General features: G+C 41.7%; 2 protein-coding genes across 4 annotated transcripts in view; both read right to left on the bottom strand.

Annotated features, from left to right (window-relative positions):
- Window positions 1–4,134, bottom strand: part of REELD1 (reeler domain containing 1) — a gene marked incomplete at its 5' end in the record, with an annotated part of 11,027 nt that extends 6,893 nt beyond the window's left edge. The window contains 3 exons of the mRNA XM_081216906.1: window positions 192–355; window positions 1,638–1,794; window positions 3,927–4,134. Of these exons, the coding sequence (XP_081073032.1) occupies window positions 192–355; window positions 1,638–1,794; window positions 3,927–4,134 (529 nt within the window). The remainder of the gene's footprint in view (window positions 1–191; window positions 356–1,637; window positions 1,795–3,926) is intronic.
- Window positions 4,135–22,579: 18,445 nt separating this feature from the next.
- LSM6 (LSM6 homolog, U6 small nuclear RNA and mRNA degradation associated) lies at window positions 22,580–43,058 on the bottom strand. Of its 3 annotated transcripts, none has more exons than XM_081224741.1 (4): window positions 42,870–43,058; window positions 34,960–35,075; window positions 25,517–25,630; window positions 22,580–22,980 (listed from the first exon to the last, which is right to left on the bottom strand). In XM_081224741.1, exons 2-4 carry the CDS (start codon window positions 35,051–35,053, stop codon window positions 22,946–22,948), a joined length of 243 nt encoding a protein of 80 aa, XP_081080867.1. In that variant the 5' UTR covers window positions 35,054–35,075; window positions 42,870–43,058; the 3' UTR covers window positions 22,580–22,945. The 3 variants fall into 3 exon arrangements, with proteins under 3 accessions (XP_081080867.1, XP_081080866.1, XP_081080868.1); XM_081224740.1 differs by having other exon boundaries at window positions 42,929–43,036; XM_081224742.1 differs by lacking the exon at window positions 42,870–43,058 and adding an exon at window positions 42,602–42,862.
- Between the last annotated feature and the right edge of the window lie 29,031 nt (window positions 43,059–72,089).

Raw genomic sequence — 72,089 nt, 5'->3', positions numbered from 1 at the left:
GCAAGAGTCCTCCCGACCCACACCCATGGCTGTGGGATCACAGCCCCAGGGACTGTTGACACTCCCAAGGCAGGTGTCTATTGGTTGGGTCCCAGGAACCGGACACTGGCTGGAGTCACTCTTAAGTGAAAATTAGTAACTGTGAAAATAAGGCTGCCAACCAGGCTGGTGAATGCAGCGGCTAGCTGCACCTGGGGCGGTTCCTTCCCTGCCCTCTGGCCTCTGCCCAGGGCCTGGCATAAGTGAGCCAGACTCCACGTGGCTGTCGGAACTAGCTCTACTGTGTGTCTGTTGAGACATGACAGATGATTCAATCCTCGCCCAGTAAACAAAATATGACTGGACCACTGATAAACTGTGGAGAAAGAAAGCAGAGTGATTCGAGGATTTCGTTTCCCTTAAATCGTACCTCGGGCCACCCTGATAGAAAGGAGAGAACAAACAAGAAGATAAAGAAGAACCCAAGTCTACATGGATAGAACTTAGAGAGAGATGATTGTGTTACTCCCTCGGGTGACTTCATTCTTTTTAAAAACAAAAGCTCAATAGCAGCAAATAATTAAAATAGGAGACAATAGGTACAAATCAATTACCCTCCTGAATAAATGCAATCATTAAGAAGCTCCTTTTGACTAAAAGGTGTCTTCTAGAACCGTCGACTCAAAAGGTTTCATCTTCAACTGTGATCATTCGCCATTACTGGTATGTCATGAATTGAATTACACCCTTCATTGAAAATTTTATAAATCTGTTGTAAAATTGTGTAATCCTATTGGAATTGTAAATGCTATTGAAAATGAGAGGTAAATCATTCCTATTCTAAATTATATTTTGAATACATAATGCCTTTCTTCAGTAAAAATCATTTGCACCAACATGATCTCATTCATCCTCACCCAAATTTCACCGAATTAGGGATTATCGGCAAGCACCATTTTTCTCACTGTAAGTATTCAGAAGGCAGTTATAAAAATGTGATGAATTTAGCTGAGATCACCCAGAGAGTTAAGGGGCAAGTAAAAGTCATGGTTCGTTGTCATGTCAAGGTTATGGTGGGAAAGGATCCTGGGAGGTGAGAAAATGTAGGAGGACTTGAGAGATGCTTCTGACCAGTGACTCAGCTCCTTTTTCTGCCAAAGGGAGATAACAGTTTCTGAACTACTTCTTCTGTAGCACAGAGCAGCTATGACAGTAAATCTAAAAATACAAACGGAGGGGCTTTGAGAAATAAAAGTCACTGTACAGATTGAAGGCCTTCAGGCACCACACCTCCATTGCATTGGAACCAAAGTCCTGGCAGGAGCCAGTTACACCAACAGTCGAGTGTCCTGGCCTTTCCAGATGAGCAGAGTCATCAGGGCACAGTGTTGTCTTCCTTGTGTGTCCTTCCTGCTGCGTTAGGCCACCAGGAATGGATGGAAGGGAAGAGGACCCTGAGGGACGGGGGACACACACCTCATCTCTCACGTTCCCCAGTGCAGAGGGGACAACCATGGGGTCTGGATGTCTCCACACTTGGGCACAACCTCCCTCTTCTGTATATGAGGGTGTAAGGGAAAGAAGCTGAGGAATACATACCCTTTCTTAAAAACCAAAAAAAAAAAAATAATAATAAAAGAAGTTCGCTTTCTTGGTACATGTGAGGGAAAAGGACAAAGCCACGGTCTTTCTGAGGAACGATGATGCTTGTGTGATGCTTACGGTTGCTGGGAACTGGTCCACGCAGTTGGCAGATACTGGCTCCTTCGTCCTTATGCAACACTACGAGGTGGGTGATGTCATGATCACACCCGTCTGGTGGACAATAAGCCGAAGCACGAGCCCTCAGTGGCTCTGCTCAGGCCCAGGAAGTGTCCACGGTGAGCCTGCCTCTGTCTCTCTCTTTTTTTTTTTTAATTTTTAAAAACATTTTATTGAATTATAGTTGATTTACAATGCGGTGTTAATTTCTGCTGTACAGCAAAGTGACTCAGTCTCTCTCCCGACTCTCCCACCAGCAGCTCTTTTTTTTTTTTTTTTTTTTGCGGTACGTGGGCCTCTCACTGTTGTGGCCTCTCCCGTTGGGGAGCACAGGCTCCGGAAGCGCAGGCTCAGCGGCCATGGCTCACGGGCCCAGCCGCTCCGCGGCATGTGGGATCTTCCCAGACCGGGGCACGAACCCATGTCCCCTGCATCGGCAGGCGGACTCTCAAGCACTGCGCCACCAGGGAAGCCCCCAGCAGCTCTTTTGTTCCCTAGTGAGAACTTCCTGGAGAGATTGGCCAAGGTTCATCTGTGCGCAGGGAGGAGGGACATCACACATTCCTGGACCATGGATAACAGCACAGAGGGGAGTTGGGACAATTTTTTTTAGTCCCCCCTGTAGAGACACTCTAGTTGGGGCAGCCCCAGTGACCCTGCCATTTCACCCCTCTAGGTCATCATAGAGCACTGAGCTGCACTCCCTGCACTATATACCACCGGTTCCCACTAGCTCTCTGTTTTACACATGGTGGTGTATCTATTTCAATCCCAATCTCCCAATTCATCCCACCCTCCACCCTCCACTTCCCCCACGGAGTCCACCCGCCCATCCTCTACATTCATCTCTCTATTCCTGCCCTGCAAATTGGTTCATCTGCACCATTTTTCTAGATTCCACATACATGCGTTAATATATGATACTTGTTTTTCTCTTTCTGACTTCTTTCACTCGGCATGAGTAGCTGTCTTTCTTGCTTTTTCCAGCTGGCATCTTGGGAGTTTGGTCCAAGGTGGGCAGGTGTGACTCTGAAGTGTGTGTATGTGTGTTGGGAGGTGGGATGGATGGTGGAAATACCCCTGGGGGGCTACCCTCAACCAATAAATAACCCTCCTCCATCCTCCCAAGGGAAGATTCACAGGTGTGTTTCCCGTGGTTTCTCAGAGGGTCCCCACTGGAATTGGGCCCCTGTGCATTGCCCACAGCTGTAACCCACTCTATTTGACACCTCTTATTAGTGTTTCGTTATTCCCTGTCACCCTTTCCCTCTCTCTCATCTATGCTTCCTGAATCACTCCCCAAATAAACCACCTGCACTCAAGTTCTCGCTCTGAATTTGTAGGCACCTGAACTAAAATAGCAGGAAATGCTCTTTTCACTCCTCAAATAATTTTAGTTTTAAATAAGGAGGAAACAAGTCTATTTCTTACACATCCTTGATATGTGATGTTTGTTCAGGGTAACTATATTTATACCTTATAATAAAGACAAAATAATTTTTTTATTATAAGGCCATTTGTGCCCTCTTCTCTTATAAAGATTAATATCAATATCGAGATTAGTTATATGAGTTTCATGATACAAATATTTCATGCTTCATAGCTGCAACTAGGGATTATCATACTAAGTGAAATAAGTCAGAAAGAGAAAGACAAATACCATATGATATCACTTTCATGTAGAATCTAAAATAGGGCACAAATGAACCTATCTACGAAAGAGAAACAGACTCACAGACATAGAGAACAGACTTGTGGTGGCCACGGAGGAGGCGGGTGTGGGGAGGGATGGATTGGGAGTTTGGGGTTAGCAGATGCACATTCTGTATTACATATAGAATGGATAAACAACAAGGTCCTACTGTAGAGCACAGGGAACTATATTCAATATCCTGTGATAAACCATAGTGGAAAAGAGTATAAAAAATAATGTATATATGTGAATAACTGAGTCACTTTACTACACAGCAGATATTAATACAGCATTGTAAATCAACTATGCTTCAATAAAAAAAATTTTTTTAAACCCACAAATATTTCATACTTATTTTTGGCTACATAATTTCTTCTTAGGATTAAGCCAAACTTTAGCCCAGGAAACTCCTACCTGGGACAAACACAACTTGGAATTTGTCACTAGGGCCCAGGGGCTCCTGGGGGTCTCTCAAAGCCTCTCCCATACATACCCGAAGCCGTGTCACCCGGTGAGTTGGAAGAACTGCCAGTGAGAATGGTGATGTGGGGGGTCCTGGGGTACCGAGGCTGGGCTGGAATGTGCTTGGGCTGCATGTCCACACAGGCCACCGAGACAGCCCCATGGGAAAAGGCAGAGGAGCTGGATGCCAGGCAGAGAGCGGCACAAGCCCAGCCTGAGAGGGCAGCGGGGACCCTCATCCTCCCCTTTCCTGTGTCCCGAGAAACAGCAGCTTAAATTCAGATGCTATTTGGGAAAACGATATGATGTCCTTCTGAATGTGCCTGACCTGAATCCCACACTGCCTTTAAACCTGAAATACCTTTGGTATCACCTCCCCAGATTGTAAGCACTCAAGGTCAAGATCAAAAAGATGTGCCAGGGGCTTCCCTGGTGGCGCAGTGGTTGAGAGTCCGCCTGCCGATGCAGGGGACACGGGTTCGTGCCCCGGTCTGGGAGGATCCCACATGCCGCGGAGCGGCTGGGCCCGTGAGCCATGGCTGTTGAGCCTGCGCGTCCGGAGCCTGTGCTCCGCAACGGGAGAGGCCACAACAGTGAGAGGCCCGCATACCGCAAAAAAAAAAAAAAAATTAAAAAAAAAAAAAAAAAAAAAAAAAAGATGTGCCGCATTACTATACATAAAATAGATAACCAACAAGGACCTACTGTAATAGCATAGGGAATTGTACTCAATGTTTTGTAATAACCTATAAAGGAAATAATCTGAATAAAAATAGATGTATATGTATAACTGAATCACTGTGCTGTATACCTGAAACTAACACAACATTGTAAATCAACTATACTTCTGTTAAAAACGAAAGTATATCTCTTTAAAATGGCATTTAAAAAAAACCAAAAAAATCAATGTGGAAATGATCAATAAATATAGCTAGAACAACTTTTAACTAAAAGGAATTTCAATTGAATTAAAGTTTAAATGTGAAAAATGAAACCACAAGAAAAAAAAAATGTGCCAGACTGTAGGAAGTATTTCATTTCTAAACCCTTTTTTTTAAAACCTCACTTCTTGTAATTTTTTTGTAAGAATGTTTCTTTTTAAAGAGAGGCTATACTAATTACATCAAAGAAAAAAGATCAGAAAATGTTTGAATCCTAATGTGGACTTCTTACAAACTGTCTGATATCCAAGGACAATCTGAGCTATAATATATTATTGCTGAAATGAGACACCCAATATTCCAATATGGGCAGGCAGCCTGGCATATGGTGACTTGGTTTATCTCTCTAATTGCAGATTACAGAGTTAACGGCTACATACCTTCTGCCAACGATCAGTTATTTAGAGGAGACTGCTAAATTTGCAATGCTTCGATAACTCCTGTCCTTTCTCCTGTTGATGATTTTTAATTATTTCACTCCTTTCTCACAGAGAAGATGAACAGAGAAAGTTATACCCAAGCCCATCCACTCTATACTTTGTTAAATATACTGGGGAAAAAAAAGAAACCCACAAAAAACCTGGCTCAGAAATAGAATAAAATGTTTGGGCAAAGTAACATTTATAGAGTAAATATTTTTGTTTATACCTCGGATGTCCATCCAAAAGAATTAAAAGTTGATTGTCAAAGAAATTCACAGATGAAAGTAAAGTGAGAAATAGCAAATAAGACAGATGAAAAGCTCTCTGAGTAAAAATTCAGGACTAGTTGGCATTTTTAAAAAAATAGCTATTTGTTTTTATAGTCCTAGGTACATGTATTTTAAAAGTTCTGCTAATATTGTGATCTAAGGAGCCATGCAAAGCAACAACAGCTCTCCTCTCTAATAAGCTCATTTTAAAAGGTAAAAATAAAATGTAAAAATTTGGTGAAATTAGCTATAAAAGCAGTTAGACTAAGGAGGTAAACCATACAACCAAATCATCACGTCACCTACTGCCATCCTATCTGCACACACCATCGCCACCTTTACGCTGACCAAACACAGGGGACCAGAGTATGACCTATTGTATAATGGGAATCTCTTGGACTTGTCCTAAGAGTCCTCAGACAATACCTTTCTCTGCTAGGTTTGTTCTCCATAAGGCAGTAAAAGTCAAAACCCCTACCGCACAAGGGGCCATTCCTACCGATTTCCAGACACATTAGAAGATGATAAACAAGGAGCTGTAAAAGCATATTCTCAGCTGAGGAGACCCAGGGCCCTTCTCATCTCCTTTCAGAGGGGCCACATAGACAGCCCCGGGGAGCCCTTGTTGATGGCGGAAGCTGGGCTCCTCCTCACAGAGGCAGATTGAACACAGATGCCTATGGAGGGGGCTTCCCTGGTGGCGCAGTGGTTGAGAGTCCGCCTGCCGATGCAGGGGACACGGGTTCGTGCCCCAGTCTGGGAGGATCCCACATGCCACGGAGCGGCTGGGCCCGTAAGCCATGGCCGCTGAGCCTGCGCATACGGAGCCTGTGCTCCGCAGCGGGACAGGCCACAACAGTGAGCGGCCCGTGTACCCCACCACCAAAAAAAAAAAAAGCAGTGTAAGAAAAGAGAAAAATTTTCACAACTTTCTTTGAACTCGACTTTAATTTACTTAAAAATGGGAAATTGATGGACATTTATGTAAATGTCTCAGGCTTGTCGACTTGCTTCCTTCTCCATGCTGCCATGCACTTTTTCCATTGGAAAAAAAGAATCTTTCAGTGCTTTTTTTCTACCCAATTATCCCCTCCTGTATTCTCCCTGTTAAAGAACAATACAGACGAACAGGACTTTAAAACAAATCAATAGTTGCTTACTATTTGCAAAAAAGTACTTACAGAGAGTTGGCTAATGTAAGAAAGTGTCAGCAGTATCTCTTCTCTCCAGGAGTTAACGTTTACTTGAGGTGGGGTGGCAGGATATAGAAGAAAGAATCAGACAGCAAGTTAGTTGTGTGGCCTTGGCAAGTTAATTAATGGTGATGAACCTCAGTTTTCCCATCTGTGAGGTGGGGAGATGATTAGATTTCTCACAAGGATACTCTAAGGACTAGGTGTCCTTGTATATGATGCATAGCAATAAATCACAGCTGTTATTAGAAGGGAGATTAAAGCCAGGCTACCAGAATTTAGAGCAGAGAGAGGTATTTCAACTAGAAACAAGAAAAGATGGTGGATCTTAGAGGTTAGGTGGGGTTTGGGTAGATAGAGAAGGGTAGTAGGACATTCAAAGCCGAAGAAAAGAGGTTGAACAATGGTGTGAAAGTGGGAAAAAACGGATCGCATTAGTTGTAATTATCCGGAAATAAAATGAGGCATGCCTGATGTAGGGTGTTGGAGCCAGTGATGTTGTTGGGAGGAAATGGAAGTAAAGGGAAGAGTCAGTAAGATCTGGAGACTGTTTGTATGGAGACAAAGGAGGGGTTTTTAAAAATTGGTATTTAGAAAGCCTGAACACAAAATATAATCTATATCTGAAATAAGGAAGATAGCATTTGATCTTAGACAGGCTGAAAATGCCCTCTTAGCATCATCCACTCCTCAGCCAACCTTTCCTAAATGCCTGCTAAGTGCAGGCCATGTACACAGGGCTGGGCTATCAAGATGAATAACACAACGTCTGCCTTTGTAATGCTGGAGATGGAGACTAAAGCATCCGCAGATAATCACAAAACTATGGGATAAACAGAGATAGAATCACATATGACTATGGAACTACAGAGAAGGAGTATCTGGGGGTTGGTTAAGAATTTCCTTTTCCCTTTTCAAAAAACCCAAACACTCACATCTTGTGATTGGATGCCAAAAATTAGTCTCAAAGATCAGTCTTCAAATAATTCGTTTATGACTGTTCTGTAGCCTTTTTAAAGTATCCTACACCATGTATACTCTTTATCCTCATGTGGCCACTTGGTCCCCCTCACGGCCCTGCATTGCAACTGATTGGCTTTGTGTGTCTTATCTTCTCTACCAACCAAGCGCTAAACCCCTGGAGGGTAGGATTCATCTTAAAGTTGCTAAGCACCAATACATAGCACAGTACCATGCTTACTGTGAGGCTATCTGTTAAATAATTTAGCACAGACAGAAGCTAAGGAAGGTCAAGGTGCATGCACCTCTGTGTTCAGAACTCTACGTGTTTCATTTATGTTAATCATCCTCTTCCAACCTTCCCAGGGAAGGAGGAATAATAGCTCCCAGTTGTTGAGTTCTTACTATGTGCTAGGCACACATCTAACTCTACTTGTATGTACTCAACTAATCTTCAAAACGACCCTATAAACTATGTATTAATAATCTCCCATTTTACAGATGAGGAGCCTGAGGCATAGAAAGATTAGGACAACTTGTCTGAGGTCACATTGCTCCTAAGCGGAGGAGCTCTGGAACCTGTGGCCCAACCCCTGTGCTGTTACAGCTGCCATCAATGTTCCAGAAAACTGAAGTATACAGAGAGTGTGGGTTGTGAGGGTTCTAAAGAGTAAATTAAGGATGGCAGCGAGACTTCAATTTTCTGCTTCTTGGGCCAGGGTTTGGAAGGCCCCCTGGTTAAGTAGGACACCCCGTGAGAACTTACCCTCACGGAGGAACTCGCCTCCTGAGCTTGCAAACCTAACGTAAATGGGCAAATCCACTCCTTCAAAGGATGCAGGTAAAAAGCCCGCAGCATAACTGGAGGTAAGGGCGCCTCAGTACTGCACATTGTCAAATGTTTTCCATCCTTCCATCCATGGCAGATGTTCTCAAATTAAAGAAATTTTAAAATTCTAAGGATATATTTTCTTTTTTCCCTTTTTTCTCTCCCTATTTTTTTAAAAAAAGAACATGCTTGGGGCTTCCCTGGTGGAGCAGTGGTTGAGAGTCCGCCTGCCGATGCAGGGGACACGGGTTCGTGCCCCGGTCTGGGAAGATCCCACATGCCACGGAGCGTCTGGGCCCGTGAGCCATGGCTGCTGAGCGCCTGCGTGTCCGGAGCCTGTGCTCCGCAACAGGAGAGGCCACAACAGTGAGAGACCCACATACCGGAAAAAAAAAAAAAAAAAAAGAACATGCTTATTCTAGTACGTAAATATCATCCTTCACCTTCTCACTCTTCACACTGCCTTTTTCCGTCCCATCACAGAAGCAGTCCCAAGGAGGGTTCTCTAAGTTTCCCCCTTACGGAAGTGATGCAAACCTCTTATCCAGCCTGCATCAAAACGAAGCAGATTGTTTGAGTAGCACCCTCCACACCCCCCCCTTGCCAATGGAGAATACCAGAATCTTTGAACGTGAAGGCCCTTCATCAAAATTGAGAAATTTTAAAAAACATTTTTCAAGGCACCTCCAAAGACCACACTCCAAAGACGATTCTCTGGTTCACTTTTTAGAGACAATTTCTGAAGGACGAATTCCTTCTTTGGCTTTATGACCCTCAACTCCAGAGCCGGGTCCACATTCCCCCCAGACCCACTGGAGTTCTGTCACATTCTGTTAACACAGCCCTTTCTTCTACTAAATGGGCACCTGAAACGGACAGGCCTCCTTCACTGGCCTCCTGTTAAATCGCAGAAGACGTCGGCCTCCAGGGCGATGCCGCACAGCCACTAATACTACACCTGCCCTTGCTACCGGGAGACTGGCCAGTGTCTTGACTGAATGAATCATTAAGTCCTCTGCACACACCTCTAATACATGAGGGGGGCCCGCGTCTGCATGAGTCTGAGGCATCTTAGAGAAATGTACTCATTTGCTTCCGACCAGGAAAGCTGGAAGGAGAAACACCAGCCTTCCCAATGCCTAGGCCAGTAGTTAATTCTCCCTTTACATGGAAACATTGCTGTGAAGGGGACAAAATCCATGTAGCAACAGCACCCTTCAAAGTTTAATGAAAGGTCTACCTTGAGCTGAGCCAATAATACCCCTTTAACGCCATCATTTCACTAAATCTCCTGCTGACTTGTTTGCTTATCTCACATGATAAGAGGGCACATCAGTACTAATTCCTCCACCAAAGCACCTCTATCTCCCTCCCAAAGTCAAATTCACACATGTGTTACTGAAGGATCTACAGATAGGCAGAAACTATTAATTATTCGAACATAGTTTTTGTCTAAACAAAATTCAAATATGGCAGCTCCTTTAGTGTTTTGCTTTTCTGTGCCATGCGTATAAAAATAACTTTATTTGAAATATACAAGATAGGAACAGTCCCAAGTGGAATTTATATAGCCAGATCCTTTTAAATTACATATATTATAGAAGTACATCATTTAAAAACAAAAGCTTTTTACCACATATGTTATTAGTTTATTTCTATCGATTTTGAATGGCTTAGACCCATTGAAAATGGATAATTGACCCAGGCTCTAAGCTGCCTAGAAGCTAAGTAAGAAAGGTATATATAACCAGTTGCCTACTTATTATCTTTATGGACCATAAGGAGAAAAATGGGCTAAAATAACACAAGGATAACTAGAGAGATGATAAACTGGCTGCAGGATCTCTCCGAAAGGATGCTGATTGTCATCTCCTTCATGTCATCTGGCGAAGGGCTCCCTGTGGCCCCTTCCCCCAGGGCTGAGGGAGGGAGGTGTGGCGGGCATGTGACTCTGGCCTGTAGGTGACCAGCCCTGGGATGAGTAAGCAGACAACTCCACAACAGAATAATAATGAAAAACGATCTTGACAGGCCGGAGCAATGAGATGAATCTAACAAGGTGAAATTAAACAAGGACAAATGTTAAGTGCTTTTCTTGGGTCAGAAAAAAACCAATGGCACAAACCCAAGATGGTAGAGATATGGCTCACCAGCAGGCATAAAAAACAAAACAAAACAAACAAAAAACTTTAGAGTTTTAAACTACAAGCATGTCACTAAAAACAACCCAAAACTTCTTAGTGCAATTTTGTCTTTTGAACAAGAATATGTTCTTCATATTCTGAGATCACAAGTCTACATTTGGAATTAGATTCTGGGCACCCTGCTTTATTTCTGTGGAAGATGGGTCTAAACTAACATTAAAAACAATTTTGATATTGTAAAGCAATTATACTCCAATAAAGATGTTTAAAAAAAAACAATTTTGAAGCAGCAAAGTCATTGTCAATAAGTTCCTTCACCCAACACGGCTATTTTCATTGCTTGCATGTCACTTTTCACGTTGCATACTTACTTTAAAATGAGTATACAGAAGAAAATAAATAAAACAGAATAAACATATGCAAACTGGAGTGCATTTAGAAGAGAGTGGCCGGAGTGGCTTGTGGACTCTGAACCTGCATTTCCAAAGAGCAGTTGGGCGGACAGGGGAGAAGATTTATGAGAGGTGTTTTCAAATAGCTGAAGGGTTGACAAGAAGAGATTAGGTTTGTCCAAGGTAAACTTAAAGATTATGAAGAAGAAGAGAATTTGTGAAATCTTGAGTTTTTTTAAAGTGTCTTCTCTTTAAAAAAAGATTTTACTGTCACATTAAGTTTGGAAAGCATTATTGCTTTATTAGTAGTAATATTTGTATTTTTAAACATTTGGATATCTTGGATTAAAGACGTAAAATGGTTTGAGCAAAGACCTTCTGGCCAGTATGTGGCAAGGCTGAGAGACAACGAATGTGCTCAAGCTCAGAACAAATTTAAATTCAATATTAATAGAAAATGAGTCAAATCTGTACAAAGACAAAGTAGAAGTCTGCAGCTTTTCATGTAGATAGTGTCTTACCTATGAAGCAATGAAAGAAAGGTATTTAAGAATGGGCCATAGCAGTGGCTTTCAAATTTTCCACCACAATCTTCAGAAAATTATATATATATATATATATATATTATATATAGTATAAGTATAATGTATATGTTATACATAGCATATATAATACACTATTTATTAAATATTATACATAGTATATATTACATATAGTATATACATATAGTAGATAATATATTTTATATCACCACCATATACATGCATACTTGATTTGAGAATAAAATGGAAACAAAAGTCTAACTACTACTACTACTAATTGTTATGGTGCACTTTGGGTTTTTCTTTCTATTTTACTTTTTTTAAAATATATTTATTTACTTATTTTGGCTGTGCCAGGTCTTAGTTGAGGCAGGCATGCGTGATCTAGTTCCTCGACCAGGGATCGAACCCAGGCCCCCTGCATTGGGAGTGGGGAATCTTAGCCACTGGACCACCAGGGAAATCCCTCTATTTTACTTTTTTAAAATGCTGAACTTCATCCACTAAATTGATTTCATCTCCAGTGCCATATCATGCGGACTGAAAAACATTGGCCTGGAGAACTATTGAGTGGGACTGCTTAGGTAAGCTAGAGAGCCAACAATTCCTTCCTACAATGAGATTCTATCATTCAATAATACAAACTGTGTTATGTAGCTTAAAAATAAATCCAAACCCTAACTGAAGTGCTTTTTGTTTCCAGTTTAGTGCTTTCCTTCTCTTATTCTAGATTATTAAGCTTTTCAATTCTTGATTCTATTTCTAATATTATCTGTTCCTACTTATACTACATCATCTGAAAAATCTTTGATTTTTTTTTTTTTTTTTTTTTTTGGCGGTACGCGGGCCTCTCACTGTTGTTGCCTCTCCCTGTTGTCGCCTCTCCCATTGTGGAGCACACGCTCCGGACACACAGGCTCGGCGGCCATGGCTCACGGGTCCAGCCACTCCGCGGCGTGTGGGATCTTCCCGGACCGGGGCACGAACCCGTGTCCCCTGCATCGGCAGGCGGACTCTCAACCACTGCGCCACCAGGGAAGCCCTGATTCTTTTACCTGAGTAACTGATGAAAATATGAAACTGTATAGAACCAAGAACAGAAGGTTGCAACCCATTTTAAGTGCAGTTGCTCACCCAGGTGTGTTTATTTATGTAGTTTCTTTTCCAAGAATCAGTTACAAATCCTTCAAGCAAACCAACAACTTCTCTATTTTATTTTTGTCCACAAGGTTGAGAAAGTTTGTTCAGTGTGGTAAGATTAAGAGACCATGGAAAGACAAATACCATATAATATCACTTATATGTGGAATCTAAAATATGACACAAATGAACATATCTACGAAACAGAAACAGACTCACAGACATAGAGAACAGATTTGTGGTTACCAGGGGGAGGGCATGTGGGGGAAGGAAGGATTGGGAGTTAGGGGTTAGCAGATGCAAACTATTATATAAAGAATGGATAAACAACCAGGTCCTACTGTAGAGCACAGGGAACTCTATTCAATATCCTGTAATAAACCATAATGGAAAAGAATATGAAAAAGAATATATATATGTATAACCGAAATCACTTTGCTGTAGAGCAGAAATTAACACAACATTGGAAATCAACTCTACTTTAATAAAATATATTTTAAAAAAAGAGAGAGAGAGAGATACCATGGCTATGCCATAGGGTGGTTGGTTCTGAGGATGAAATGAGCTGATGTAAGCCAAGTGCTCTAGAGAGTGCCTGACTGGATGGCTGTTAGCTGGGATGACATTGATGGTGATGATGGTGGTGTCACAGTGATCTTCCTCTAGTGTAGCTGCTCAGAACCATACTAATGTGGTCTTGGCATGCCTTCTTCAAGTGAACCCAAAGTGCCTCCTAAAAATCACCCCTTTTTTCCCTCTTTTTCTATTTGGAGTAACCTCAGAAGAATTTGAAAGGTTGTAACCTCAAGTCACGGATCCGTTGTTTTCCCAACCTTTTCTTCCTTTTTTAAAACCAGGGCACTTGCTCGCCTCTTGTTTTCTTGGATCTCACAGACTCCTAACAGTGTTTCCTCAAGGTCACCAGCAAGTTGTTTGGTGCAGGGGGACATAATTCAATGAGTTAACTTGGACGAGCTACAGTCTCCTGTATTTTGGTGGATTCTCTTTCTCTCCTAGGAATGTTTTCAGCTTGGAGTTGTTTTTTGTTTGTTTTTTTTTGTTTTTGAAGAATAAAGAGTAGCCTGGTCTTCTTACCACCTGGTAGCACCCCGTTAACAAGTGGCCCATCCCTTCGTGGCTCACTTTATTCTGAAAAGCCTCAGCTCATTTGTGGTTTGGGCTTCTTGACATATTCAGGTGGTGGGTTAGGGTCTTTGAAGTCAGACTGCTGGGTGGAAATTCCACCCCTGCCACTTACTAGCTGGGTGATGCCAAGCAAGTCCCTCTTTGTGATTCAACTTACTCATTTGCAAAAGGAAGAATAATGTCTATCTCGTGGGGTTGCTGTGAGCTTAGAACAGTGGCCAGCATGAAGTAAGCTGCTATTGGTATCGGTATCATGGGGAACTCTCTGAAGGCCAATCCTTCACTTTCTCTTTGGAGTTTCTGTACAGGAAAAAACTTTACGAAGGTTTCTAACCTTCTGGAGTCTCCTCTCACAAGGTGATGTTTTCTCTAAACTTTTGGATATCTGCCTTCCTAAAGGCTGGGATACATGTCTGACTACATTCATGTTTATTTTATGTGACAAAGTCACTTTCCCCAATTCCCATCACTTCTCTGTCGGTGAACATTTCCTCCTCTGAGCCCAGTATCAACCCTCCTTGGTGTTTCTTCTGATTTCTAAGTGATGAAACTGTCAGCCAGGCAAGCCAAAAATGTGTCAGACGGCCTCCTTGTAGCGGGATGAACTGCCAGCAAATGTTAGAAAATCAAGGAGTAGCACTGTAACCTGCTTTTGCCAGTGTTTTCAAACTTCCCAATAATATATAATAGTGGGCCTGATGCTGAGGATGAGAGCATGTCTATCTGGAAGCAAAAATGTTGCCAACGACGCAGGTAAATTATTTAAGGGCGTCAGGACTGTGTTTCTGTGTGGGTACTTGTCATCAGGAAGACAGCAAACAAACACCAAAGAGCCAGACGCTTTCAGGCACTGGAAATGCAAAGCCAAACACAGCCCTACCTGCAAGGAGCCTCCAGTCTACAATGGCTCTAAATCCATCTGGTCTCCTCGCTGTTTTCTATCTAAACTGGAGTGGTGTGCCTCTCATGGCTCCACACGCGCCAGAGAGGAACTTCTTTCTTCATGTTTTATTAAATTCCTAAAGCGCCCACGTCAGGGACACTCACCCACCAGCCCCCCAAGGGGTCACTACCTGTGGGATGGGTCCTTCCTCCACTGAAGGTCAGCTGTGGCTTCGGCACATCTCCTCCCCCCCGGCACGGAAAGCTCGAGGTAGGGTCAGCTTGTTCGAAAAATACAGAAATCGGCATGACGTACAGAAGAAGGGTAACGTGGAGAGAAATGATGCCTGTACAAGCTGGGAGGGGTGGTGTCAGGAACAGGAACTGGCCGGTCTCAAGGCTGGTCTCCCCCACAACACAGGGGAGATGGTGCAAGAAGAGAAGAGAACGCCTTAGTTTGGCGTTAAGTTTCACTCCGTTAAAGGGGAATGAATGACAATAATAAAAGGAATCATATTAAGAGTCTGTTCTGGGTTTTATTCCATAACAAAAAGAATGGTTTTTAAATTCTCTGTCTGATGGCTAGTTTTCCTTTTCAGTTAAAACAATACTTTCATTTCTCTGAACGGGCAAAACAGGTTCATTTGGGAAAACACTGTTCTAATCAGGGGAAAAGCAACTATTCTCACTCAGCCTCTCACCCATTCTTAAGAAGTATTTTAAATAGTTCTTAAAATAGATGTTTCTCTTTTTCTCCAAAATGCAAACACAATAGGACATTATGATGGAGGCCCGCTACATGTCTCGACATCCTGGACTTTTCCATCGCAATTCTCAAAGTGATCAGCTTCAGTGAAAAGTGTTTTAATTTTTGTTTTTTTTTTTTAAGTTATATAATAAAGTGAAAGATGGTAAGGAGAACAGCAAAAGAGTTCATCAGTAAACTTGTCAAGTAAAATGGATCTAACAGGAAACACAACACGACCCGGTTGGATTCTGAGTCCCATGTGTTGGGTGTGGCGGTTTCATGGGGTGGGTCTTTCTTCAAGGGGTGGGGGGCGAGGGACCCCTGAGCTCACACTGTGGGGGTGATGGGGTGCAGAGGAGGGCGGTCAAGTGGCACAGCAAATCTCACTCTAGAAAGGGCACCAACTGTTTCAGTCTTTATTTGACATCTGAGCGCATGTACCTGTGACCAGGGACAATGGATGCAGCCAGAGTTGGGTCGGGAAGGAAAAGGAGATCCCATTGCACACAGTCTGTCTCCATCTCTCTCATGTACTTACTGGGTCCGACGATGCAGCTTCTAACATGAAGATGCGGCAAAGGGCTGCTGGGAAACAGCCTGGCGTGTAGAAATTAGGATTCAGGAGACTCCGGGGGTGGGCGGGGGGAACAAATTCTAAAATACAGTCATGTCAAAAAACTCAAGACGCAGCACCTGCAGACACAGCCCCAGGGCAGCTTGTACCTTGGCCGGGGTGTAAAGGTCTGTTGGCTGCCTATTGATCTTTCCTGTCACACCCAAGCGGAGAGCCAACAAATCATTGTCAGCAACATCATCTTTGAACGCAGAGGACCGCACACACCTCGGGGCCTTCTTATTGCGACTACTGGGAGGGTGAGTAAAGAGAACATTGATTTATTGATTAAACGCACAATCAACAGAGGAGTTGACGGAACTCAGCACTTAAGAGCCTGATCATATCTTCTTTATCCATTTATCCGATGATGGACACTTACAATGGAATATTACTCAGCCATAAAAAGAAACGAAATTGAGATATTTGTAGTGAGGTGGATGGACCTAGAGTCTGTCCTACAGAGTGAAGTAAGTCAGAAAGAGAAAAACACATACCGTATGCTAACACATATATATGGAATCTAAGGAAAAAAAAAAAGGTCATGAAGAACCTAGGGGTAAGACGGGAATAAAGACACAGACCTACTAGAGCATGGATTTGAGGATATGGGGAAGGGGAAGGGGAAGCTGGGACAAAGTGAGAGAGTGGCACGGACATATATACACTACCAAACGTAAGGTAGAATGCTAGTGGGAAGCAGCCGCATAGCACAGGGAGATCAGCTCGGTGCTTTGTGACCACCTAGAGGGGTGGGATAGGGAGGGTGGGAGGGAGGGAGACACAAGAGGGAGGGGATATGGGAACATATGTATATGTATAGCTGATTCACTTTGTTATATAGCAGTAAGTAACACACCATTGTAAAGCAATTATACTCCAATAAAGATGTAAAAAAAAAAAAAAGAGCCTGATCAAATAGCAGTGGGAACTGTTATTCTAGTCACAGCCACTCCCCAAGTGACCCAGGCAAGTCTTGGAACTTCTTTGCTTCAGGCTTCAGCGTCTGGGAAAGGGGACTGTCTTGTTCAGTGACCACAGAGGGAGACTGCGAGGACTAGCCCAGTGGGCTCCTGAGGTCAGGGCGGAGGTGTGATCCCGTGGGGATCCTCTACCACACTCCCAAGGTGGGGAAATCATTCCAGAAATCTTTGCATCTGTGCTCATGCCAGAGAGACTGGGAAGAAGTTGTGAGGCAGGCTTGCCCAGCTCAAAGGTCAGGTCCTACCAACGGGACAAATAGGAAGCACATTCGCTTTCTCAGGATAAAGATACTTAAAACGGGTTTCAAATATACTGAAAGTGAGAGCCATACCAACCTAATGTTTGAAAAGTGATGAGGTTCGGTTTTAGATGTAATATACCCTGTGCCTCTGAGACACAGCTGACACAGGGTATGGCTGTGATGTACATGAAAGGCTCTTTACCTGCTCCATGGAAAGGATTTCCTTACCTTTTGCATTTTCTTTTAAATCCAGAAATATAGGGAATTTTTAAGTTATCCTGCAACAAAACCAAACCAACCTATCCACACCCAGCTTCAGAAACTATGGAAGGAGCAATCACTATCTTCCTTTGGAATCTAGTGAAGATGTAGTTAAGGAACTAGGAACACAGGTCCCTCAACCCTGTCAGCGAAAAAAGGATTTTTTTCAAGGCAATAAAAATCTGAGACTTTGCAGTCTGTAAGAAAAATTTATAATGCAAAGGATGTAGTTAACATTCTGGGATGGTTAATTTTATGAGTCAACTTGGCTAGGCCATGGTACTGAAGTTTTTGGTCAAATATTCTAGATGTTTTTGTGAGGGTATTTTTTAGATGAGGTTAACATTTAAATCAGCAGACTCTGAGTAATGCAAAATTACCCTCCATAATGTGGCCAGACTTCATCTAATCAGTTGAAGACCTTAACAGAAAAAAACCTGACCTCCCCAGAAGAAGAAATTCTGGCAGATTGCCTTTGGACTCGAACTGCAATTCCTCCCCAGGTCTCCAGTCTACCCTGTAAAATTTGAAATACCAAGCCTCCACAACTGTGTGAGCCAGTCCTTTAAAATAAATGTCCCCTCCCTGCCCCCCATGGATGGATGGATAGACAGACATACACACATACCCACACCCCTATTGGTTCCGGTTCTCTGGAGAACCCTAATACACACACTGTCATAAATATAAACATTGTTCACCAGTATTTCTGGTTTCTTGTCCGTGTAGGTCCATGAAAAGGTTATACTTTACTGAAAACTTAAGGTAAACCATGGCCATGTAACTTCCTTTGGCTAATAAGATGGCAGTGGGAGTGACTGGTGTCACTTCTAAACAGAAGCATTTAAGGGCTTCCCTGGTGGCGCAGTGGTTGAGAGTCTGCCTGCCGACGCAGGGGACACAGGTTCGTGCCCTGGTCTGGGAAGATCCCACATGCTGCGGAGCGGCTGGGCCCGTGAGCCACAACTACTGAGCCTGCGCTCTGGAGCCTGTGCTCCGCAACGGGAGAGGCCACAACAGTGAGAGGCCCACGTACCAAAAAAAAAAAAAAGTAAACAGAAGCATTTAAGAGCCAGGGCATGATGCTTTACGCTCTTCTGCCAGGGCACCAAGCCTTGAGCCACGCTGAGATGCTAGAAACATAAGGTGCTGCCTCCCTCTGCCTGGGCCCCCAGGTGACCACATGAGCAGAGTCCCGCCTACAAGCCCCTGTGGATGTACAGCATGAGTGAAAATCATTTGTTTCAAACCACTGAGATTTGGGTGTTGTTTATGACTGACACACCACCTGGAAAAAAAAAAAAGTTGTCCGGTATCCTAGCAACATCCACTCAACATGCCGATTACAAATTTTTTATTTTTTCTTTATTACAAGTTCAGTAGGACTTCTATTTGATGTAAACACTGGATAGTGATTTGGAATGCTGCACATGATGGTAGTAAAACAGTTTCTCTAAAATTATTTTATGTAAACTTTTCACAAACTGGTCTCGCCTTTAATCCAAATTATTGGTAGAATATTTTGCCAAACGCATCAGCATCCATTCCATTATGAAACTTGGAATAAATGGAGTCCATATGGATTTGAACATTTTGTAAACAAGACCTACCTTGTTTACAAAATGTTCTATCTCAACTGCTCCAGTGTTTTATGATTTTATGAAGGTCCTAAAATATGTCCACCTTCTACTTGCTATAACTCCCAAATTACTACTAAGAAGAGAGAATCTTTCAATAAGACAGATGAATCGAAACCAAAAATCTGGCTTTTGCTAGATGGAAAAAAAAAAAGAGTATAAAGATGGGAGTTTGAACCATATGGGTCTGTGAGGAAATGGGATAAACAGATGGAGACAATCAGATTTCAAAATTATCTAGTCCTGAGGTTATCTGGAATTTCAAGATATGAACATACAGTTGAGATTATCAAATCCATCTAAAGTGCTCAGATTTTTAAAAGAATTCTCAAATTTTGGCTCAATTTAAAAAGAAAAAAAAGGATGGCACCATTTTCTCCCATAAACACCTAAACCTACACACTTGGTATGGAGAGCATGAACAGGGTCACATTTACTTTACTCTCCCCACAGGACCTAGCACAGTGCCTGTCTACTGTTATCATTCCCTGAATGTGAAACTGACTTCTGCTTCCACTTCCTCAAATCCTACTGCCTGGCCCCCTCCCCCATCCCCTAAATCAGGGAAGCAGGCTAAGAGGAGCAGATCAAGTATCAGAGTCACATCCACTGCCCCGCCACTTGGCACGTGCCACTCTTGCCCACCCACTTCTGTGGTCTCATCCCCACTTTGGCTAACTGGACTCCAACTGGTGAGTCAAAGCTGGTCAGTCAGCAACGGAGACATGCGTGAGTGCCGCATGTCTGCTGTGTACTGGTGTGTACTGGTACAAACTGGAATAAAAGTAGCTGCTGGATATTCAGATCCCAGAAGTCAAGCCTAACTCTTAGGTGGAGTTTAGCTCAACAACGATGGGGGCAATCTTAGTAAAGGTAGTCAGAGCCATGCTGTTGAGTGCAGGTCCTCCAGAAACAAGGTCACGGGAGATAAAAACTGTAGTTTGTTTTCCTTTCACCAACAATTTCTTTTCGTGGAGAGAAAAAGGATGGTTAATGCAGTTTGGCTATGGAGACTAGTCCTGGCCACAGAATGGGCCAGGATTTGCCTCTGAATAGAAGAGCCAGCCAATACTTTGAGGATCATTTTCTATGAGGACAAAGGTCAGTGTCAGGCCTCGGTAAGAGGACAGACTGGCCCTGCGGCCTGGAATGCTGTACTAAGGTCACTTATGAGTCAGTGTGATTATCGAAGACAATGTTTCCCCCCAGAGGTCACTTTTATTCTTATAAAGTAGATTATTATAGCCTCCCAGGTGACAAACCATACACGCAAGTCATTGCCGCTGAGTTCTCAGACCTTACGGAAATCCCTTAAACACTGACTATTTGTCACGTAATGAAGCACTCCCAGCATGCACTCCACATCGCCCTGAATAAAAAAGCTGAAGATGTAAACCATCTCTCAATAGCATTCCCTTCCTGAATGCTGAGATGTGAATGTGGAAATCACAGCACATGTCTGCCATCTGTATTTGTACTTGTCAACAGCTCTGTTTTGGGATAAACAGTTTTGAAGTAAGAATCAATTCGACTTGTTGGAAGATTAACCAAGGAACAGCTCAGAAGACCAAAACAGAACATGAAGTCAGATAGTCTAAAAAAAAAAAAAAAATCAAGCACAATTTTCTGTTTCTCGCTAAACACTGTTTTGTCACAGCCCAAGAGACAGAGTCTGGTGGCCAGAGTTTGGGGGCAGAGAGACAGGGAAAAATGTATTTACTCAAGTGAAAAATTCTTCAACCCAGAACAAATGTCTTTGCTACGATGCAACTGGAAATCATTCACTGACCTCTAGGAGACTCCAGTTAAGAAAAAAAGTAATTTTAGCTTTTATACTTTGTTTCACGGTTCTACTATGTGAAGGTATACATAGGGGACAACTTGCATCGGTACAAGTGAATAATACAGTCCTTTATTACCATAAAAATGGTAGCATTTCCCAAAGTTGATCATGATTAAAAGTAGTTCCATGGTTGAAAACACTACTCCACCGTACAGATATTAGAACAGAGAGACAGCAAGGGGAAAATAAAGACACATACCGAAAGGGAGGTCAGGGAAAAAGTTAGTAAAAACAGGATGCTACAGATTGGTGGGAGATAACAATGGAATTGCTTTTAGAAGCGGCTGATGTGAGTAAATGAAGGGATGCAGTAACCTGGCAGCCCCATAGTCTACAAAACAAATGAGAGCATGTATGTTCCACTTGGAGGGACATCCATTTTCCCCTTAGAAGAAGTCATTTATAAAAGAGCAAATGTGATCTGTACTTACAGACTGGACCCTTTTCAAGCCCCCGTCAAGGAGTGATAAATTATTGAAGCATAGTTTTATTTTTGGTGTGCAGTAATACCTTGTGAAATGTTTCTGTTCACCTTTCCTAAGTTATTCATTAAAAAATAATTGTTTCCAATTACTCTGTGCTCTTTAAGCTAAAACCAGACAAAATACCACACGTGCCCCTCCTGACCCGGCACCGCCCCTTCCCGCCCCTCCTTCCCCAGCCTGCCCGCACCTCCTTCAACCAGGAAACTGCTGAAACTCACACGGCGCTCCTGGAACAGGACTCCTGCTTAGAAGGGGGAGGGGCGGGGGAGGGGCGGGGGAGGAAGGCCACCACGACGGTCACACAATTGTCTGGTGTTCGTTCAACCGCAGTGCCCACATATAGTTGTTGTTCCGAGAGAAAGCGTGAACCGTTCAGGGAATACAGCAGGGCTGTGGAAACGTCATGAAGAGAGTGGGAAACCCTCTCGGCAGGAGCCACGTGACGCAGAGAGGCTGCCTCGGGCCAGGCAACGTGGATGCTTGCGCACTGCTCCTGAATGAGGTCACATCAAACCCAGCTGGGACTGGAGAGAAAGGCTTCCCGGGAGCCCCTTCCTAAGCCAGAGCGCAGAGAAATTCTTCCAGTCACAGCGGAGCAACTGGAACCTGAATGAGTTTACAAACGCCAGGCCTCGCCTTCCACCGTGGTCACAAAGTGAGAGGACGGCGTCGATGCCTGGGCTCCAGAAAGGGAGCAAGAAAACCCACCGCGTGAACCGCCCGGGGGAGATGCAAGATGAGTGCGCACAGACTTGGCTTCAAAGGAACGTTTACACCTACACCTAGCAATGTTGGAACCTTTAGAATCTCTCCCCCAGCTCAATTCGGATTCCCACTCCTTTTGTGGAAGTGCCACGGTTAGATGCCCAATTCTATTTCCTATCGAGATAATGGAAACAGAGGCTAAGCATCTGGTCTCTGGGACCCTTTTCAGCCTGAGACTGAAACTGGATGCCTCGTGGAACATTTTCCCTCAAGCATTTTGTACGGCGAACAGAGCAGGAGAGAGGAAGCCGTCTCTACAAATGTTTTAATTGTCCTCACATCCATCATTTCAGTCAGTCCCACAAGCAAAGCAGGCAAATCAAATGGTGTTGTTTGAGACTTCAGTTACAAATCATGTAGGGAGAAAAAGATTTTCTCTTTTTTGAAAATTCTTTTTGCTTTCTGCTCACTGACAGAGGTAAAAGAAAATGACTACAACTTAAATATGAAAGAACTCTTTACAATTAAATCCACAATTTGTACATTTATCTCACTCACGTGTCAGTGAAACATCACCAACTATGACAAAATAGGACAAATTATATGACAGAAGAACCAAAAAACTTAATAAAAAACATATCCGAGTGTGAAAAGTATGGTACTCTCGGTGTCTTCACATCCTCCTCTTCTGTGTACTTATGTACAACACTGAAAAGAAAAAATGAACAAATTGAAAAAAACTTTTCTAAGTATCATAACAGCAAGTTTTAAAAGCAAGCAGATTTTAGTCTGACACTTCTGCATATTTCAAAGGAATTTTCAAACCACACAATAAATTCTAGAACTATTATAAGACTAATTTTATGACTCTAGACCTGGGTTTGATGTCTTAGAGGACTGTGTTCTGATCTTAGCTATACATCTGACTGGATTTGCAAATCGCAACCAAGGGGATAAAATAAAATGTATGTGAAAGTCTCTGGAATCTTCAAATGTTTTATAATTCTAGGGATAACAATTATGATTGTGGTTAAAATAAATTAGTAAATCTACCAGGCCAGACTTCAGATTCAAAATAAAGAATAAAAAATAAATATTTTCATCCATCTCCTCGATATAATCACTAAACTTCCTGTTTACTTTTTTAATTGCATCAGGATAAACAAGAGCTGAGGAGTTTGTTATTTTGTCTTATTCTGAGTTCCCTGTAAAGTATCACCCTTTGGTTTATCCGAAGTTTTGCTCAGCTAGTCCTCTCGTGACCACCCACGTGAACTCTTCAGGGTATACTGAATATGTAGTACATGAGAATCAGACCACATCTAATGTCTTGGTCACTAGAGGCAAGCTTTCACCAGAGGTGTACCTCCCCTCCTACCCCACACGCCTACTCAGACTCTGACAGGTTTGTGCAAAGTGAACATTAAGAGATATCCTGATCAAAGGACATAGCAAAGATCAATCAAATAAGCCAGGATCCTCTTTAAGAGCCGAGGATGTGAATTATGGAGCCTAAAGATAACTAACTACCACCGACTACCCCATGGAAAAGGTTATATAAAGGAAAGCATCAGAATGACAGTAAAAACATCCCTAGGAAACTGGCCAAGTCCAAGATGTAGTCTGTACAGGACAGGATGCATCCTATCACCTCTCACAGAACCTGCAGCTAGCTGACTGTTGTTATCAGCTGTATTGAGATGGGGAAAGATCATTAACATTTCTTAGTAAATGGAAAGAGTCAAATAAAAACAATATTAAAAATAGGAAAAGAAATTCTACACATTGGAAGGACTAAAAAGGTATATATATAAAGATATGATATGACCCCAATGTTCACAGCAGCACTATTTACAGTAGCCAAGACATAGAAGCAACCTTGGTGTCCACTGACAGAGGAATGGATAAAGAAGATGTGGTACATATATACAATGGAGTATTACTCAGCCATAAAAAAAGAATAAAATAATGCCATTTGCAGCAACACAGATGGACCTAGAGATTATCATACTAAGTGAAATAAGTCAGACAGAGAAAGACTAATATCATATGATACCGCTTATAGGTGGAATCTAAAAAAATGATACAAATGAACTTATTTACAAAGCAGAAATAGACTCACAGACAAAGAAAACCAACTTATGGTTACCAAAGAGGAAGTGGGGGGAGGAATAAATTAGGAGTTTGGGATTAGCAGATATAAACTACTATATATAAAATGGATAAACAACAAGGTCCTACTGTATAGTACAAGGAACTATATTCAGTATATTACAATAAACTATAATGGAAAAGAATCTGAAAAGAATATATATATTCAGTTATATATGCACACATATATGACTGAATCACTGCTGTACACTGGAAACTAATACAACACTGTAAATCAACTATACTTTAATAAAACAATTTTTAATAAAATAAAATGAAGATATAATGTGAAGCAATATGGTATTGTAAGGACAGGAGATAGAATAACTACAATAAAAGTCAGGATGTTTAGTTTACAGCAAAGAGATCCAAGTGTTATGGGGGTTGAAGAAGTTATCCAGAACTAAAGAATACACATCAATAAAAAACCCAGAATCAGGAGTCACAGAGCTCCATTTGGGGGATGGGACCAAAAAGTGGGGATGAATCAAGGGATAATTCCCACAGTTTTGATGTCTTTCCCCCCCACCCCAAAATTCAAATATGACTTTACTGATAATGTGTTTTTAAACCATGTACTTGAAAGTAACCATAATAATCATAGCAATAGTAAGTTGTTAAAAAAGCTGGGTAACTTCAGAACCGTATTTCCTCTTTTGTCATTTTTGCCAAACTAAAGGATACAAATCTCCCACAGAAAAAAGCATTTGAATGCTTAATAGAGAAACAAGACAAGCTAACTGCCAAATGATGTAAACCAAAGGCAGCAGGGAAATCATGGCCATGCTCAGAGCACCAACCGCCAGTGTGAGAGGCCGTGTTGGGGGAATATAACACACTGTATTCAAGAACAGAGCTCTGGGTCAGTGTACCAAGGCCCCTCAATTCATCATCAGCAAAGGGAGGGAAGAAGAGAATTTCTAGGTCCAAAATGCCATGAAGCATCCGAAAAAGAACTAGCCATACTGAAGACCTGAGATGTAGTAAGAATTTAAAAACAAAGCAAAACTAAAACTGAACTTTTAAGTTATCTAGAAAACATGTGGTGATCCTATTTTGGATGCTGTGTAACTGTAAAGTGAAGGGCTATTACCGTTGTTTCCTCGGATAAATGCATCCCCGTACTTATTCTTCAGCTGTCCATTTACATACTCCTCTGTCTGCTCCAAGGCTATATTCATATAGCCATCCAGGCAAGCCAGGACCCCTGGAGATGGATTCAGACAAAGAGAAGACATACAAAGCAAAGAGTTGAAAATGACTAAGGGTATACCTTAGAGCTGACAATCTCTTTACTCATTAGCTCTTACATGTTTAATATAAAAACTCACACCGTAAATGAAATTCAGTAGAGCGAAGCACAAAAAAGTCTTTGCTCTCTGCCCGTCTGAATGAAAGGCTAAGACGCGTACAGCATGAAGGCCGTCCTGCACCCACGGCTGGCAGGGAAAACAATGGGCTGCCGCCTCCCTCGTGGCATGTGTGGCAACAGGGGCAACTTTTAAAGCCTTCGCAGAAGTAACACGGTAGGAATATTCCAAGGGCGACACCATGCTTTGAGAGCTAAAGACAGGAGTGGGCGATTGTGCAGGAACAAATGATCACTAGCCGTGACTCCTCACGCCCAGTGGCATTTCTGACTTTGGCCACTAAGTGAAATACGGGTCTGGCAGATTGATCTCGTTCTTCCACAGCATCTCCTGCAGCAGATGAATGTACTCCAAGGTTAAGAGGAAGGCTCCACAATCCGTCAGAATAATGGAAAAGAGGTGAGAGCAGGTGCTCCTGAAAGAGCATCTTAAAGCTGTGACTCCCAGTGAGGAACAGCTTGAGAACACGGGCACCATAGTGCTTTATAGCACATCCCTCTCTGCGCTGTTCCAGTTAGAATATTTGCAGATCCACACTAATAAGAAAAACAGTAAACATCCCAGGCAGCTTTCGAGGAAACTGTTCAAGTGAACCTTTTTAATTGTGTTAAGATGGTATCAATTTTGCAAAATTGGACCTGATGATCCTTTTTTTTAAAAAGACGAAGATAGGTAAACCATTAACTCTGAGCCTCTAACTTCAAGTGGTATTTTCTAGATAGACAACTTAAGTAAAAACAAATACTACAAACGTGATTCAATTAACCAAGTCCATAGCCCCATGTAGTCTCAACTTCATTAATATGCTTCTCACTCCCTGCCTCTGCCCCCATTATCGTCTCAACAAAAGTTTCTTTTCAAAATTGTGTGTGTAATGAGAGCGCAAGACAGTAATCTAACAAAATTCTGCTAGAAGCTGCAAACTTTCGAAGCATCAGAATGCACTGTGAATAATTAATCATAATTAGTTCCTATCAAAAGAAAGCTGAAGCTACAACTTTAGTTTCATTCCTGCTGTATTACTTTATACCTAAACCACAATCATAAATGAGCAAGAAACGTCTGAGACATGATAGGCAAATGTTTGAAAATTAATTAAAAGCATTTACAAATGAAATGTTCCCTTCTAATAAAAATATTCTCATAGCAAAGGTTTTTTAAAGAAAAAGGTTCTTGGAGGTTGGGATTATAACCCCCTCCCTTCTCTAAGGGATTAACTTACAAGGAATAACAGAAAACAAGTTTCTTCAAACTTGAAGGGAAATTGCTACAGAGAACTGGGTTGTTTCCTTGTTTGTTTGTTTTTATTTAACCACATTCTTTATAGTATGCTCTACATAGTGTACAACGTTTTGCTTTAATAGTATAGAAGCCATGGCCAGACAATCATTAACGGAGAAAAATTAGGGTTACTACTACCCATGTGAAAGGTTGTTCAAACTTACTAGTAAACAAAGAAATATAAATTAAATGAGGTATTACTTGTTGCCAGTTAGAATGGAAAAGTTGACATTAAAGGCTAACACGAGGGTTGATGAGAACGTAGAGATGAATGAGCCACCTGCCCTGATGGAGGGCCACCTGCACCCTCTTTGACTCTGAAACTGTACCCCAGGGAATTTATTATAAAGAGATACGTCGACAAGTGCTTAAAATACGTGTTAAAGGAGCAGTCATTTACAATAGAAAAAAGATTGGTAAACACCTAAATGTCCATTAATAGGACACTGGTTAAAAACAAAAACAAAAACAAAACTGTGGTCCATCCACTCATGGTATTCCTATGTAGCCATTAAACACTCCATGTTGTCAGAGAACTGAATGAATTTCTTTAATGTTAAAAAAAAAATCAGAATGCATGTACAATTGATCCCACTTATGTAAAATTATGCTTATATAGAGACAGATCTAAATGGGTAAGGGTGATTATCTCTGGACGGTAGAATTTGGGGAAGATTTACCTTTCTTCTATATACTTTTCTCCATTATTTGCTTTGAAATTTCTTACAAATATATATATATATATATATGTATATATATTTCCTTTAAAAATAGAAAATTTTCCCCTAAAGAGTAGGCTGGTGGATCTCCTCAATGAAGGGGGTACTGAGAAGATACTGAACACATGTCACCACCCTAATCAGCTGCTGGATATTCTCTACGAATCTATTACCTCCTCTGGGCCCATCAAAAGTCCAGGGGTGAGAAGCAGCACACAGAGATGTTATAATATCTCAGTATTCAGTATAAAACCATTGATTCCACTGTAAAAATCAAATTAAACTGGAGCTACATTATTAATGTCAAGAAACTAAAGCAGTACATAAAAAGCGGAGTATTTTTTTAGCAACGCTTTTGAATCAAGCTTGAGTTTGAGTCCTAGCTCCTCCCTTACTAGGTGGAGATAATCAACAGAGATCTCAAAGGATTTATGTGAAGAGAAAATGAAAATTAAAGTGATTCACGCACACTGGACCCACAGTAAGCTCTCAATAAAATTAAGTTTGCACATGTGGAACGTGGAAAAATCTCAAGAGATTTCGATCATTACTCAGGAAAGAGACCAAGAATTATTCAGGAAAGAGGCCAAAAAAGGCTTTAAAACTTTGCTAATCAATTAGTTATCCATACCTGTGAAATATTCCCAATAATTTAACATATCTTAATTTTGGAAGATTAGGAATTTAGTTACTTCAAAAAAATGGAATTGGATACCATTCCTTACACAAAGTTAGTTTCAGTAGTGTCAAGCCTCTTAAAAAGAGCATTTCATTTACTACAAGACGAGAAAGGTGTCTTTGGATACCCCACATATTATATGAGTGAGAAGTTTACACTGAAAAATGATACTATCTAAATAGTTACTTGTCAATCTATTTTTTAAACACCTTTGTTAAAGTATAACTGCTTTACAATGGTGTGTTAGTTTCTGCTGTATAACAAAGTGAATCAGCTATACATATGCATATATCCCCATTTCTCCTCCCTCTTGGGTATCCCTCTCACCCTCCCTATCCCACCCATCTAGGTGGTCACAAAGCACCAAGCTGATCTCCCTGTGCTTCCCACTAGCTATCTATTTTACATTTGGTAGTGTATATATGTCCATGCCACTCTCTCACTTCGTCCCAGCTTACCTTTCACCCTCCCCGTGGCCTCAAACATTCTCTACGTCTGAATCTTAATTCCTGTCTTATCCTTAGGTTCTTCAGAACCATTTTTTTTTTTTTTTAGATTCCATATGTATGTGTTAGCATACAGTATTTGTTTTTCTCTTTCTGACTTACTTCACTCTGTATGACAGTCTCTAGGTCCATCCACCTCAATACAAATAACTCAATTTCATTTCTTTTTATTGCTGAGTAATATTCCATTGTATATATGTGCCATTCATCTGTTGATGGACACTTAGATTGCTTCCATGTCCTGGCTATTGTAAATAGAGCTGCAGTGAACACTGTGGTACATGACTCTTTTAGAATTATGGTTGTCTCAGGGTATATGCCCAGTAGTGGCATTGCTGGGTCGTATGGTAGTTCTATTTTTAGTTTTTTAAGGACCCTCCATACCGTTCTCCATAGTGGCTGTATCAATTTACATTCCCACCAGCAGTGCAACAGGCTTCCCTTTTCTCCACACCCTCTACAGCATTTATTCTTTGTAGATTTTTTGATGATGGCCATTCTGACCGGTGTGAGGTAATTCCGCATTGTAGTTTTGATTTACATTTCTCTAGTGATTACTGACATTGAGCATCCTTTCATGTGTTTGTTGGCAATCTGTATATCTTCTTTGCAGAAATGCCTGTTTAGGTCTTCTGCCCACTTTTGGATTGGGTTGTTTGTTTTTTTGATATTGAGCTGCATGAGCTTCTTCTATATTTTGGAGATTAGTTCTTTGTCAGTTGCTTCGTTTGTAAATATTTTCTCCCACTCTGAGGGTTGTCTTTTTCTCTTGTTTATGGCTTCCTTGGCTGTGCAAAAGCTTTTAAGTTTCATTAGGTCCCCTTTCTTTTTGTATTTATTTTAATTTCTCTAGGACGTGGGTCAAAAGGGATCTTGCTGTGATTTATGTCACAGAGTGTTCTGCCTATGTTTTCCTCTAAGAGTTTGATAGTGTCTGGCCTTACATTTAGGACTTTAATCCATTTTGAGTTTATTTTTGTGTATGGTGTTAGGGAGTGTTCTAATTTCATTCTTTTACATGTAGCTGTCCAGTTTTCCCAGCACCACTTATTGAAGAGGCTGTCTTTTCTGCATTGTATATTCTCGCCTCCTTTATCAAAAATAAGGTGACCATATGTGTGTGGGTTTACCTCTGGGCTTTCTATCCTGTTCCACTGATCTATATTTCTGTTTTTGTGCCAGTACCATACTGTCTTGATTACTGTAGCTTTGTAGTATAGTCTGAAGTCAGGGAGCCTGATTCCACCAGCTCCATTTATCTTTCTCAAGATTGCTTTGGCTATTTGGGATATTTTGTGTTTCCACACAAATTGTGAAATTTTTTGTTCTAGTTCTGTGAAAAATGCCATTGGTAGGTTGATAGGGAATGTACTGAATCTGTAGATTGCTTTGGGTAGTATAGTCATTTTCACAATGTTATTTCTTCCAATTAAACTATATGGTACATCTCTCCAACTGTCTAATTTCTTCCATCAGTGTCTTACAGTTTTCTGCATACAGGTCTTTTGTCTCCTTAGGTAGGTTAATTCCTAGGTATTTTATTCTTTTTGTTGCAGTGGTAAATGGGAGTGTTTCCTTAATTTCTCTTTCAGACTTTTCATTATTTATGTATAGGAATGCAAGAGATTTCTGTGCATTAATTTAGTATCCTGCAACTTTACTAAATTCATTGATTAGCTCTAGTAGTTTTCTGGTAGTCTTTAGGATTCTCTATGTACAGTATCATGTCATCTGCAAAGAGTGACAGCTTTACTTCTTCTTTGCCAATTTGGATTCCTTTTCTTTTTCTTCTCTGATTGCTGTGGCTAAAACTTCCAACACTAAGTTGAATAATAGTGTTGAGAGTGGGCAACCTTGTCTTGTTCCTGATCTTAGTGGAATTAGTTTCAGTTTTTCACCATTGAGAATGATGTTGGCTGTGGGTTTGTCACATATGGCCTTTATTATGTTGAGGTAAGTTCCCTCTATACCTACTTTCTGGTGGGTTTTTATCATAAATGTGTTGAATTTTGTCGAAAGATTTTTCTGCATCTATTGAGATAACCATATGATTTTTCTCCTTCAATTTGTTAATATGGTGTATCACATTGATTGATTTACATATACTGAAGAATCCTTGCATCCCTAGGATAAACCCCACTTGATCATGGTGTATGATCCTTTTAATGTGCTGTTAGATTCTGTTTGCTTGCATTTGTTGAGGATATTTACATCTATGTTCATCAGTGATATTGGCCTGTATTTTCTTTCTTTGTGACATCTTTGTCTGGTTTTGGTATCAGGGGGATGGTGGCCTCACAGAATGAGTTTGGAAGTGCTCCTCACTCTGCTATATTTTGGAAGAGTTTGAGAAGGTTAGGTGTTAGCTCTTCTCTAAATGCTTGATAGAATTCGCCTGTGAGGCCATCTGGTCCTGGGTTTTTGTTTGTTGGAAGATTTTTAATCACAGTCTAAATCTGAGTGCTTGTGATGGGTCTGTTTATATTTTCTATTTCTTCCTGGTTCAGTCTCGGAAGGTTGTGCTTTTCCAAGCATTTGTCCATTTCTTCCAGGTTGTCCATTTTATTGGCATATAATTGCTTGTAGTAATCTCTCATGATCCTTTATATTTCTGCAGTGTCTGTTCTTTTCCTTTTTCATTTCTGATGCTATTGATTTGAGTCTTTTCCCTTTTTTTCTTGATGAGTCTGCCTAATGGTTTATCAATTTTGCTTATCTTCTCAAAGAACCAGCTTTTAGTTTTATAGATCTTTGCTATTGTTTCCTTCATTTTTTTTCATTTATTTCTCATCTGATCTTTATGGTTTCTTTCCTTCTGCTAATTTTAGGGTATTTTTATTCTTCTTTCTCTAATTGCTTTAGGTGTGAGGTTAGGTTGTTTATTTGAGATGTTTCCTGTTTTCTTCAGGTAGGACTGTATTGCTATAAACTTCCCTCTTAGAACTGTTTTGCTGCTTCCCATAGGTTTTGGATCATTGTGTTTTCACTGTCATTTGTTTCTAGGTATTTGCTGATTCCCTCTTTGATTTCTTCTGTGCTCTCTTGGGTATTTAGTAGTGTACTGTTTAGCCTCCAATTGTTCGTATTTCTTACACATTCTTTCCCTGTAATTGATATCTAGTCTCATAGCATTGTGGTCAGAAAAGATACCTGATACAATTTCAGTTTTCTTAAATTTACCAAGGCTTCATTTGTGACCCAAGGTATGATCTATACTGGAGAACATTCCATGAGCACTTGAGAAGAAAGTGTATTGTGTTGTTTTGGATGGAATGTCCTATAAATATCAATTATGTCCACCTTGTTTAATGTGTCATTTAAAGCTTGTGTTTCCTTACTTGTTTTCATTTTGGATGATCTGTCCATTGGTGAAAGTGGGGTTTTAGAGTCCCCTACTATGATTGCGTTCCTGTCGATTTCCCCTTTTATGACTGTTAGCATTTGCCTTATATATTGAGGTGTTCCTATGTTGGGTGCATAAAGATTTACAATTGTTATATATTCTTCTTGGATGATCCCTTGATCAGTATGTAGTGTCCTTGTCTCTTGTAATAGTCTTTATTTTAAAGTCTATTTTATCTGATATGAGAATTGTTACTCTAGCATTTTTTTTTTTTTCCCCCGGTACGCAGGCCTCTCACCGTTGTGGCCTCTCCCGTTGCAGAGCACAGGCTCTGGATGCGCAGGCTCAGTGGCCATGGCTCACGGGCCCAGCTGCTCCACGGCATGTGGGATCTTCCCGGACTGGGACATGAACCCGCATCCCCTGCATCGGCAGGCGGACTCTCAACCACTGCACCACCAGGGAAGCCCCAGCTTTCTTTTGATTTCCATTTGCATGGAGTATCTTTTTCCACCTTCTCACTTTCAGTCTGTATGTGTTCCTAGGTCTGAAGTGGGTCTCTTGTAGACAGAAAATATATGGGTCTTGTTTTTGTATCCATTCAGCCAGTCTGTGCCTTTTGGTTAGAGCATTTAATCCATTTACATTTAAGCTACTTTTCAATATGTATGTTCCTATTACCATTTTCTTAACTGTTTTGGGTTTGTTATTGTAGGTCTTTTCCGTCTCTTGTGTTTCCTGCCTAGAGAAGTTCCTTTAGCATTTGTTGTAAAGCTGGTTTGGTGTTGCTAAATTCTCTTAGCTTTTGCTGGTCCGTAAAGGTTTTAATTTCTCCATCGAATTTGAATGAGATCCTCGCTGGGAAGAGTAATCTTGTTCGTATTTTTTTCCCTTTCATCCCTTTAAATATGTCCTGCCACTCCCTTCTGGCTTGCAGAGTTTCTGCTGAAAGATCAGCTGTTAACCTTATGGGGATTCCCTTGTATGTTATTTGTTGTTTTTCCCCTGCTGCTTTTAATATTTTTTGTTTGTATTTAATTTTTGATAGTTTGATGATATGTGTCTTGGTGTGTTTCTCCTTGGATTTATCCTGTATGGGACTCTCTGCCCTTCCTGGACTTGATTATCTGTTTCCTTTCCCATATTAGGGAAGTTTTCAACTATAATCTGTTCAAATATTTTCTCAGTCCCTGTTTTTTTTCTCTTCTTCTTCTAGGACCCCTATAATTCGAATGTTGGTGTGTTTAATGTTGTCCCAGAGGTCTCTGAGACTGTCCTCAATTCTTTTTATTCTTTTTTCTTTATTCTGCTCTGCAGCAGTTATTTCCACTATTATATCTTCCGCATCACTTATCTGTTCTTCTGCCTCAGTTATTCTGCTATTGATTCCTTCGAGAGAATTTTTAACTTCACTTACTGTGTTGTTCATCACTGTCTGTTTCCTCTTTAGTTTTTCTAGATCCTTGGTAAATGTTTCTTGCATTTTCTCCATTCTAGTTCTAAGATTTTGGATCATCTTTACTATCATTACTCTGAATTCTATTTCAGGTAGACTGCCTATTTCCTCTTCATCTGTTTGGTCTGGTGGAGTTTTACCTTGCTCCTTCATCTGCTGTGTATTTCTCTGTCTTCTCATTTTGCTTAACTGCAGCCTGCAGGTTCATATTTCCCGTTGTCTTTGGTGTCTGCCCCCAGTGGCTAAGGTTGGTTCAGTGGGTTGTGTAGTCTTCTTGGTGGAGGGGACTGGTGCCTGTGCCTGTGTTCTGGTGGATGAGGCTGGATTTTTTCTTTCTGTTGGGCAGGTCCGCATCTGGTGGTGTGCTTTGGGGTGTGTGTGAACTTATTATGATTTTAGGCAGCCTCTCTGCTAACGGGTGGGGTTGTGTTCCTGGTTTGCTAGTTGTTTGTCATAGGGTGTCCAGCACTGTAGCTTGCTGGCTGTTGCGTGGAGCTGGGTCTTAGCATTGAGATGGGGATCTCTGGGACAGCTTTCGCTGTTTGACAGTACATGGGGCCAGGAGGTTTCTGGTGGTCCAATGTCCTGAACTCGGCTCTCCCACCTCAGAGGCTCAGGTCTGCCACCTGGCCGGAGCACCAAGACCCTGTCAGACACTCGGCCAGGTACGTGGGGAGTTTCTTGCCTTTTGGGAAGTCTGAGGTCTTCTGCCAGCATTCAGTAGGTGTTCTGTAGGAGTTGTTCCACATGTAGAGGTATTTTTGATGTATTTGTGGGGAGGAAGGTGATCTGCACGTCTTACTCCTCTGCCATCTTGAAGGTCCCTCCCGTTGCTTGCCAATCTTGACTGCTTCCACAAAAACAAATGCTGCTGGGCCAAGGAGTTCTTTATTATCCGGTTATTCAAGCCTGGCTATCACCAGGGGATGCAGGCGCACCCATCTCAAAGCAAAGACAGGAGACAGGAGCCCCAGATCATGCAAGTCAGAGGCACACACTCTGCTGTCAGAGTTGTCTCTAAAATGAACCATCTCAGAGGTAGAAAAAGAAAAGGGTATAGAAACTGTTGACAACCAATGCTTTTTTGGTCTACTGGGCACTTCAAAGAGGTTAATAAAAAGCAGTTAAGTCACCTTTACTTCTTTAGTGAACACCAGTAAGGATGACGCATGGAAATCTTACCTCGGTAATCCACTCCAGAATTTAATTTTACCACAACTGGTCGTCCGATGATTTGCTTCAGGAAGTCACTGGGTGTTTGCTTCCGCAGACTCATTTTAACGATCCTGATCAGAAATCTGAAAGGGAGCAATAAAGGTAAAGACAAAAGTTAATTATTCAACAAAAAAGCCTGGAAGCCCTTAATGTATTTATAGGAAATCAAGTGTCAAAGGACCACATGCAAAGAGCCAACACTACTCCACCACCACACCCACAGCACGGCAGCTAACGTGATTCCAGTTCTTACCTGGAGCCAGATACTAAGCTAAGCGTTTGACACACGTTACCTGGTTAGGCCCACAAGAATCCTCAGACACAGCCTCACCACAGAAGAGCCCTGTGATTCCAGAGCCCTTGTTCTTAACCACTTGTCACCACTGTGTCCGCAGTCAACATACCCACGACCACCATGACCACCACCACCACGTAACCAATGCTCACTTCATGCTGAGCGCTCTACTAAGATCCCTAGAAATACTATCAAATTTAATCTTTACAAGAACCCTGGGAAGAAGGTCTTCATATCCCCATTGTGCTGATGAAATTAAAGGCCCAGAAGGATGAAATTATGTGCCCCCAAATGTGAGGGGATCAACATTCAAGTTCCAATCAGGCATGTTTTAAAGCCACTGTTTACATAATGTTTATATGGTATTTACAACAGCTGATTGTAAATACTATATGCCAAAACAGTATCTCCAGAAAGAATAGTAATCATAATTGAGAGCCAATATTTGAGAGTACTACAGGCCGGCACTTATGTAAGCACTTTACATGTATTAATCCACTTAGAGCTCACTGAGGTAGTTATTGTTTTAACCTCATTTTACAGATGACTAGACACAGAAAAGGCTAAACATCCTGGTCAAGGTAACATAGTCAGTAAGTAGATGGGCAGCCCATGTCTTAATCACACCTTTATGCAGCCTCCTGAAAGCTGCTAATGTAGCCAAATATTTTTATTATATTATGTATATTATAATTATAGCAGATACACACTCTCTATAACAAAGAAAAAATCTTAAAAATCAAGTATAATAGGAATCTAAAATAGGGAAAGAGCATTACACACCCAAATCAATCACAGACATACATAGCTACCCATCACTCCTTTCAAAACTCATCCTGTTTTGTAAGTTCTCTATCTCAAAATACTTTGGTAAACAAACATAACAAAATGTAACTGTTACTTAAGTAAAAACTTCGGAAATTAATTATTCTGTTTCAGTCAAATTCAGCATCAATTTTATTTAGTAGCCATATAAACATTCACATTTAAAAATTAGTATGAATACAATACTTGAAGGACTCTCCTCAAGAACTCAAGTTGTGGGGCTTCCCTGGGGTGCAGTAGTTGAGAATCCACCTGCCAGTGCAGGGAACACGGGCTCGAGCGCTGGTCTGGGAAGATCCCACATGCTGCAGAGCAACTAAGCCCGTGCACCACAACTACTGAGCCTGCACTCTAGAGCCTGAAAACCACAACTACTGAGCCCGCGTGCCACAACTACTAAAGCCCACACACCTAGAGCCCACACACTGCAACAAGAGAAGCCACCACAATGAGAAGCCTGTGCACCACAGCGAAGAGTGGCCCCCGCTCGCCGCAACTAGAAAAAACCCGCATGCAGCAACGAAAGACCAAACACAGCCAAAAGTAAATAAACAAATTTTTTTTTAAATCAAGTTTTTTCTTGTTTTGTTTTCAATCAAAACTTTCACAAAACATTCTTCTGTAAATAGCACTGCTTATTTCACTCCAAGTCCACCCACTCCACGATCTGAATTCAGGTTTAAGATCATTGTTTGGAGATTTTCTCAACGTAAATCCATGCAGACTCAGCAGTTTGGATAAACTAGAATTCTAGATTATTGGCTTTTCATTTGTTTAACAATTATGTATATGAACACGCCCTGCAAGAAAATTTCTGCAAAGAAGATATACAGATGGCCAACAAACACATGAAAGGATGCTCAACATCAGTAATCACTAGAGAAATGTAAATCAAAACTACAATGCGGAATTACCTCACACCAGTCAGAGTGGCCATCATCAAAAAATCTACAAAGAATAAATGCTGTAGAGGGTGTGGAGAAAAGGGAAGCCTGTTGCACTGCTGGTGGGAATGTAAATTGATACAGCCACTATGGAGAACGGTATGGAGGGTCCTTAAAAAACTAAAAATAGAACTACCATACGACCCAGCAATGCCACTACTGGGCATATACCCTGAGACAACCATAATTCTAAAAGAGTCATGTACCACAGTGTTCACTGCAGCTCTATTTACAACAGCCAGGACATGGAAGCAATCTAAGTGTCCATCAACAGATGAATGGATAAAGAAGATGTGGCACATATATACAATGGAATATTACTCAGCAATAAAAAGAAATGAAATTGAGTTATTTGTATTGAGGTGGATGGACCTAGAGACTGTCATACAGAGTGAAGTTAAGTCAGAAAGAGAAAAACAAATACTGTATGCTAACACATATATGGAATGTAAAAAAAAAAATTGGTTCTGAAGAACCTAGGGGCAGAACAGGAATTAAGACGCAGACGTAGAGAATGGACTTGACGACACGGGGAGGGGGAAGCGTAAGCTGGGACGAAGTGAGAAAGTGGCATGGACATATATACACTACCAAATGTAAAACAGATAGCTAGTGTGAAGCAGCTGCATAGCACAGGGAGATCACAAAGCACCACCTAGAGGGGTGGGATAGGGAGGGTGGGAGGGAGACACAAGAGGGAGGAGATGTGGGGATATATGTATATGTATAGCTGATTCACTTTGTTATAAAGCAGAAACTAACACACCATTGTGAAGCAATTATACTGCAATAAACATGTTTAAAAAAAAAGTTAATGACAGAGAACAGTTCTGAAAGTTTCTGAGACGCTCTTCCTGGGTTAGGATCCTCAAATTTGGCTCAAATAAAATTTTCCATTTTTTAGAAAAAAGAAAAAAGTTAAAGACAGATAAAAGAATACAAACCTAGACTGATAGTTGCTTAACTGATGATATTAGTTATTTTAAAAATGTTACTAATACTATCTTTCCTCACCTTTAAAAAGGCATGGACATATTCTTCTTCTAAACTCATCAAAGATCATGGCTCTGCCATTAAGTCTCACCTCTACCCCAATTAACATCAATCTCTTCCTGAAGGCATTCAACGCTTCAAATTTTTATGCAGCACCTACCTGTCAGGTACTTAGGCTGGGGATGTAACACCAATAAGACATGGCCTTGGGCCCTCAGAGTTCACACTCCAAAGGGGACAGAAACATACAAATGGCGAAGTTTTTAAAAAGCTGTATGCATTTGGATAAAATGATGCAGAGAACAGCACATACGGAAGAGTGGCTTAGACTAGGCCTTGGAGATCAAAGAAAGATTTCGGGAGGTGAACCTGAGCTGAGTATGGAGGAAAAGGAGTCCACCAGCCTAAAAGGAGAGAAATCTTAGCAAAGGTATTAGACAGTGTTTGGGTTTGAGGGGCAAATGCTACCTAGGCCAGGAGCACAAGAAGCAGCTGCAGAAGGGAGCAGGGCCACCATCACGGGGTCAGAGCAAGTCAGGCTGAGAGCACGCAGCCCTGAGCCTCTAGGCCAGTTTCCCAAAAGTGAATCATCTGCATCACTCGGAGATCCTGATTCGGTAGTTCTGGGGCAGGACCCAGAATCTGTTTGCAAAAGCGTAGGAGACGCCTATGAACTGGCACGCATGGGAGATACTTGTGTCAGTGATGGGGACCCTGGGAAGGTCTGAAGCAGAGACGTGCATGACTGCAGACTGGAGACAGGCCCTCTCTCAGTTCTGGCGTCAGTTTCCCATTTGGTTACCTGTCACTATTTACTCTCTTTTATATGCTTTACTTTTTTTAAATAGGAGTCTTTTCTCCCTCAAAAGACTGGAAGCCACGTGAAAGGAGAGACTAGCACCAAGCTTCTCATTTACTCCCTAGAACATCGACATTGTGCTAAATCTCTTGAAAAACATTTGTTTTAAGTTATTTGGAAAGAGGATGGTTGCTTCAAACACATTTTATCCATCACTTTAGGAGAGCGTATCTTTTACATTCGTCTTCATTAGGCTTCCGTGGTACTCCCTGTTACTTAATGACTCACCCATAAATCCATTTTGTATGAGTCAATTGGTCTCGACACCACAATTTTTCCCATGACTTGGCTCACGTAACTTTAATTTTTCATATTTTAAATTGAATGAGGCAGAAGGAATAGTTCTGTTTCTGAAGGAAGAAAAACGCCTCTTGAACCATAAACGTATAAGAGGAAAAAGGCTTTCTTGCTTCAGGGTCACCTTGATAAAACTTCTCTTCAAAATTAAAGCCATAATCACCCTCTAGGTCTCCTCTCCCTTCCCTGACTCCTACTCAGGCTTTTAAATGACCTATTTTCATAAATGGCTATTAAATCAAAAGCAGTATATTTTCTGGCAGAAGCTACTGAGAGGTCTGGTACAAGAACATCTGCCTACTGCCTTGCAGAGATTTTTTTAATTAGAAGAATGGGGAGGAAAAAAGAACCAAATTTTATTCATCCACTATGTGTCAGGCCACACTAGATTCCTCAGCAATTCACATAGCAACCCTGTGAGGCGGTGAGCAGAACTAAGGCTTGACCCCAAAGCCGAAGCCCTTTCAGAGGTACAGCTGCCCTTTTGAATAGGTGTTAAACCTGGGGAATGGCCATAGAGACAGCGAGAGATCTATTTGGAGAGTAGCAGTACTGGGCGGAAAACACCGAAAGTGACAAAGTACTGTAAATTAGCCTGTGATGATACTTAAACATGGTCAAACCGAAAGAAATATACAAGGAGACATGCAAATCCTTGTTTCTTGGCAATGTTCACTGTAAACGTTCACCTACTCTTGAAGTATTTACAGTTTAGGGTGAAAAAAATTGAAAAGGAAAAAAACTGCAATGAAACCCAATACTACAACCCAAGTAAACGCAGCTGTAGACGAACACATCATTGTCAGAGAGGGCATCAGACGCGGAGAAACACAGCTCTCTATGGATCTCCCTTCCGAGACAGCGGATACGCTGCCCTCTTCCGAAGGCTTCAGACCAATCCCTCCTCCCCACCCACAGGGGGCTACCTTCGTCCCCTCTCTCCCAGGGGGCACGCTGAGTTGGCCCTTTGCGAACCCAGAGCACCCCTCTCCACTCGCAGTCATTGCCCTTGGCAGGCTGTTTTGCAGTTTTCCTGTTTGCTGACCAGTCTCCCACACTGGGTTCTAAGCTTCTCGGGGACAAGGAAAATGTTACTCATTTAGTAACCCTGGTACCTAAGCACACTGCCCAGGCCTGAGGAAGCAGCACTTAAGGGCAGTGCCAAGGAAAAGCCCTGTCCCTACCCCTCCTCTCCCAGCTATGTTTACATCCATGCATGTAAACAGTTATAACCTAGTCATATCTCTATTACTGACCACCAAATTAAAGAAAGATGGAGAAAACAGAAATGTTTGTGTTGTCCAAGAACCAGCTGCACCCGAATCAACACAGACGGCTTGTTAAATGCAGATCCCTGAAGCCAACTGCCAGTCAGACTCTCTAGGTAAGGAGCACTGTAATTTATGTTGTATAAAGTTCCCCAAATAATTTCCATAAGCACGTGGTTCTCCGCCAGCAGCAATTTTAAACCCCACCCTCAGGGACATTCAGAAATGTCTGAAGACATTTTGGATTCTCTTGATTGCGGAGAGTGGTGCCACTGATATCTAGTAGGTAGAGGCCAGGGATTCGGGCTTAACACTCTACAAAGCACAGGACAGCGGTCCTCCACAACAAAGGATGATCTGCCCCCAGATGTCTGCTGAGGTTGAGAAACTCTGTTATAAGCCCTAAAACCGTTGTTCTCTGATCTTAAGGCAACAAGGAGTTTTAAAAAAACCTTCAAGGGTTAACAAATGAGAACCAACAGCTAAGTTCTAAGCACATGACAGAGTATAAATCATAACTTATTAGATATTTTATTCCAACATATAAAGAATATGAAAACAACTGTCAAAAAAAATCTTGACAGGATTGCCATTCCAAATAATGAATTTCTAGTCCTGACTATGAAAACGTCACTTTTCCCATTTTTCAGTGCTATAGATCATTCAGATGATTAGAATCTCTGTTACCTGGCCCAAATCTGAAACCGTAGAATATGAAAATATATATATATATACACATATTATATATAGATACAAATTATATATACATAGCTGAATCACTTTTGCTGTACACCTGAAACACAATATTGTAAGTCAACTACACTTCAATAAAAAAAAAAAAAACTGTTGAATAATCCAGGTGATGTAAACATCTTTTAAAATTCTAATACTAAAAATGTCACAGTTCAGTGAGAGACCACCTGTTGCAGCATAAAGAGTACTCACTTGGGATGCGGGAACCCTGAGTTCTAATCCCAGCTCTGCTACTTAATTAGCTGTGTGCCTTGGATAACTCATCATTTCACCTCTCAGGCCCCAGGTTCCTCATCTGCAAAATAAAGGAGTTACGCCAGACGACCGCTTAAGGGATCAGCCTGCTCTAACATTCAGTCAGGGCCTATGCAGTAACTCCAGAAATACACATACACACACCCAATAACATCCTCTGAAGAGTCCTGCACAAAATTCAAGCAAGTTGAATTGCCACATACCACTATATTAAAAAAAAAAAAATCCAAAGAGGCTCAACCTTGCCAGTTGATGTCCTAGAAAAGAATTACTTTTGGTGAAAAAGGCACAAACGTGAATGGTGAAAACTACTAAAACTTTTTGGGCAAACAATCGGGCCATGTGTAGGAAGACCTAAAAAAGACCCCACAAGATCACAGCATCTATTCTAATAACTTCACTCCTCAGAATCAATCTAGTTAATCATCTGAATTTTTTTTTTAAAAAAAATGTTTATCAAAGTATTACCTGGAATACTAAAATGAAGCAAAAATTCACAAACACCCTAAATGCCCCACAGCCGGGAAATGGTTAAATAATGGATAGGACCTACACAATGATGATTTAGGTAGCCAATCAAAAGAAAACACAAAATTAGAAATTATATTTAGGAATGATTTCTAAGTGAAAGTGAAAAACTAAATATACTGTTAAGTGATAAAATGGGTACAGCCTTAGCTCAAATACAAACTAGCCCAGAACAGAGACGGTAGGCGGAAGGGTGCCACGAACGTTATTTTCTTCACTAAACGTTTCTGTATTTCCAATTCTTCTATAACCGTCTTGTATTAATAAGGGGTAGGGAAAGGACACACCAAATCACTCTCAAGATTATCTGCATCATCCCAGTTCTAGACACCTTAAACGAAAATACGGGCTGACCGCGCGCGCACATGCCTGCTCACAAAAGCCGTGGTGACAGGACTTAACACCATGCAACTGTGGGCATCCCCAACGTGACAACTCGAGAAGGTGGGCTAGTCCAGCCCTTAATTCCTGGGAGTCAGGCGCAGCCACCCCGATGCAGCGGAGGCCAGGCAATTCCAGGTGAAGCCTGGCCCTGTGTTCGGGTGCGCTTTCCCGCCGAATCCCCGGGCTCATGTCGGGCTTCCCAGCGTACTTCTACCACCATGAGCGGTCTCGGAAGTCATCTCGTGGGGCCCGGCCGATGCCTTTCCTCCCCGAGCGATCTAGGCTGCCCTCGGGGTGGGGTTCTCAGGACCGAGCTCGGGAAGCCCGGCGCCGGAGGTCCCAGATCTCCCGGGCACGACAGGCGCCGAGGACCGAGCGTGAGCGCGGGGACCCGCCACCCGCAGGCTCCGGAGTCCGCGTTCGCTCCCGGGCCCTCCAGGGGCTGCAGGCCCGGCCCGGGGATGCTGCTCACTAACCCTGCCCGGGACGACGGAACACTGAGGTCTCGGACTGCCCGCGCGGCCGCGTGGCTCACCTCGCGGCCGGGATCGGCACCCCGACTCCGGGCACCCCACAAGCCCGGCCTCCGCCGACCAACCAGGCGAAACCGAAACTAAAATCGCCGAGGCGGCGGCGCTTTTCTGTCTCAGCCAATCATTGCTTTCCATGCCTACGGCAGCCCGCGAGGACCGAAAAGTCTCACTGCTCCAGAGCGCGCTAATTCCAGAATCCTGGTTTGCCTGAAGGCGAAGTTAGAGCCCCGGAGTCAAGGTGGAAAGCGCTGGGGCTCTTTTCTAACAGAAAGCAAACACCACCAGTCCTCCCTCCCCCACTCCCGCAAAGGAAAAAGCAACACTGGAAGGGATATTTTAACCAGGATTTCTTTTAGGCAGAAATGTTAAAAAATAACTTGAAGGCATAAGAAACTGGAATTCTCTGCGAAAGTAATGTCTATACGTACTCAAGAAATGTCCTGAATTTGAATAATTAAATACAAATAAATAAATAAAACAAGCAGTCTCGGATCTTTAAATCCATTTTTGGATTTTGCTTAAATGTGTGAAGACGAAGTCTTTCTTAGCAAGAGATTGTTTCCGTAGCGACGATAATCGACACAAAAAATTAAAATCACTGAAGTAACTCGTATTATAAAGGCATAAAGTGCGTTGTATTACAAACTAGTTCTAATTGGAAATGGTGTACAGACATTATTTAAGTGCTGCTATGGGAACTTGGTTTGGAACTTTGCATGAATTCTCAATATTCTTGCTATTCAAGGGAGAGGAAAAAGAAGAAAACTAGTATGCCAGGACTTGATTCCTTTTTCCCCTACACAAATACCCTCATCAGCTTAAAATTTATACTTTACTTCTATTCCAAATTTGTAATGCTATAAACAAAGTGATGATGTCTTTAAACAAATCTTTAACCCTGTTTAAGTGTTACAGGATCTAAAATACAGATTTTTTTTTCTAAGACAAAAATGAGTTCACCCTCTTGTAAGCTTCTCTAGCTAAAGGCAGAAGAAATGAACCTTTGATTGACACAGGGGACAGAGAATGACTAGCTGTGATTTGGTAGAAAAGAGGGATTTCCTTATATGCTTTTATAAGAGCTCCCTTTGGGTAAAGACCACATAATTGTAGATTTATTGAAAAGAGCTGTATTTGAAGTTCTTGCAATATAAAATATAATGTAAATTTTAAAAATTTAGGTAAAGTGTCATTTAAATAAATTAATTAGCTGCCCCAAAAAACCCCACAACATAATAGGATATAAAGCCCCATCCCCAAACACCTTCACAAAAGACATCAAATTGTACTATATTCTGCACCGATTGTTTCAATTATTCAAAACAGAATTTTTTATTCATAGCCTCTTTCCCTTTACCAAAGAGCCTTCATGGAGTCATTATGACTGGTGGGCAGGGGACAAGGAAGAATTTTAAGGACACGTTTCATCTGCAGAGCAGCTGCAACCTTTTCCAAGGGGCAAAGATTTATAAGGGCCCAAGCAGATAAACAGGGTGGGCACCATGAATTAGTTCACAAGCCAAAAATGTTTACCAAAATGTAGTTGTGCCCAAAAACCCCCTCAGCAGCTTAGAACTGGCTTTCACTGACCCACAAAGCAACCTTCCATATTTTACAGGGTTTTTTTTCCCCCAGCATCTTTTATTATACAAAGAAAACATGTGCAAGACTTTTTCGGAATACTAGTCCACTGAGAACAAGTCTTCAAAGCCCTGAACACAGACATTAATTTATTAAGGAGTTTTAAAGTCATAAAAATAGCATGACAAGATTTAGTTTAGCTTACATGGTTTAGTTGTAAGAATTGATGAACCTACATTGACACATCATAATCACCCCAAGTCCATAGTTTATATTAGGGTTCACTTTGATGGTGTACACTCTATGGGTTTTGACGAACATATAATGACATGTATCCACCATTATCGTACCATACAGAGCAGTTCCAGGATCTCCAAAATCATCTGTGCCTCGCCTGTGTATTTATCCTTCTCTCCCCACTGACCCTTGGCAACCACTGATATTTTTACTATCTTCATGGTTTTGCCTTTTCCAAAATATCATTCAGTTGGAATCATACAGTATGTAGCCTTTTCAGATTGGCTTCTTTCACTTAGTAATATGCATTTAGGGTTCCTCCATGTCTTTTCATGGCTTGATGACTCATTTCTTTGTAGCTCTGGATAACATTCCATTGTCTGAATGTACCACAGTTTATTTATTCGTTCACTTACTGAAGAATATCTTGGTTGCTTCCAAGTTTTAGCAGTTATGAATAAAGTTATTATAAACGTCTGTGTGTGGGTTTTTGTACAGACATAAGTTTTCAATTCACTTGAATAAATACCAAGGAGTGCAACTGCTGAACTGTATGATAAGAGTGTGTTTACTTCTGTAAGAAATGGCCAAACTGTCTTCCAAAGTGGCTGTACCGTTTTGCATTCCCACCAGGAATGACTCAGGGTTCTTATTGCTCCACATCTTCACCAGTGTTTGGTGTGTCCAGTATTTTGGATTTGGGCCATTCTAATGGGTATATAGTGGTAACTCTTCGCAGTTTTAATTTGCATTTCCTTAATGACATATCATCATATGCTTATTTGCCATTTGTACATCTTCTTCGGTGAGGTGTCTTTTCAGATCTTTTGCCCATTATTCAATCAGATTGTTCATTTTTTAAAATTGAGTTTTAAGAGTTCTTTGTATATTTTAGATAACAGTCCTTTATCAGATGTGTCTTTTGCAAATATTTTCTCCAAATCTGTAGCTTGCCTTTTCATTCTCTTGAATTTATTACTCTTAAAATAGGCAAATGCTAGCATAAAAATACTGAGATGAACTTTTGCCACTCTGTTTTTTTGTTCCAAACTTCTATAGTTCTTTGTACTTATGCCTTTGAAAAACTATATCCTTCCGTGTTTCATGTGCATAAGAGAAGATATTGAAATCAAGGGCAGTCATCAATTAGCCATTAATAAATAATAAACTGTAACCTGCCTTCATTGATCAAACTCACTTTGTTTTTACAAAAACTTGCATGTCCTCCGAGCATCATGTAGCCTAAACAATAAGATGTTTGCCTAAGTTGTCTTTTTAGAAACTTGGAGTCACCTGTGTCTCCAGTTCAAGCTCAGGTAGGTTAAGACTGGTTAGGACCACTGACCTTCCCATTAGGCTGTCCAATAGGTGACCTGTTGACATCAGAGGATCCAAAACTCACCCTCAAAACATGCTGGCACCGCCATTCTCTGAACATGTGTCCCATGTAAAAGCCTGTAACATAGTTGCACTTGCGCAGAATGATGATCACCTCACCTTGTTCTTATCTCCAGTCACCTCTCTCCACGCTTCCTATGCCTCAGCTTTATCCCATAAATATCCTGAGCCCCTCGCCTTTGAAGCAGTTTTAAGATTTGTTTTCCCTTCTCCTCACTTGGCTGCCTTGTGAATAAACTTTCTGCTGCAAACCCCAGCATCTGAGCATTTTGGCTTGCTGAGCCTCAGGCAAACAAACCCAGTTGGGTAACAATATCACATCTAGTTTATTTTATAAAACACCCAACAGCCCTGTGGACATGTGGGTGATTGTGTTATGTTCATGACACTGATGATGAGAAATGCAAACATGAAACTGGATTGGTCAACAGTCTCCAAAGCAGATTTTAATATCTAAATTAGTGCTATACTTCTAGTAACTTTGGCCGTCTTGTTCCAGCGATGCATTAACTCTATGAAGTGCTGGCTTGCACTTGGAGCTTCAGACTGGACAATAAAACCACCTGTCACATCCTAGATTTGGGTATTTGGACCACTGTTGTCTACCTTCTATCAATGGAATGCGAAAATGTTTTGTTAAAGACAACAAGGAAAAAGATACACTTGTCGAATATCTTCTGAGAAGTAATATAAGCTTTTTGACTGTGGGCCAAATTTCTCAGAAAAAACAGTGGTGTGCCTTTTATTTTTCCCAAAAGATGTGATATATTCTACATCATGGGCACTGGGTTTCAGATATAACATTGGAGATGTTTAAATAAATGCTCAGACGTCATCTACCATCATTTTGGTATAACTTGAATTTCAGAAGAGATGGGCTCAGGGTCTGAACTCCTAGGAGGAAAGTCTTCCAAATGCAGTGATGTTTTATGCTCCACTCTGAACTCTAGAAAACCGCTCTCAGCTGTAAAATTCAGTGAAATCGGTGTGACGCTGCTCTTGTATTTTAATCAAGATGAACTTGAAAGGTGAACAGTATAAGTGGGAGAAATTATTTATAATTTAGTAATAAAAGTTTATGTCTAACACTCCAGATTTCATACATCTGCTATGTGCTGGCCCTGAGATATAAAACAATTGAAGTTGCCTTTACATTTGGCCTTATATGAAAGGTCATAAATTAGAATGATAGCGTTCGTCTTCTTTCCTAGCTCACAAAATCTTCATATTAACATCTTCACCTCAGACATAAATGGTTACCCAGCCACAAAGAAAAGAGTTGTATTGGCCTTTTATGAATTATAGTTTATGTTGGAAATCTGTGGTCCATAAGGCTGCTGTTCATCTTGCAGTGGAGTGAATCTACTTCAGTGATCTAATTCTACCACAGTGAAACTAATTAAAACTGTACAGCCAGTTGAAATAAACAAATTAGTGTCTATAAAAATTCAGGAATAGTTTAGATATCAGCAAATGATTTCCAAGGTATGTGGTTCTTTTCATTCTTAAAAATGCACATCTACATCTCTGAGGGATTTTCTCTGCCTGAATACTTGACACCACATTTATTTAAAACAAATTCAATTTTCAAAATGTTTCTTACTAACGTGATTTTAACTGATAATGTGAAAATTTTGATCTTTTCAACTACAAAATCCATTTCTATTATGACACATAACTAAATTCATTACAAAATATTAATGAATTGGACCAGTGCTTTACGTTTAGATTTTCAAAAAATGTTTACAGCAAAAAAAAAAAACACAAAAAACAGTTGTCCTCGATTTCCCAGGGTGGGTTATCAAATCCATATGCTTTTTTGGTGTATAGATTTCTTTCACCCGCACTGTGGTGTAGTTAAAATACAGCATATTATAAACTAGCAGGGTCAAGTTCAAGAACAACTTCAGAATCTCAGGCCTTCAATACAGAGAGAAAGCAAAAATTTAAGAGCAGATGCTACCTCTCTGTAACTTTTAGCATTAGAAGCTGTTTTTCACAGTTCTGGATTAGTGAACATAATACAGCTGGAAATTCCAATATGGTAGCATAAACTCTTTCCTTCCAATTTTGTTTTTCTTAAAACAAAAGAGACAAAGTTGCCTTTCTCTCTCACTGAAGTTACTGCAATAAAAAACACATCTGTGGCCACCTAAAACTCTGAGTAGCAGACTGTCTAGTTCTTTCTGGTGTGAGAAGACCTGCACCAACATCTGGACACATTTCTAGAAGGTCACCCATAGATAGAGGGTGATCAGCTGCCTCAAAAACACAACACTGTCCTCATTTCATAACATTCCCAAAAAAGAATTTGGGGAACTGACAGCCATTTTATAAATTGTAACTAGAGCAAAGAATAATACCCTCTTTCCCTGAGGGTCTTCTACAGACTCAACTGAAGAGAATCCTTTCTGCCTTTTTATTTATTTATTTATTTATCTTTTGGGCTGTGTTGGGTCTTCATTGCCGCACGTGGGCTTTCTCTAGTTGCAGCGAGCGGGGCTACTATTCCTTGCGGTGCGCGGGCTTCTCATTGCAGTAGCTTCCCTGATGCAGAGCAAGGGCTCTAGGCACGTGGGCTTCAGTAGTTGTGGTGTGCAGGCTCAGTAGCTGTGGCTCGCAGGCTCTAGAGCGCAGGCTCAGTAGTTGTGGCACACGGACTTAGTGGCTCTGTGGCGTGTGGGATCTTCCCGGACCAGGGTTCGAACCAGTGTCCCCTGAATTGGCAGGCAGATTCTTAACCACTATGCCACCAGGGAAGTCCCTTTCTGCTTTTTGTTAGAAGGAGAAACAAGACTTTCGAATTTACGCTGCTGAAGAATTGAGACAAATAGGTTGCAGAGGACACAAAACATGGTGAGGACATTCACAGCTTCCAATCTAGTCAAGAGCCAGGATGTATATTACAATTGCTGGATATACTCTTCTCACACCTGGTGGGGGAGATACTGAAAAATTAATGGAGGCATGTGCTAGATTAGGATGCATCCTAACATTATATCCAAACGACAACCTGTTCCCTTTTAAAGTTCTATGTCTTTGTTCAGTGCCTGGCAAAGAAAAGGCACTCCTAAATATACATGGATGAATAAAAGTGACTACGTGGGAACATCCTCAGTTGGTCCCGGAGTAAGACCCTCTGAGAACCACAGCTTGAATAAATGTTAAATAAAATATGAAAGATGAGAAGTTCCTTGATGTGAACTCTACAGGAATCAGAATTTCAACACTTCTTGAGCCTTATTCTCCCATCCCCAAATCACACAATTAGTTAATAAACATTTCTTCGTCAATGATTAAGTACCTGAAATGGGTAATGGCTTCTGAATCTGACTTTTTGCATCCATTCCTCTTCAGGGGCATCAAAGATCGCAGAACTTTCAATGAAGCTTACTTTTCACTTTCCTAACTGGACAAAGACCACACCAGGGCCTCCTTCAACACGAAAGTTACTTCCTAATTACATGTGACGGAAAACTAGAGTCTTACGGATGCCAACTGCCCCATCCCAAATAACTTACAGAGGCTTTTCAAGAATAACTTACCATGAGCAAAATTCAATAGTACACTCCTAAAAATTCAAAAACCAAGAGAAAAAAAGATCCTGGAGGAAATCTATTATAGAGAAAATTGATTGTTCTTTCAAAATACAAAGGTAGATGACTTTTGCATTCTTAGAGTATATGCATGTGTTTTAAACAATAATATTTTTTAGTCTCCACTAGCTGGAGCCAAGGAAGCCTTGGCTAAGCTCTGTGCATGGTCTCTTTCCATCATTGAAGTTCTTTCATTCCTAAACCTCTGGCAACTTGTCATTGGCCCCAAGAGTGCTCACCTAACTTAGAGGTATTGATTGACAAAGTGTGAGGCTGTGAATTTCACACAAACCTGCACCAAGTGCCGTATGAGAAAGAGTGAAACTTTTTGCCTGGAAACAGCTGCTGGACAAAACTCGGGCAAGGATTAATTTTCGCCTTTGACCATTTGCAAGACTCATCCCAGTACTGAAGCTGAATACTTGCATCTGACAGGGATTTGCAAGGAAGGTTAAAAAGGTGGCAATGGTTAGGTAGGCCACCATAGCTCACCACCCCTCAGTCTGAGAGGGACCTGGCAAGTCAGATATGGTGCCACAGAACAAGAACGTCCACTGGAAGACACACTAGAAGCAAGGTTTCTGTAGAGAAGGGCATGAGGAAGGGGTGAGCCTTGCCTCTCAGCTGGGGAAATAAGCCTCTAAGATGGCACCCTCAGCCTCCCATGTGAATAGTGAGTGCCAAGGGATCTTTTTTTTTTTTTTTTTTTTTTTGTTGTGGTACGTGGGCCTCTCACTGCTGTGGCCTCTCCTGTTGTGGAGCACAGGCTCCGGACGCGCAGGCTCAGCAGCCATGGCTCACGGGCCCAGCTGCTCCGCGGCATGTGGGATCTTCCCGGACCGGGGCACAAACCCGTGTCCCCTGCATCGGCAGGTGGACTCTCAAACACTGCGCCACCAGGGAAGCCCAGCACTGGAATTCTTATCAGGCTGTTTCTCTCAAGTGTCCCCAGGAACTGAGCCTTGGCTCTGAGTTTTCACTTCTACCCTCTAAATGTTCCCCAAGGTAATTCCTGTGCTTTCGGTCTCTTCCCCAGGTTTTCAGCTGAACATCATCATAACAGACCTTATAAACTCATTTTTGATAAAGTGATAATAGCAGATCCAATATGTGATTTTGCTCAGGTGAATTTGTAAGGTGGAGTTCTTTAATAACTTAGAGTCATAAGTCTCTTAGGAAGCGTTGGCATCAGTGCCAGGTGTGGGGACAGTGTGCAGGTATTTATAGGTGCAATGCTTTCCCAGACAAGCAGGAGACATGCCCACTTGCCCAAAGACGCAGAGCAGCCTGACTGCCTAGCCCTCCTGTTGTATAGGGCTAAGAGTGGACCACATTAGACTCTGTCCATCTCATTCAAACCAAGGAATAAAACAGCACCTCTTTGCAAAAAAAAAAGAGGGGGTGGAGAGGAAGGACATGAAGGTGGCATGGAATGTAATTTATTTAACTCGAACACTTTCAATATTTATAATCCCAAAGATTTAAGCCTCTTATTCCATCCCTGAAAAATGAAAGGCTTCTACCCCCCAGTTAGAATAGTGGCAGCTGTCACGAAGGTGAGAGAAGCAAAGATGATCTAGATGAACGTGCCTGATTACTTCCAAGGAAATCGATCCAGTTAAACCACAGAGATGATGTGTTATTCTCTATCAATACTGTTAGCATTTTATATCACACTTCAGATTGTAGTTACGCTCCATTAGTGAATCTGGATGTGGAAGCGCAGAAGGTCTTCCAGGAAGGGCGTGTGTCTTCTTAGCTCATGTCCGGTCCTGGCTAACAAACTTGTGCTTCACCTCCTGTTCCAATACATCTCCATCCAAGCCAGAAGGTGATTCCAAGTCTGCAAAAACGAATGCTTTATCAAATATGTGTTTTTATTTAAGGTGGACCAAGAAGTGAGGGCAAATATGAATATTTAATGAGATGGGTTTGTTACTCTTCAAGAAAAAGCACTGAGTGAAATGTAGACATTCTTTTAAAAAAATTATCTACTTTTAAAAAAACACAAATATGACATGTTTTCTGTAGATAAATACAGATGAAAAAGAGAAAACTCAAAATTTGCCTGTTATTTCACTGCTTCCGAGCAAACCAGAGTGTGAGTACAGAGCTCCCCTGGGCCACTGCCATTGTCTGTGTCTCTTGCTGTCTCTTATCCGGATGATACTCACTCTTGTATAACTTTTTTCTCATTTAATTAGACTTAGTGAAGATCTTTACATGTCAGTGAATATAAATCATTTTAATAACAGCATAATACGCCACAATTTAGTTAATCCTGTCATTATTAAACAACTTTGTATTTTAAATTCTTTGCTACAATAACAACATATATTTAAATATGTGTGTGAGGTTTTTTGGGTTTTTTTTAATGCTTATCTATTTCCTTAGATAAATCCCCCAATGTAGAATCAGTATTTCCAAAGATCTGCGTGTTTTAAAGGATATTTTTCTACAGTTGTTGCCAGATGTGTCTCCAGGAAGACCAATTTTTACTCCTCAAAAAATAAGTGAGAGTGCCCAAAGATAGATGTTTTTCAAAATAATCTGACTCGTTTGTAAATTTCTGTTTATCTTCCTGCCTTCCCTTGTGGTGTATAAGCTCCTGGAAGACAGCGAGAATTCCTGGTTACTACTATGTCCTGAGCTCCTGGAACATGCCTAACCCTGAGTATGTCTAGTATTTGTAATTTTATGTATTTGGGATTAAGAGAAACCAAATTGTATATGCTTCAGGCCCCTATATAACCCGGACTTCTCCTACTCACACTTACTCTTTGCCAGGCACTCTCCTATGCATTTTATGAATATGAATTAATTTAATCCTCACACAGACCCTGTGAAGTTACTACAGCTGTCATCCCTGATTTGTAAATGAGTTGATTGAGGCTCAGGATAATAATTTGCCCAATATCACACAGTTGTGGATCTGAGATTTGAACCCAGGCAGAGTCCATGATCTTTAACTACCTTAATTTCTTTTATTTTTTTATTATTTTTTTACAACTTTATTGGAGTATAATTGCTTTACAATGGTGTGTTAGCTTCTGCTGTATAACAAAGTGAATCAGCTATATGTATCCATGTATCCCCATATCCTCTCCCTCTTGCGACTCCCTCCCACCCTCCCTATCCCACCCCTCTAGGTGGTCACAAAGCACCAAGCTGATCTCCCTGTGCTATGTGGCTGCTTCCCACTAGCTATCTATTTTACATTTGGTAGTGTATATATGTCCATGCCACTCTCTCACTTCGTCCCAGCTTCCCCTCCCCAACCCCCATGTTCTCAAGTCCATTCTCTACGTCTGCGTCTTTATTCCTGTCCTGTACTGAGGTTCATCAGAACCTTTTGTTTTTTTAATTCCATATATATGTGTTAGCATATGGTATTTGTTTTTCTCTTTCTGACTTACTTCACTCTGTATGACAGACTCTGGGACCATCCACCTCACTACAAATAACTCAGTTCGTTTCTTTCATGGATGAGTTATATTCCATGGTATATATGTGCCACATTGTCTTTTCCATTCATCTGTTGATGGGCACTTAGGTTGTCCTGCCTATTGTAAATAGTGCTGCCTATTGTAAATAGTGCTATAATGAACATGTCCTGCCTATTGTAAATAGTGCTGCAATGAACATTGTGGTACATGTCTCTTTTTGAACTATGGTTTTCTCATGGTATATGCCCAGTAGATTTCTTTTAAGTTGCAGATACTAATCTGTGCACCGCAGTAGTCATGGGCCAAATAGCTAAGTTATTTTCTGTTATCTATTGTTTTATAACAAATCACCCCCAAACCTAGTTATTTAAATCATAATCATTTTATCTCCCACAGTCTCTGTGGGTGAGAATTTGGGACAGACCTGGGTGTTCCTGGCTCAGGGTCTCCCTCAAGGTTGCAGTCAGATGGTAGCTAGAGCTAGAACTACAGTGGGCTTATGCAGCTGGGGATTAGCTAGGCACCTCCCTCTCTCTTTCTCCGTTCATGTGGTCGTGAGTCCACTCTTTATTGGTCTCTGAGCATAAGCTAATTGTGCTTCCTCCCAGCATGGCAGACAACTTACAAGGTGGTTAAAGACTTTTTGAGTGAGTGTTCCAGCAAACAAGGCTGAAGGCTTTTATGAACCAGCCTCAGAAGTCACAGAGTCAGTTCTGCCATAATCTATTGGTCAAAAGTCACAAAGCAGCTCCACTTTTAAGGGAGGCTCCTCCCCTCAGTGGGAGGTACGTCAAAGTCACATCGCAAGAACACATGGGATGGGAAATCTTGTTGCTGCCCTCTTTGAGTTATTTGTAGTGAGGTGGATGGACCTAGAGTCTGTCATACAGAGTGAAGTTAGTCAGAAAGAGAAAAACAAATACCATATGCTAACACACACGTATGGAATCTTAAAAAATGGTACTGATGAACTTAGTGGCAGGGCAGGAATAAAGACGCAGGACACGGTGGGGAAGGGGAAGTTAGAAGGAACTGAGAGAGTAGCATTGACATGTATACACCAGCAAATGTAAAATGGTTGGGTAGTGTGAAGCTGCTGCATAGCACAGGGAGATCAGCTCAGTGCTTTGTGACGAAGACCTAGAGGGGTGGGATAGGGAGGGTGGGAGGGAAGTTCAAGAGGGAGGGGATATGGGGACATATGTATACATATAGCTGATTCACTTTTTTATACAGCAGAAACTAAAAGAACATTGTAAAGCAATTATACTCCAATAAAGATATTAAAAAAAAGTAAATTAAAAAAAAGGGAAATACAATCTGCCACATAACTAAAAATTTCTTTGCCCATAAAACGTGCTTTAAAACTCATACTTCATATAGGGCTGATAATGTGTGTGCTGATTCATTCTTGTTTGTCAGCAACCCACTCTTCTGATTGATAAAATGTGCCTATAAAATGGCAAATTGGCAGAGTATATTTACAGAATGGAGGTATAGTTTACAGCTCTGGACCAAAGAGAAATGACCAGACTTTTTATAAATTGAGCTTGGGACCCTGACCTAATGTCCAGGATTTTAATGCAGAATTTCAACTAAATGGGAAAGAGATACTTTTTCTGCTTCTAAGAAATTATCCTTATTGCAAAACTGTTTTTTATTACATACACGAATTAGATTCAGTGTAGCTGACTTTACTGTGCTGGGCTTTCTATATAGGGTCACTCGTGTCCAGGCAAGTGCTGGCCTCTGGCAGCAGGCCAGCAATAAAGGACTGGGAGCAGAAGGGCGAAGGCAACTTGACCCCCTCCCCATGAAGTGATGGCCACTGCAACGTCCTGTCCCCTTTCAGCTGTGATTTCATTTACCAAACAAGGCTGATTTAGGAAGACGTTAGGAGGCCCAAGTAGTGACAGCTAGAGATTTCAATCCTACTTACTTCTTGGCTGTAGGTAAAGAAGTAAAAGTCCCCCCAGAGGAAACCAGCTCGGAGTGATTAAATCAGCCTTCCGTGAGGGCCTTGGGGATATTGGGTGCTTATGGTTTGTTTGTTTGTTTTCTAAAGACTGTCATTGATTTCAAACTGGTGGAGTCTGAGAACACTGCGTTTCTGCATAGGTTAGTGTCTCTGGTTGATAAGTCACTACTGCCTGTCTGTGCTAAATTGTCCCACCTGTCCTGGACAAGTCCAAAACACTCTAGTGCATGACGGAGTTCAGTGGCACAAAGTGGCTTAGGCCCATTTTATGTGAGCTTGTGATTATGACTTCAAAAGGAACCAACAGGGCTTCCCTGGAGGCGCGGTGGTTGAGAGTCCGCCTGCCGATGCAGGGGACACGGGTTCGTGCCCCGGTCCGGGAGGATCCCACATGCCGCAGAGTGGCTGGGCCCGTGAGCCATGGCCACTGAGCCTGCGCATCCAGAGCCTGTGCTCCGCAACGGGAGAGGCACAGCAGTGAGAGGCCAGTGTACCGCAAAAAAAAAAAAAAAAAAGGAACCAACAACCAACATCTGTGAGTACAGACTGCCTGTAGCACAGCTAGGGAGAAAAGCATCCCAGCCCCAAGCCAAACTCCGAGAAATTCCCAAAAGGCCAAGAGTCTTTCCCTCTCCTCTCCTTCAACAGAAGGATTATACAGTAAGGGATCCCCTTAAATGCTCATTGGATCTGATGATGAGTGAAGGTTTGGTCTCCTTTTGAATTGGGACTCCCCCTTGGCCCAAGGCACACCGCTATTGGTGGGAAGTTGTTAACTTTCGTAACATGGTCTAAATTTTCTAAGGGTGGGGGTGGAGAAATGACAGAACTTGCCCTTGAGAATTTTGCTGATAACGTAAAACATCACTTCGCTTCACTAGATAGTTGAGTGCCCCCAATTCCTTGACTTGTAACATTGCCGGAACCAATTCTTTGCCACTAGGAACTACAGAGCCTGTTCCCTGAGTTAGTTTTATTTCTAGGTATTTGCAATCATCGACTAATCTCACCTAGATTTCCTCCTCTACCGAGAAAGCCACAGAGCAGGCCCCAGCAAGCAAGGCTGGTGTTGAGACACACTACACAGAACACAGCAAACAGAGGTACAGTGGGATGTCTAGGCTTCAGCCACTTCCCTGGAGGTTTTCTTTTTTGCTCATGGTAATTGGATAGTTTTTCTCATAGCCAAGCCTTTCCTGAGCTTGTTGAGTCTGGTTATTTTCATTTGAATTAATCCATAGAAAGTCACCAGTCATAGGGCCTAGACTTACTGAATTACAGATAAACACATCCATAAAATCATTTCACAGCTTACCTTGGAAAGTAATACTATACAGTCCACAGCACTGTGTCAAAAGCAAGAGAGGAAGCATTGTGGCATTTCTATTCATTTGTCAGTGGGATGAATATGGAGATATTGATATTTTAGCCTTTTATGAATGAAAGAGGAGTTAATTCCATCCTATGAAAAGTTTTTGATTTGTCAGCTTTGAGAAGCTGAGTTCTCTGAGTCTTTATGAATCCACAGAGTAGCTGACTGCCAAACACAGTTGTGCCACTTTTTTTTCACTAATGGGATGCCCTGAATAACCCGGCATTGATCTTAATGGTCACTTCTGCAGAGAGAAATAATAGTATCTGACATCTAAGTTCCTCTTCACAAACTACCAAGTAAGAATAAACTTCGGAGATGAACCTAAAAACCAAATTGAGAATCACTAGTTTGCTTCACAGACAGATGATCAAACCCCACTCCTGAATGCAACGGTGTTTGAGAGTTTAATTTAGGTCTTTGATTGTAAGACCTTTCAGAAAATGCAAATGTCCCTGCCTGGAAAGTGTTAGTTTGGAACCTGAAGCCTCACAGAGGCAAAGGTTTATACTGTAGTTTCCTCAACCATTTTTCTCTATTTTATGTCTTTAGGTAGAAAGGAAACCCCACCTTCCACGGATAATGCCCCCTAAACTCACTTTTGTCAACTGAAAAAAAAAAAAAAAAAAAAACCACAGCATGAGAGTTGTGAGTTAAGTTTTATTGGGGAAAAAATGAGGACAATAGCCCGGGAGACAGCATTTCAGATAGCTCTGAGAAACTGCTCCAGAGAGGCGGGGGGAAGGTCAGTACAGATGTGATTTTGGTGAAGGTGGAGCACATGTAATCAAGCACATATTTTTTGCAGGTTTCTGCCAGTCTCGTGACGGTTAATGCGAGTCACAAGGAGCAGACGTCACCAGGAAGGGTTTTAGTGCTTTTCTATGTACAAGGAGATTGCAAGAATTGGGCTCATAAAATCTTCTCCTGAAAATATCTAACTATCTAAAGACCTGTTCTACCAGTTTTTCCCAGAGCACAGAGGGCCTCATTCCTGATCTCCACCCCGAGCTCCTTCCAGGGGGTGTTGAAAGTCAGCAGCTGCAGCGGCTCATGATTTAATCGTTGTAGAGGTAGATGGCAAGTGCCAGTCTGTAGTTGGCACCATCTTTTTCCCTGTGTTGGAGAGAGGCCGTCGTCAAATAAGTTCCACGAGCAAGAGATGATCTGGCAAGTCTTTAAAAATGTTAAGGAAAAGCTTAAGTCCAACACGACGGCTACTTCATTTGTGAATTACAAGTGACTGGTAGGTTAAGTATTCTTTGGTCACTTTCTAGACTGGACAACAAAACATGAAGGGCTAAAATCATTGAAAACGTCTAATGATTTACTCTAAGAGTAAGTGTGAAAAGCATGCATTAATAAATCTTACTCCAGCTGTATATCTTATCTGAGCTATGCCAGCCCTCTTTCTAAGCCTGAATTTTTAAAACTTAAAAAAAAGGGGGAGGGAGCTATCTTTTCCAAATGTGCTCCTAATACACTCAGTTAAGAAAATGTATATTTATTTTTTGAAGTAATGTCATTACCAGAAGCCTTACCTTTTTCCCTTTGACAGGAAAACAGAGTGCTTATCTTCGTATTTTCATAATGAAAACTCCCCAAGCTCAGGCGACTCTGGCAGATTTACAACCTTTGAGCAGGAGAGCTGACAGGCATTTTAATATGAAAGGAGATATGATGTCTTTAGTGTACAGTGATGTCACTTCTAACGAGGGAGAAGCCGCTTTCTGCAGTGCCATCACCATAACAAGGCCGACCTGGCTGCTTCCTAGGAGACCTTCTCACCTAGAGAAAGGTCACAAATAAGACAGAAGGAAGGGACTCTCCAGATTTAGGTGGAAGGGTGCCCTGCGAGGTCCTGGGCACAAGTCTATTGTGAGTGTGCTTTAGCTACCAGAAGTTGAACTGTCTAGACAGAGCTGACCTTGAGAAGGGAAAAGGTAAGTCCTGATACTGAAAGGGTAATGAAAATCCTCCAGGGAGTGTTAACATGAAAGCTGCATTGCCTGTTGACCATTTCCTCTCCCTGCTCTCCTACCTGGAAGAGGTCTCATCACTTGAAAATGATATTGACAGCCCCTCTGTCATTAGAAGGGTGCGTGATTGTTGTGCCTGGAGAAACGACAGTAAACAAATGCTAGAAACTCACCATCTTTTTGTTTGCAAATGAGGCCTTAAAGGTATAGCATTTGGTGTAGAAAATACTGGTTCTGGTTTTGAAAAGAGCATTGCATTCTCAGAGGCAGATATTCAGATGTCCTTGTCCTAAGTCCTCTAATTAACACTGCTACCCACTCCTAACTGAGCAGGAAGGATTTTTATCAAATCATCTGAGAACTGCTATGTTGCTAAATCCCGTGTACCTGGGAAAGGAGAGAAAGGGCCTCCTGCAAGCTACTTCCCCGTGAAATCCTAAAAGCACCCTCCATCACATCAGAGAAGAGTCTGATGCGGCTTAGCAAGGAAAACCCTACTACTGTATTCCAAAACCAGAGGGGCTCTCACTATTCAAATAAATTCATTCATTAAGCACAATTTCTGGAAGTCCGAGGGTTAACTTAAGAACTTAGGAGGTTTTGCCAGCTCAGAAGATAGCCGAGCATTTAAAATTTGCCAGCGCAATTAAACGTACTTCTCTTTAATTAAATGGAGGCACATTCAGCCATCTACTCACTCAAAATTAAGTATCAAAGATTTATTGTGTAAAGGAGCCAAACAATAAAGGCAAGGGTTAGAAATGACCAATATCACAAAGGGCTAGACTTTTTTTAAATATGTTATTATCTAATTAATTTTACTGCAGTGAAACAGTGGTTATGAGCCTGAGCAGGCAGTCCTGGGCTGTAGTCTGTCTCTGCCACTTACAAGTTATACGATTTGGAAAAGTTACCTAATGTCTTTAGGCCTCAGTTTCATTATATGTGAAATGGGAATAATCGTTTTACTACCTCACAGTATCTGTGAGAATTAATTGAGATAATCACTGAAAACCACTTACCGCCATGTCTAAAGCATGGTTAAACACTCATGGGAGTGCATGGGAGTTTGGGATTGACATGTACACACTATTTTATTTAAAATGAATAACCAACAAGGACCTCCTGTATAACACAGGGAACTCTGCTCAATATTCTGTAATAACCTAAATGGGAAAAGAATTTGAAAAAGAATAGATAATGTATATGTATCACTGAGTCCGTTTGCTGTACACCTGACACTAACACAACATTGTTAATCAACTAGACTCCAGAATAAATAAATGATAGCCTCTATCACTACTATTATTATTATTAAAATAATTAAATTAAATATTAATTTAATTTTAATCAATTAATTTTGTTTAATTGTTAGATATTTAAGTTAAATTATTAAAATAAGATATTTATCCTAAGTAAAAAAGATACATATAATAAGATATTGATCTTAATTAAAATAAGATAAATATCCATATTAGTCATGTGTCTTGCACTAAGATCTCATTTGTAATACTTCAGAATATATAAAATTACCTTATGTATATAGTTTGTAATGGAAATTTTTTCTTCATGGTTGCTCAAAGGATCATACTTCAAGCTCTAAACGACTACATGTGGCCCTAGGTCCATGGGCTACTGATCCTTGAATGATGACTTCGACATAAAAATGTGTACCCATTCAAATATTAATGGCGACTACTACCCCACACGCTTGCCCTTCCACCCCCATGCTACTATAACCCAGTGGTTCTCAAACTCTGATGTGCACAAGAGAATCAAGGGAGCATGTTATTCATGTAGACATTCCAGTTTGGTAAACTTGGACAGAGGCCCAGGCACATGCTATTTTAGTAGGTAGACCATTGATTCTGAGGCAGATGGTACATAGAGATCCTAATAGCTCACTGGAGGATGAAGCCCTGCCCCCATGTGTCAAGGAGGTGAGGATGGACCTTTGGAAGGATATGTCGTTTCCCTTCTCTTTCTTGGTAAGTTTGGTATTGCCTTCTGCTTAGGAGGTACCTTCAGATCTAGAGGCTTGAAGGGGGCCATGTGAGGGTCGAGAGAGAAGAGACAAGGCAGATTTCTCAGGCCACCTCTCTCCTGTGTTCTAAGGGCAAGGGATGAATGGCTTCTTGTTGTCTCGCTGGAGTAGGAGAGGAAATGAGGACATGACTGGAATCTTGGCACAATATTCACGGCTGTGCATATGGCTGGAACATCTTTTGTTGTTGTCTCTTAGCTTCTAAGTGTGACAGGAGGTAGTGGGTGAGATGTTGGATTCAGTCGAGGCATGGGAACCAAACAATATCCTTGGAATATAGGCAACAAGGTCCTAATATACTACAGGGGCTCCTAAACTTGGACCCTGGCTCACTCAGGCAGAGCGCAAGACCTCATGGCACACATACCATACCAGATCTTACCTTTCATGTGTTATTAGTTCCATTTTCTGTTTTTCCTCATCTGCATATGTTTATACACACACGAAGAATTTCACAATACTGCCAGGCGTGGGAGGCAGGCTTATTAGTAAAATATTGAGTCAAAACTTTCATTAAATTTTATTAACATAAATAAAGCAGAAGTTATCATACCTATCCACAAAACAAACAAACAAAAAAACACTGAGCAAATGGAAAATCAACAACTGTTCTTAGATCCATCAGAGAACTGAGGTCACAGGGCAAACCTCTGCCCCCAAAGTTGGAGAGGCAGACAGGTGGATAGAGAGTCACAGCTTCCCAGAGCACTGAGCTCTGCAAAACTGTAGGGGTCAGGAAACCTAAACTGTAAGTAGATAATTGCTGGCAGTTCAGTGTGGACAAGTCTAAGAGTTAAAAATGCCAGGGTTTCCCAGTCTTAGGTGGTCTCCACACTTTGGTGAGTTTTACCTCCAGAATCCTGAACCAGTTCTCACAGTGAAGAGTAGAGAAAAATCCCCTTGTGCTTCTACCATGAAGAGGGCAAATGTAGCCATTTCGAAACAGTCCAGAACTCCCTGTTCTTAGTAAGTCCTGCCCTCAAGGAAAATATTTTACAAAAGCCTAACCAACATGGCTTTTACCAGAGCCTAATGACCTAGGAGTAGGGAAATACCCAATGCCAGTCCCATCTAGCCTTCCTGTCTCATCTAAGAAGGAGAAAAAAAAAACTGAGAAGCCCCTGTGAAGGTCACAGCCCAGGGGCATGGGCTCATTAAAAGACTAAGACCTAATCTTAGGACCATAGAATGCTTTTCCTTCCCCCATATCTTACCAACACATAAGTAGGGCTCCAGTATAATATCAGGGGATTACGACTGAAATAACTGCACACTTCAGACTTTATTTAAGAGGAAGTCTCTGGGAAAACACAGAGGGGAAAGCAACAAAACCACCAGAGGAAATTTTAGCCTCGGATACCTACAGCTGTAGCAAACAGTAAACATAGCCTAACTCCTAGCCAGCTAAACATAAAACTTTATACCAAAGGTCTATTTACTTTAGTCCTTTTTATCCAGTAAATTATGTTCTTCTTTAAACAAAAAAATTACAAGGTGTACTAAAAGACAAGAAACACACCCTGAACAGACAGAGCAAGCTTCAGGTCCACACTCAGATACGGCAGAGACTTTGTTTGTTTGCAAAGAGGTATTAGATGTATTTATTTATTTATTATTTTTTAAAGATTTATTTATTTATTTATTTATTTGACTGTGTTAGGTCTTCATTGTTGCGCCCGAGCTTTCTCTAGTTGCGGAGAGCGGGGGCTACTCTTCATTGCGGTGTGTGGGCTTCTCATTGCAGTGGCTTCTCTTGTTGCAGAGCATGGGCTCTAGGTGCACGGGCTTCAGTAGTTGTGGCATGCAGCCTCAGTAGTTGTGGCACGTGGGCTCTAGAGCGCAGGCTCAGTAGTTGTGGCACACAGGCTTAGTTGCTCCACGGCATGTGGAATCTTCCTGGACCAGGGATCGAACCCATGTACCCTGAATTGGCAGGTGGATTCTTAACCACTGTGCCACCAGGGAAGTCCCTGGCAGAGACTTTGGAATTAGCAGATTAGTCATTTTAAACAACATAATTAATATGCTAAGGGCTCTAATGGAAAAGTGGACAACGTACCAGAAGAGATGGGTAATATAAGCAGAGAGATGGACATTCTAAGAAAGAATCAAAAGGAAATGTTACAAATCAAAAACACTGTAACAGGGCCTCCCTGGTGGCGCAGTGGTTGAGAGTCCGCCTGCCGATGCAGGGGATACGGGTTCGTGCCCCGGTCTGGGAGGATCCCATATGCCGCGGAGCGGCTGGGCCCGTGAGCCATGGCCGCTGGGCCTGCACATCCGGAGCCTGTGCTCCGCAACGGGAGAGGCCACAACAGTGAGAGGCCCGCATACCGCCAAAAAGAAAAAAAAAAAAAAACACTGTAACAGATATGAAGAATGCCTTTGATAGGCTTAGCAATAGACGGGACACAGCCAAGGAAGGAATCAGTGAGCTTGATACTTGAGTCAATAGAAACTTCTAAAACTGAAATACAAAAAGGAAAAATAGTGAAAAAGATAGAGCAGAATATCTAAGAACTGTGGGACAATTACAAAAGGTATAAATGCCAAGCATTAGTCACCATGGTGAGAGGAGGATAAAACTCTCCTGACCTCACATGTCCTTGAGGCAACATAGGACAGAATCTCTCCTGGACTGTCATTGCCCCTTGCTCACATGTTCCAATAGGAGGAGAAGTAAATAATTGGATTGGTGAGTTTGGGAGAAGGAATTAAGTATCTCTGACAACACCACTTCCTTCTGTGTTCTACACATCTCTACCATGAAAAAGGTGGCCTGTCTCAACTGGCAATACCATATTTTTCTACTTCTGCCTTTTATTGGATGGGTAAATTTTATTCTGACAGAAATATTCAGAAACTTTCTTTTTTAATATTTATTTATTTGCCAGTGCCAGGTCTTAGTTGCGGCGCTCAGGATCTCCATTGCCCCTCGCAGGATCTTTGTTGCAGCATGCAGGATCCTTAGTTGTGGCATGCGGGATCTTAGTTGCGGCATGCAAACTCTTAGTTGCGGCATGTGAGATCTAGTTCCCTGACCAGGGATCAAACCCAGGCCTCCTGCATTGGGAGCACAGAGTCTTAGCCACTGGACCACCAGGGAAGTCCCCAGAAACTTATTTTTGTTGCAATTTGTTTTAGCATGAGTTTCCTAGAAAACAGAACCTGAGATGAAACCTACAGGCTAACTTTTATTGGGAAGGGGTGCAATCCCATGGCGACTGGAATGAGGGAAAACGTGTGAGGAAGGGAAGAAAGGAGAACCAATATAAAGTGGTAGGTGTATCACTAAGCAGGCCATGGCGTTACAAAAAAATTAAAACACAGCCAATTACCCAGTCACATGTCACAAACTGTGTGGAACCACTGTCTCAGAAAAGTTCTTTGGTGGGAGAAGGGAGAAAAATTATTTACTAGTTCATCCCCCTCCCATTCTGTATACTGTTTCGCATTGGTCAAAGTTTGCTCCAGATGGCATGTACTCCCTAACACTTGGAGGTTGTATCGCCCACACTTCCAGGCAACTGATGGGGAAGTCAGATCCCACACCCACTGGGTGAGAAGAGCCAGATCCTCAGCAGGTCCTATCAGTTTAGTTCTAGAGACCAAAGCTGTTATGGTTTTCATTGTGACGCTCATGACAGAGGTAGTGTCAGAGCCTTAGAGGCATGGTGGCTGAGGCAGACACCACATCTGGCACAGTAGCTGTGCTCAGTTCTATCACTTGTTAAATTTGCAGTAGTTCGCTGTCATGCCCTATGATCTCTCTGATGTTTACAGAAGCCAGAGAGTTGACTCAAAAGAGAATGTTATGAGAACCCCTCCATCTTTAATGATGGTGTTAATCTCTGTCATTCTTCAAGGACTGTGGTATTACTCCTGCAAATGACAGGGGATAAGGGAGTTTCAGGAGCTTACACATAGCCAGTGGTTCTCAATCAGGGGCGATTTTGCCCTCCTAGGGGATATTTGGCAATGTCTGGAAATGGTTTTGGTTGTCACAACTAGGTCTCACTGGCATCTAATGGGGAGAGGACAGAGATGCTATTAAATATCCTACAATGCCCAGGAAATACCCCACAGCAAAGAATTGTCTGGTTCCAAATGGCAGTAGTGCTGAGTTTAACCCTTCCTACCACAGTCACGCTAATTCACAGGACAGGTCATTGATCTGAGGATGCTGCCAGAAGCTAAGGACATCTGTCTTGATTATACATTCAGAAACCAGGGAAATAATCACAAAGTGGGTATCTAAAACCACTGAACCCACCATTAGATGGACTTGGTCTCCGTAAACCTCTGGTTTAACCAGAGGACTGTGTTGGTGATTCAGGTCTCCTGATATCAGGATCATCTCATGCACTGTAGCTAATGGCCCTTGAAAAGTCTAGGTTTGACCCTTTCCCCAGTGTATAGTTACCTGGGCAAATTGCCTCAGTTCCCTCTGGGGAAGGATCAGGTATGTATACTTGTATATACTTTCAGTGGCATTAAAGGGTCCTTCCTCAAGGGGATCCAGCATCTCCTTCAATCAATGGGCTCTGGGTTTGTTAACTGACTTAGATCTAGAAACTCAATGATGGAGTACAGTTTTCCCTCGTGGAAGGCAATGATAGCCTTCTGCTCAATAATTATTGATTTTTTAAAGTATTCAAATTAAGCAACACCCTAGTCAGCTTCCCAATGCCATATATCCCTGAAAGTAGGCACCCTCATTCATACTAAGGCCTTACTGCTCTTGATGTTAATTCAGGCTCTCCTTCCTTTGATGGTAAAGGGCTGCCACCTGGTTTTTGGTAGATCTGATTCCTTTTACCACCATGGATTGGATTAGAGGGGGCCCAATTCCATAGTAGCATCTTCTACGGTGATCCCTGACCACTAAGCTTCTCAAAGATGTTTGTACCATTCCCCTCGGCCCCCCATCATTCCCACAATTTCACCCCAGGCCTTCTGGGATACATAGTCAGGTGGTAGGTCTTAGAAAATGAATCCACTCTCACATGCTCACCTTCTTGAGACTTCTGACTCCTTTATCTAAACTATGTCAAGGAAGTTCCAATATCTCCACATCATCTCCTTTAGCCCGTCGCAGTGATTAGGCTGGAAGGAGCCTAGTGCAGTGAATAAGAACCAGCTCAGGTGTCCTGAATGCAGGTAAGTGCCCGTGGCAGTCCATTCTCACCCATCCAGCCTCTGTCTGCCTCCTCCAGTCAAAGCATCTCAAGATCCACACCCGTGGCATTCCCACAGTTCCTGCCAGGACGTTTCATCAGGCTTGACATTTCCTTCCCCAGCAGGGCTTGTATTAATACTTCCCTTTGTATTTGCCCAGGGTCAGGGAAGGGAGGTCAGAGTGGGTCTTGAGGAAAACTAGAGCACAAGCATCATTTGGGGAGGCACCTGCTTCTGGTGACATCATTGCATGCCGTCCAGGCAAGGGGGTGATTCTTCACCCCTGACCAGGAGAAACAGGCTGTTTCTGCCAGTCAGGGAGATTCAGGCTTGTCTACACCAATGTCTCCATCCTAGGGTTCAATTTCCCACTCTTTCCCTATCAAGGCCCTGACCTTGACGTAGGAGACCTGTTGAGGCTGCACTGTTAGTTTTCTTTACAACACTGCCACCCTGAACTGATTTTCAGTACAGATGTCTTTCGGCTGCAGGAGATGTGAGCCTCATTTAAAGTAGCTCTCAAGATCCTTTGGCTTTCAGAGTATATGACTTGAGTTGGTAATAGGTGCCCTGAGACTACTTATCAAGCCTTTATCAAGACCTCAAATTCCTTAAAGCAGCCACCCCTCCACCACAATCTTTACCCCTTCCTGATCAAGTATGGTAGCACCATGATTTTCCCAAGTTTAGCCGTCCATCTGTGCTTCATCCCAAATAACCACAGGTGAAAGAGTCGGTTACTGTGAGGTCACTTCGAAGGGCTGTTACCATCCCACTTACCTGATTGTTTTTAGACCATCAAGAATAGAATCAATTCCAAAATCTCATTCTGAGGGTCTTCTTTCTCAGATACCTCTTCTACTAACTTTCTCAGTAAACAAAGCCTGAGGCAAACTTGTGTGCAAATACTTTAGTTATTGGTAGTATAATCCCAGGACAGCCAGGGTCAAGAAAAAAGGGAAATGAGGCAGGGAAGGAAAGGCAGCCAATACACAGAAGGTGGTCCATCACTGAGGTGGCCACAGCTTCGTAGGAAAACACAGCCAACTGCTTGATCAAATGGGAAGTATCTGTGTTAGGAAACACCTTCTAACAACCGTCTATTGTGGGCAGTGTTCCAGTTTTCTATTGCTATATAACACGCTACCCGAGAACCTAGTGGCTTAAAATAATCATTTTATTCTGCCCTGATTTTGTGAGGAACCTGGGAAGGATGGGAATGAGTGATCCATCTCTGATCCACGTGACATCAGCTCTGGTGGTTGGGATAGACGATCCACTATCAAGATGGCATCCCCACTCACATGGTCTGGGATAGCTGGTAATTGATGCTAGCTTTTGGCTGGGAGCTCAGCTGGGCTACATGGATTCTCCATGTGGATTCTCCAGCATGGAGTCTCCATGTGGATTCTCCAGCATGGAGTCTCCATGTGGATTCTCCAGCATGGAGTCTCCATGTGGATTCTCCAGCATGGAGTCTCCATGTGGATTCTCCAGCATGGAGTCTCCATGTGGATTCTCCAGCATGGAGTCTCCATGTGGATTCTCCAGCATGGAGTCTCCATGTGGATTCTCCAGCATGGAGTCTCCATGTGGATTCTCCAGCATGGAGTCTCCATGTGGATTCTCCAGCATGGAGTCTCCATGTGGATTCTCCAGCATGGAGTCTCCATGTGGTTTGGGCTTCTCTCAGCATTATGGTTCCAGGAGAACCAGGCAGAAATTGCAAGACGAAGTCCAAGAATGTTGCTTCAACTACATTCTATTAATCAGGCAAGTCCCTAAGGCCAGTGTAGATTCAAGGGGAAGAGAAATTAAACTCTACTTCTCAATGGAAAGCATAACAAGAATATGTCACCATCTGTAACCTACCACAGGCCACAGGCGGGGAAGAGGGACAGCAAATATAAGATGGTACATGACTGACCTGGCCAGGGTTATACAAGAAAATACAGCCAGTTATTTGAACATTTCAGTCTCCAGATAGGATGTTTGGAGAAAACCACCTCAGAATAGTCTATTGGGAAGAAAGAAGACTTTATCTGCTAGTTCCTCACCCCCATGTTGTATGTTGTCTTTCACTGTCAAAGTTTGCCTATGAATTGGCAACCCATACACTCCCAGGTGGCTGCTGGGGAAGTCATATTCCATAATCCACAGTGTGGCCTTTCATCTGAGTCCAGAAGTAAGTAGGATGATCCAGAGCCTCCAGCCCTTGGTGGTAAAGCTGCTGTAGCTCTTGCAGTGGTAGGCAGTCTGGGGCACTCTATAGCCAGGTGGCAAGATAACTAGTGGTGTTAGAAACTGGTGCTGCTTACCTTAGGTGAAAGTGGTGATGAGCAAGGCTCTCCAATGAGGGCAGGTGAGGCTGTGAATCTGGGGACATGCGTAAACCTGGTCCAATGCACACATCAAAACACTGTCACTGAATGCAGCTTTCATAAGTAATAAAGCAGATCTTTTTATATCCATCTAAGGTCTCTCGTGGTTGATTTAGAACCATCTGTGCCTCTCTCAGTTGGTTCCAAACTTGGGAGAGGTAGTTGGATATTTTCTGTTGTCTCTCCAGATCTCCTACCCATGTTTATCCAAATGTCTGAGCTCCGGAAGGCTGCCTATATAGACTATATCTAGAGGTTCCCCAGTTTTCTAGCTTCCAGCTGGTTTAGCCAATGGGATACACCAAGAGATCAGAGGATAAGACCAGAGTAATGTTGCCACCGTTGGCTGTGTCCCTTTAACAAAGAGCACAGGTCCTATCAAACAATCTTCTCCTATGGCAACTCTCAAATAGTTCCCAAACCACCTTCTCCCTTGCCCTGTCTGGTGCAGGAGCTCACCTCTGCTGCTGACCCTAGGATACCCACCACTCCTTGTAGGTTTCCTTTAACACAGCCCACACATTTGTAGAGTGTCCTTTTTAAAATTCTCTTTAATTACAGGTTTGCGTGTGCCTTCTGCTTCCTATTGGGATCCTAACTAATACAGGTGGGGACAGGAATGTAATTAATTATCACCCCTAGATCCAGAAAAGTAAGCCCTACTAACTGTTAGTAGATTACTAGTAAACACTCTTCAGTCATATATAAAAATAAAAGTTTTGGGCTTCCCTGGTGGCGCAGTGGTTGAGAGTCCGCCTGCCGAGGCAGGGGACGCGGGTTCGTGCCCCGGTCTGGGAAGATCCCACATGCCGCAGAGCGGCTGGGCCCGTGAGCCATGGCCGCTGAGCCTGCGTGTCTGGAGCCTGTACTCTGCGACGGGAGAGGCCACAACAGTGAGAGACCCGTGTACCGCAAAAAAAAAAATAAATAAATAAAATAAAAATAAAAGTTTCACTGTTGGCTCATTGTGCTCCTATAAGTAGAAAATAAAGGACTTCAGTTTTTTAATCAGTCTGAGGCTCATCAGGAGAGCCCCCAGGGCTCAACCGGACTATTACTGGGATGGAGTGACGTGCCAACGCATTCTCAGGGGAAATAGATGAAGCTCTCATTTCCTACCATCTGCCAGGGAAGAATTGGAAGTAAAGAGGTAATGAAAACAGGTAATTTACTCTTTTGGGGGAATCTGGCAAGTCCCAACATTGACTTTATTAAGGCAAAAGGAACATTACTAAGTGGCAAATATCCATGAATACTTTTATCTGAATATAATTCAACCGATTATAACTTTAGAGCTGTGAGTTCAATCAGTGGCTACTGGACACATGTGGCTATTTAAAAGTGAATTCATTAAAATTAAATAAAATTTAAAATTCAGCTTCTCAGTCACCCTAACCACACTGTAAGTGCTCAACCGTCCCAGTGGCTAGGGCTACTGTATTGACAGCACATATACAGAACTTTCCCATCTTCGCAGAACGTTCTATGGATAACTTTGCTCTTAAGAACTAAGCCCCAAAAATGTTGCATTTTTTTAAACTATCATGTTTATTCAACTTTGCGGGCACTCAATAATCAGATGCTTGAGAACTCTATTACGTGTGTGTCATGTTATATGGAGAAGTAAAAAGAGTTCTGGGTTGTGATCCTTTTGAGGAGAAAAGACTTTGACTTACTTCAGAAATTTTCAGAGTATGTGCTTTAAATTTTGTTAAACTTATTAAACAGAATAGTGAAAAAAGATAGTCGCCCTAATTGAATGAACTATGTGTGCTTTTTTCCCCTCAGATATTGGGATCAGCATTATAGCAATTTGTTTTAAAATTAATTCTTGGGATAAAGATAAAAATCTTAAAAGCCATGTATAATATTTTCAGAATTACTTGTTTTAGCATATTGAAAAGGAAAGTACTTTTTAAATAAAAACTTGAAAATAAATAAGTAAAGACATAGATCTACCCCCTCCAAGTAAGGTAAAGAAAAACGAACATTTTAGGTACTTAGACTTGAAATCTATTTGAAAAAAAAAAAAAGGCAAAGTTAATCATTAAGCATTCCAGCCTTAATAAGACCACTTATAAAGAAAAAAAGGGGGGAAAATCCATGCAGAAATGATAAAATATCTAGGATATTAGAATGGGTTGGGTATACAAATAAATCCAAATAAATAGTAAGCATAGCTTAGATAAGAGGTCTTTAAATTATTTTTTTCTGTGTATCAGTATGCATCCTTTATATATTTTGAGATTAAGCCAGTTTGCAATTTTTACTTTTATACTCTCAGACAGAGTAGGCAAGGTTTTCTTAGAAGGGTTGTCATCATGGTTGGGTTGTACTACCTTCTCATGGAAAATATGATGAACGCCAGGCCACACGGATGAGCACGGAGAGCATGCTATTGACTAGTTCAAATTGACATGCTGCTCTTCTGGAAGAAAAACAAAACTGAGGGATGTGGAAAAGAGGTAAATTGAGGTCATCTTGGATATAAGTAGACTAAGATCGGTCAGTCTGGTATGCTGCCAAGATTTTCAAATAATTTTTTTAAAACCACACCTTTTTACTTATTATAAAAATAATTCATATTCATTGTAGACATGTTAGGAAACACAATTAAGCAGATAGAGGAATATGAAAATGACCAATTTATTCTCCCTAGGGATAAACTCGATTAATAGTTTGGGATGTATTCTTCCAGAATTTGTGTTTCCTTGTATAGAAAAATATACTAGTGTCACCACTTGAGGGTGTCAAGGTGAAACTTTTAATTTGCAACCTGCTTTCTTTCATATTACAACATCTTGAATCTCTAGAAGTTTTTAGAAGTCTTTTTTTTTTTTTTTTTTCACTGTACACAGGCCTCTCACTGCTGTGGCCTCTCCCATTGCGGAGCACAGGCTCCGGACGTGCAGGCCCAGCGGCCATGGCTCACGGGCCCAGCCGCTCCACGGCATGTGGGATCTTCCCAGACCAGGGCACGAACCCGTGTCCTCTGCACCGGCAGGCGGACTCTCAACCACTGCGCCACCAGAGAAGCCCAGAAGTCTTTTTTTTTTTAAAGAGCAGTCAGAATTTTTCTGATCTGTGAGGAAGTCCACTGTAGTAGTATTAAGTATTCCATTTTCCCAAGTCAATAAAACACTGATTCAGACTATTTGATGTAATGATTCCCTAAAAAGTCAGCTCTCAATTTTCCATGGTCAGAAACAAATGACTAAAAATAATAATAATAATAATTAGACATCAATAATGCTCTCTACTTTTCTGCTTCCCAAACCTCACTTGAATACTGTCGATGCCTTTTCAAATCCAACAGAGATACATTTGCATCTCCAAGGAAGGTAGAGAATTTTTCTTTAAATTACTCAGGAGGAACAAAGAAAACTTTAGCCCTTCATCTTAAATTAAGTGTGCAACACCATCCACAATGAGAGTTGTGACATTACCTGGAGTCAGCAAGGAGCCACTCGTGGGTGTGGACCACGAGAGTCATGTCATTACTTTGTGTTTGAAGACCGTCTTTCCAGAGGCAGCGGAAGCAGTGAGGTTACTGTTACAGATAAAGGGAAAATGGAGGGCAGAGAGGAAGCAGGAGCAGCTTGGGTGGAGACAGGGGCACACAGGACAGTCTGAGAAGGTAGATTCAACAGACCTAAGTAAGTAACCCGGCAAATGGGGAGCCACGAGGGGAGAGAAAGAGTCTGCACGGTCTTGCAGGTCTTGTTTTTTGTTTTGTTTTGTTTTTTTTTGGACAACTCAGGTACCAACTATGAAAAAAAGATAAGGATTTTAGGAGAAAAGGAACATAAGAGGAGACACTGTGGGTCAGGCAAAATAATGACATTATTTTTTGTTGTTGTTTGGCCATGCCACGTGGCAAGTGGGATCTTAGTTCCCTGACCAGGGATAGAACCCTTGCCCCCTGCATTGGCAGCACAGAGGCTTGACCACCAGGCGAGTCCCAAAATAATGT

The sequence above is a fragment of the Mesoplodon bidens genome (genome assembly GCF_964165515.1).
Source record: "Mesoplodon bidens genome assembly, chromosome: 1".
Classification (NCBI taxonomy): Eukaryota; Metazoa; Chordata; class Mammalia; order Artiodactyla; family Ziphiidae; genus Mesoplodon; species Mesoplodon bidens.
Note: the sequence above shows the minus strand (reverse complement) of the source record. Positions and strands in the feature narration are given on the sequence as shown.

Coding starts and splice junctions, on each gene's coding strand:
- LSM6 (XM_081224741.1), bottom strand. CDS start 35,053: ATGAGTCTGCGGAAGCAAACACCCAGTGACTTCCTGAAGCAAATCATC. Junction 25,631..34,959: donor TTCTGGAGTGGATTACCGAG/GTAAGATTTCCA, acceptor ATCCATCTCCAG/GGGTCCTGGCTTGCCTGGAT. Junction 22,981..25,516: donor ATTTATCCGAGGAAACAACG/GTAATAGCCCTT, acceptor TTTTCTTTTCAG/TGTTGTACATAAGTACACAG.